General features: G+C 39.6%; 1 long non-coding RNA gene across 3 annotated transcripts; it reads right to left on the reverse strand.

The window, feature by feature from the left end:
* Nucleotides 1-566: 566 nt before the first annotated feature.
* On the reverse strand, nucleotides 567-38,326 carry LOC147584704 (uncharacterized). Of its 3 annotated transcripts, XR_015252626.1 has the most exons (8): nucleotides 37,599-38,326; nucleotides 26,475-26,516; nucleotides 26,202-26,304; nucleotides 25,852-25,902; nucleotides 25,318-25,448; nucleotides 2,520-3,821; nucleotides 1,234-1,329; nucleotides 567-737 (listed from the first exon to the last, which is right to left on the reverse strand). It is a non-coding gene; the product is annotated as an uncharacterized LOC147584704 (long non-coding RNA). The 3 variants fall into 3 exon arrangements; XR_015252625.1 differs by having other exon boundaries at nucleotides 26,202-26,516; XR_015252623.1 differs by lacking the exons at nucleotides 2,520-3,821; nucleotides 25,318-25,448 and having other exon boundaries at nucleotides 26,202-26,516.
* Between the last annotated feature and the right edge of the window lie 33,763 nt (nucleotides 38,327-72,089).

Here is a 72,089-nt window from a genome sequence, read left to right on the forward strand (position 1 = left end):
TCCCCACCCCGATGAGCATCTGCCCCGGTTCAAAGCATCATTTCTGGCTTCACCATGCTTGTCATTCACACCTTCAAGGTCCCAGTGAGGAAGGCAACCCTCAATCAACTCGTTCTGCCAAACAAGCATTAATAGAGAGCTGCCAGATGGTGTCCTAGAGTGAGGTAAGGAATGTATCCTGTTGACATCAGCGGGAACTCCCGAGACACAATACGATGGTGCATTTAGGAATTTAGCCAAAACCATGGGGAGATGTCTCCAGTTTTTAGGGGGAAGGAAGTCAAGTGACCATTACTCTGGGACTTTATTTACGGTGTAAGCAGAGCAGATCGTGCCAGCATTGCTAGTTCGGAGCCTTTCCAAAGAAACGTGGAGCCCGGTAAGTGTTCCTCTGCTTCTTTAACCCCTTCCAAGCCACGATGTGGCCATGTGTTCTCCAACGGGTACCAACCATTTTATGCTGTTAGTCCGTCGGCTACTCACCAGCCAAGCACACATGCCATTGTTCAAATAAAGGCCTTAACATCACAGCTTTAATTATTTAAGAACAACAACAACGACAAAACTGATTTTTGTTTGCTGTCTCTTTACTACAAACTGGACAAATCACAAAGGCGGACGCATATGGCTACTTCAAATCTGTCCCAGTGAAGTCTGTAGCACCGTAGCAAGACGTGGATGGCAGGGTGATGAAGAACATGAGCTTCGAGGGAACAGGAAGCAGAGACCCTGATGTCCTATAAATATTTCCAAAGCAATAAAAGAGAGAGAGAAAGGGAGAGAGAGAGAAAACACACAATGACAATGTATGTCAAAACAGTGGAGTCAAAGTGTATATTTCAAAAGGTTAGGAAGAAAAGGGCAGGCACTGTATATAGAAATTCTCAGTCATGTTTTCAAATCACTCTCGGGATAGAGGTGCTGAAAGACCTGTAGGCCGGGGATTTATGCATAATCGGATCATTCAAAAACACAGAAATGGCTGCCAGAGCAAAGTACAATGTTCACTTTTGAAATCACAAAAAAAGCTTTGTTTTAAGCAGGCTGAATTGACTGAAGTTTAGTTTCAGTGAAGCATGTTTTTGCTTTGGGTGTCATTATTTAGTTTGGCATCCTTGCCAAGGAAACCTTTTTCTTACTTCGACTGTTGTTTTTCTTCTGCTGCTACAACTGTGAAAGTGGAGGCAAGATCTCGATGCTACATATTTAAATGAGAGCTGGCTCCCTGTTTACCTTTGATTCTGTTGAAGGGAGTGGGGGAGCATGGGGTCTTGATTGCTTGCCAGGACTTGTAAAGCTGATAGATGTGTGCCTTGTCTCTTGAATAATCTGGAAAATCAAGTTTAGCTGGTTTGATCAAAGGGTTTGCAAGTCAGTTGAGAACACTCGCATGCAATAACTATAGATACTGTATACATCTACCAGCCAAAGGCCAAGAAGCTAATAGCTTTGCCAGAGATAAAGGATTATGTATGTTATGCTTGTGAATTCCAAAGGAAGGAATTCTCCATTCTAATATTGATGGCGAAGGTTTGTACTGGTGAGACAGTCAGACAAACAAAATACTCTAAATCTTAGAGACTTAAGTCATGATGAAAAACTTTTAAAATCCTGCTGCTATCTGCCCATTTAAATCCGGTGTGGAGTGAGGGAATAAACCACACACTTCCTACTGATGGTTCAAGAGAGAGGAGGGTACTTTCAAATAGTTGCGAGTTGAGGTTTCCTCATGTTTTTTGGAGTCCTTTCTCTTCTGACGCTTCCAGCCGCAACACCTGTAGAGACCACTGTGACAGAGATCGGGACAGAAAGGGACTGGCAGGCATTCTCTTTCAGGCATCCTCCTTTGGGGCAAATTGGTCACGTGGGAGAAGCTTGATTTCTCTGTCAAGAAGTGATTCCCGACACCAGAAAACCGCATGTGGTGATGTGAGAAATTAGAACGACTTACACCAAAAAGGATTCGTCAGATCACTACATCTGGTCTGTCCTGTGCCTTAACCATCCGACCAGGTCTCAAGTATATTTCAAGTCCCACGCTTTGATTTTGACTTAATTCACTTAAAAGACACCAAGCATCTCCCTCGGCAAAATTACAGACTGACCGTACTGACTACACCTTCGGCCGGTATTTCCCATTTTTTAAGATAATATTAAGTAATTCTCTAAAAAGTGAGCCACTCATTGCCCTCGTGCGAGTGAAGACTATAGTGGATCCCTGCAAGAGACAGTCATTTTGACTGATTACGATTTCCTAATACAGACACTGTTTCAGTTACTACTGTGAAGGCCCATGAAACGACTGTTGGGGAAAGCTTTAAAAACAGACACACACACTTGGCACACTGACCTGGCATTAAGCTAAATTACAGGTACAGTGGTGACATATGTAAACGAATCTGCCAGTACAAGTTACCAAATGTTACGTGCAGTACACGATAATAGGCAATGCATTATTCGAGTTTTGTACTAATTAAAGAACTACTTTGTTGCTAAGAATCGGTGTATTAAAAACATACATTCTTATTAACTGCGTTCCCAAGAGTTAGAAAGATGAGAGGTGGATCTCAGGTTTCAAGGACCTATTATTAGGTTCTCAAAGTATTTTCTTAATCGCATGCATTTTTGAAGAGAAAGCTCTGAGTCCATATCACATAAACAAGGTCTGATTGTGGGGTTTTAAATGGCTATCTTGGGGTTTTCTTCTTTCCACGTTGTTTTTCCTTTTCACTCCACCAAATTTCATTTCTCGGAATCAGAACCTGAACCAAAGTTAAACATCATAAAGAAATTTGCTCAGTAAAACAGGACTTTTATTGGCTGAAAAGCATTTTTACAGTGTAATCTGCATTTTTGTAAGTCCTTGTGGAAAATCCCCTCTGATTGAGTGGTGCTTAAAACTTAAAAACACACATTGCCCATGAAGCTTTCATAATTTGACAGAAGGGGACAGACGGGAAAAAACTGGTATATCTGACCCACCAGTCTGTTATCACCAAAGAACAAAAAGACTGCTTTTAAGGACCACCCCGCAACCTGGGCGGACCCTGGGTCACCCAGGCCGGCCCCTGGATCTTGGGGCGATGCCTGCTCTCTGCCCAACAGTGAAACACCGACAGAGCCGACAGCTTTCCCATCTCTGCTCTGAGAACTCCTTCCCAGATTCTGTGTCTCCCCACCATTTCTTCCCTGTCGCACTGCCTGGCTTTTGGCTCGTATTCTCTCCATCTTCTCAGAGCTCCCCAGTGTTCACTCTCACCCCCATCCAAGTTTCTCCGTTAACACATTTTGTTTTTTACTGCTCAAGGCTCGGTTCTTTGAATAACTTCATCAGAGAGGTTCTCTTAAGCCCCCCCTCTCCCCCCTTCCTTTTCTCTCAACCTCAAATGGCTGAGACACAAAAGCCCCCCGTCCATTTCCCTGATAGCACATTATCCCCTTAATCCACACTCTAGACCTTCCCTTTCTCTTGTTTTCTGGCTCATGCATGCTAGAGACTCGGCCACATGAGAGGGGATCCAGTGTCGCTCTCATTTGCACTTTGACAGGCTTTCTAGAGTGGATGAGAATGAGGTGAAATCACAGCTGATTTGCCAGAAAGTATGTACTCCCATGATAGCACAGAACATATGAACATTCTGAATCATGTGTGCATGGTGGAAAAAGTTTGAGAGCCATCGCTCACCCGTTTTTACTAGATTCCCTATTTTCAATTCTTTGCTCTTGTTGAAGATGGTTTTCCTGTTCTTCTGTTTTCAGGTCCTTCTTGGTTCCTCTGAGGCTCTTGATGGCCTTCCATCAAGTGGTTTCTGATCTCCTCCCTGCTAAAACAAAAGAAAACTAAGCACACACACCACTTGCTCCCACCCCATCCCTCTCTTTTCAGTTGGTCCCTCTCTTCTCTCGCTCACCCCAATTTCTTCTCTTCCTTTGACCACTTCCAATCTTCATCCTGTCCCATTATTTTCAAAACTGCTTAGAGATCTCTGACAGTCTCATAATCAAATTCCCTGTGTCCTTTTTTTTGCCATCTTCATCATCATCCCTAGAGATTAATGCTTTTCATAAATACGGATTGGCACGAACAGTAATGTCTCTTGACGTTGCTGCCTGGGTTCTCCCTGCTTTCGTTCCCATAGCATCATCGATTCATGCTCAGTTTTCTTTCCTCAATAGCCTTCTGCCTCTATGCTCATCACTCTAGCACCTTCCTCTATGAACATTCCTCCTCCCTCTGTTCCTGACCCTAGCCCCACCTTTTTGAACTTTGTCAAGAGGTTTTCATTTCCAAATTGCTTTCTTCACTCTCTTTCATCCCCCCTTCCTCTCTTGCAGGTTCTGCTCCATGCATCCCCTTTCCTCCCAAGCTCTCCTCCTTTCTCCTCTTATTTAGAATCCAACATGGAAAAATCCATCCTAACTGCAGACTTATCAACACTCGGAACAGCAAGAGACAAAAGCAAAGATGTAACTTGTTTTTCTCTTTAGAAAAAAACCCTTTCTGAAGAGCTTCCCCAATATAGTCGGCAGCAAAAGAATTTTTTTTCCTTGAAATTGTCAGAGTAACTTGTGACACTTCACAATCGTTTTTTTTTTTTTTCCCAGAGACACACCAACTATGTCTTCCAGAACATCTGCCCTTATAGATTTGCCCTTTTTCTGAGTGATTCCTCAGTGATTTGGCATTGGGTGGAGGACCAACGGCTCCTTTCAACACACACTTGGGTCTATCTCATAGCAGGATCTATTCACTCATGAATTGACTTACTTTTGAAAGCTAATTGTCAATTTTCACATAAGCAACGTCTTTCTAATAATAACTATAATCCATAGCTTCCTAAGTAGTATATGCCCCAATTAGGCATTCCATTATCTTACTAAAATACTGACTCTTAGAATTTTTTAGAAAAGGTTCATGTTGTTTTATATTAAAACATGTTTAAAATTTTTCCAATAAAAACTTTGAGCCCCTCACCAAATGACACACTTTATTTTTAGTCAGACATATCTGGAGTGTAAGTTAAAGACTTAAGTCCACAGCTAGTACGGGGTTTAAAAAATAAAACAGGAATGTCTTACAGACTTCTGAAACTTAACGTGTTCTAAACTGAGTCATTATTTTTCCCCTAAATTTAATCCAATTCTAAGACCATTTCTATGCAAATTCTTCCCATATCTTTACCTTAAACCCTATGTTCTTCCTGAGCCACAGATGGGGATTCTAGCTGCCTACTGCCCACCTCCACCTAAAACTACCCTTGCAAACAGTGAATCCAAAATGAAGCCCACCTTCCAATCTGCTCCTCATATGGATGTAGCTTACAAGAACTCCAAGCGTGGTCTGATCCACATGCTATGGAGGTACCAAGAATGGAGACACATATGCCCTCCAGGAGGTGGAGGAAGGCTTCACCTGGATATGGTTTTTAGGGCTGAGTCTTAAAGAAAGAACAGAAAATCCCTGGCAGGTAATTTAGGCATGACAAAAGAACATGGCTGAGACAAAAATCACAAGACCCACAAGGTCCCTGGTTCATTTCCATTCCCACTGTGTATACTCTGGTTCCTGTCTCCATCAAGGCTTCACTCAGCTCTGGCCTCTACCTCAGTTCCAGTATCTTTCCTCTCCCACAGAGACCCATCTCTATCCATGCCCTCTCTATCAGGACTCCATGCTCGAGTCAAACTTAAATACTTTCCATCATAGCGCTCCTCTACTTGGAAAGCCCTTTGTTCCCTCTCTGTCTGGAGAAGTTCTACGCACCATTCATCTCTGTGAACCCCTCCTGAATCCTCTGGGCAAAACGAATGGCACTTTCTTTTATACTCTCGTTTGCAGCATTTGTCACAGCCAGACCTATGTTAGGTTTAGTTGTGTTATCATCCATCTCCTCCACTGGACTGTAAACTCCTTGAGAACAGGGACCGTGTCTTACTTATCTGTGCCTCTCTAGTGGTGCCTAACACAGGGCTTTGCATGTGGTAGGTTCTCCATTATTACCTATTGAATTGAACTGAGTAAATGGTTACTGAACGAAAAAAATAACACATAATTCCATCTATATAATTAGAGCTAAGCTGATACAGGTGGGTACTATGCAATTCTTTTTGTTTCCAAGTCTCAACTTGCGGTTGAATCATTTGTAGATTTCCTGACAGATTATTTTTTATATTACTAGGATTTAGTGGTATAAAAATATGATCTAACAATTTGACTTACTGTAAAAGTAGTTCCTTAATTTTGTAATCTATGTACAGTAAAGGTTGTAGCTGTGCATTATTCTTCTATGTTAATAAGCAAAACAATTAGTTTTAGGGTGAGGCGTTTTTTCCCCCTTGCCTCTTGATGTCAGCCCTTTAAACTCAAAAGAAACTATTTTATTCCTACATAAGGTGATAAAAATTACACTACAGAGGAATCTTGTGCTGCATTTATTTTATGGCCCCACTAAGACAAACGTTCAACAGTCTGCATGTAAACTGAATGTTTTGGTACAGATGGTCATATCTTGCACTAAATCTTCAACAACTTAAACTTTTCTGCCGTGAGTAAAGCCATAATAATAATATTGTTTCTGTGTGACTGTAGCTGATTGGAAGTGATTAAAATATTAGGGAAGTTTGATTTACCTTGGCCCGTTTCCGTGGCGGGGACGGTGACAACCTGACTTCTCAGCTCTTCTATTTGGGGACATCTTAATAGGTTGGAGCCACTTGAACCAATGGGACATTTTTAGCCACTTAACTCTGACTGTAGCCTTACAGGTAAATCCTTTGTTGTGCCTGAGCCACGTAGAGTGATTTCACTTAGATCAGCCCTATGACTATGTGAAGACCTGGCTAATATTTATCTTCACATTCTATGTTATGGTAAATGCTTTTTATACTTCGAAAGAAATCACATGCAACTAGTTCCAAGCAGAAATCTAAAAGATTGATAAGCAAGCCTTCCTTAACTAAACATCGATTAAAATATGGACTTTAGTTTGGAAATCCTTTCTCTGTTTCAAAGATTGAAGAGGGTCCTTTTGCTCATTGAATTATGCCAAAAAATAATGATCAAAATGCCTGGCAAACTAACCTAAGAATTTAATACATTCAAGTGAAGAACTATGCTACAGACGTTAAAAATATGATTCGGATGTTTCAATCACAGTGTACTGATTTTAATCAAAACTATTGTCCCCTATTAATCCTGTCCTATATATCTGACATAAGTCTTAATCTACTCTGCTTGAAATATCAAATATTTTAGTTTACCAATAAAAATAATGTTGTCATTAAAAAACAAGCTTCTTCAAGTATATCTTCTATGCCTGGGGTTAATCCTGATGTGTTCAAAAATCAAAGAAAAGAGCAAGGGAAAAACAATAGGAAGTTTCAGTCGAGAGGCGGTATTGACAGGGCCACAGATTTGAGTGTGGGGAGTATGGGCAAAAGCTGAAAATAGTGGACTGCAGAGTGATGGAAAAAAATCACTGGCTTTGCAAGTGGTAGAACTGGGTTTGAGTCTTTGCTCTGCATCCCACTGAGCTCAGCACCCAAGTCTGTGCTAAGCCTTCAAATGACGTGAGCTCCATGAGCTTCCACTTAAGAGATTCAGCACTTATAAAGTATTTTAAAAATGCAAGATGATAAAATTGTTATTAACAATGTTATTAATGATCATATTAAAATATGCTTGTGTTCAAAATCCTCCAGGGACCTCTCTTTGTGCTTACAATAAAATCTAAACCCATCATGATCAACAAACAATGACAAGATCTGGGACCTGCCCACTCTTCAGCATCACTTCTGTTTTTCCCTTTTCTTCAGCCATACTGACCCCCTTCCCTACACTGCACATATTCCAAGCTGAAGTGGGTCATCTGTACTTTATATTCCCTCTGCAATCGATCTCTCCTTCAATCTCTCCCTCTCTTTCAATCTCTCTCCCTCTCTCAATCTCTCTCTCTCTTTCCCCGCCTCCCCCTCAACAGCAACTAGAAAAATCTTCAGATCTCATCTCAAACACCTTAGAAAGGCTTTCTTTAACCACTTTATTTAAAGTGAGATCCCAATGCTTCCCTGGCTAACATATCCTATTTATATCCACAGTACTTACTACAATCTGAAATGACTTTGCTTAGTTATTTTTTCTGTTGTTGTTATCTATTGGCTCCTGTATCATCAATTTACTACTCTACTGCATCAGTCTCACTGAATAACTCTCATTGAACCACAAAACAAAACTTCCTGACTTTGTATCTTTTTTTCAATGGTTGCTTCCCTTTCCTGCAAAACACACTGAAAGGGTTCTGTGCTTGTTAGCTCTATTTTCTTCTCTCTTGTTCTTCTTTCGACTTACTTCAGTCAGGCCTTCATTCCCCACCATTCCATGAAACCGCTCTTATCAGTGTCACTAATGACCCCACATCACCAAGTCCAATGGACAGTTCTCAACCGCCATCTTCCTCTGATCAATAGCACTTGACGACATTGCCTCCTCCATAACATGCTTTCTCTCCTTGGCCACCTAGACTTTATTTGTTCTTAGTTCTCCTATACCCTCACAGACTGGTCCCCATCTCCTTTGCTAGATCTCCCCCACCTTGAAGTTGTAAAGCTGGGCTCAATCTTCAGAAGACCCTTCTATCTCCACTCACTCCAGAAGTCACCTTATTCAGTCCAATGGCTTTAGTGCTATCTCTGTGCTTTTGCATTAGCATCAGATCCCTTCTCCATAGGAAGTCTTAATTTTCTAGAAAGGCTCTGTCACCCACAAATAGTTGTTTCTAAGCCTAATGTTATTTGGCAAAGAACAACCTTATTTAGGCAGTCAATAGTGTGGTTCCCTACTCTTGTAGAAACACAGATTTTTAAAATGTAATAAAGATCTCAGTGAGCACTTAGCCTCTCTTTGTTATTTTACACAAGGCACTTGAGATACTGAGAAATCAAATGACGTGTCATAAGATACACAATCACACAGATCTGAGACTGGAATCCAAGCTTTCTGATTCTTCTGATTCCTAAAGCAATGTTCCTCTGATATCCAACCGTGTCCAGGTTCTTTCACGAAAATGTGTGCCTCAACATCAAGTATCACAGAACTTCAAAGCTAGCCGTGACCTTAATCATCATCATTTCAGCTGTATTCCTTTGTAAATGGGAAATGATTGCATAGGACCCCACTGCCATTTAAGGCAGAAGAAACATCTCCTATTGCCAGTTACAGACTTGGACCTTCAGGCACAAAGAATGAGTAAATGACAGCTTTCTTGAAATGCAGTCCTTGCTCTTAAGCCACTATTGATCTAAATTCTGCCTTCTCTTTTATTTGTCTTTCTTCATCATCCCAGGCTATTTTTCTCTTCTCATTCATTATTAGTAAGGGTTATTTCATCTGCTATTCTTTTGAAGCCTTGCCATTCTGAAATGTCACATGTAATCGTATTTATTTTGGCTTGACCAGCAGATTCTCTTCACGATGGCCAGTCCCACCCTAACATTTTGTTCGCTTGGTTGAGTTGTCAACCTAGGATGTTTGATGATACAATGCTGACATATTGCCTATTTATAGGCTGTCATGTCACTTTCTAATTGGTTGGTTTGAAAATAACAATTTCTTACTCTCTGGATCACTTCCACTGTTTCAATGTTCTTTCTGGGCAATGCCACTGATTGTTGACTGACATTGAAACACTCTGAGCTGTTGTACTCTACTAGGCTTTGTTTCTCTCTTTGTTTCTTCCTAATCTCTCACAGCTCCACCCGATCAGGAAATGCCAAGTTTCCCTGCCTTCACAATGTAGGACAGTCCATCACTGAAAGCAACCTTGTTCCCTAGTACCATTTTACCTTGAATTTGCCATTGTACTTGTTAATTTATCTGAAAATTCTTTGATGAGGTGCCGACATCTTCATGACTTACGGCGGGTTAATATAGTTGGCCAGGCCTTTGCTCACCCTACAGTATTGGACGTGATGTTTGTTGTTCTTTTACTACTCTAAAGATGGCCAAAATACCATGATTCTTTCTTAGAACTTCCCTCATTTTCCTTGTGTGGCCTCCTGTTTTTTCAGTTTCAATTTGGAGACAATTCCCAGTTTCTTTTTCAAATTTCATTTTTCTCCAAGGCCAATGCAAGTCCCAGTTCAAAATACCTATTTCTATACCCACCAGTTTTTCCTTTCTTCTATCTAATAAGTAGGGATATCCCAGTTCCTTGCCTTTTTCCCATTCTATCATCTCTCTGAGATGATCCCCTCTTCCTCATGTTTAAGTTCCCCCATCGAATTGTTCTGTCTCTTCTACCTTCCAAAAGCATCTTGAAAGCCTATCTGCTTTCCTGCTGCCTACAGTTTGCTTCTTTTGATGGCCAAACTTCTCACCTGTCGCCTTCTACCCTTTCTGCCTTGATCTCACCTCACCTTGGACTCCCAACCCATACTGTTTCTGAAACAGCCTATTGAAAAGTTAGGGATGGCATCTGTATCGATAACTGCAGTCTCAGTCCATCTGGTAGGCACCTTTGTGGTGTCACCTGCAGGTCAGACCCAGCACACCAGGCTGCATCTCCCTCCTCTATGGTGTATTTTTACTACATCCCTTGGATTCTCCTTCTACCCCTGCTGGTTTTTCACCTGCCTTCTTTGCAGATTCCTTTCTTGCTCCTCTAGATTCTCCCAGCGGTAGCCCTGCCCTCTGAGCCTCTTTAACTGTACCTCAGCAATTTTATTTTACATCCTAACTGGGAAACAATGTATCAAAAACCAAGCCCCACCTTTCCCCTCTGAAAACTGGCTGCCCCCTCATACTTTTCTATTAAAAAGATCACCATTTCCTGAGTCAGAGAATCATAAACTTTCAGAAGTCTCTATGTAAATTTCCCCTTACCTTTAGTCCCTTAATCCATTTTCAATCAGACATGAAGTCCTATTTTTCTTCTGCGCAAAAGCTTTTAAATCTAACCCTCTCTTGCTGTTGTTTTCAATCCCTGTTATTGCCATTATAATTTGGATATTTAATTGCTCATGATAGATTTAATGTAATAGCTTCCTAAGCACTGTCCTTGCCTGTAACTCCATCCCCCTCCCCAGTCCTTTTTTACCGCAGTCATTTTTTTACATTATTATCCTAACATGCTTTTTTATGGCAGCTTTCATGATGTCACTGAACACATCAAAACCCATCCCTGGTTACCTATGGACACACATGGTTCACATTCCTTCATTTGCCATTCACTAAATAGCACTTTACCAAGCAATCTATGCATTATGTCAGTTAGTACATGTGCACACACACACACACACACACACCTCTAAGGAATAACCATTATTAGCCACATCTTATAAAGGAGGAAACTAGCGATTAGCAAGATGCTTTCTTGCCCAAAGAAAATTGGTGAGAACTGTTCTAGGATTCAAACCCAAGACTCAGAAGTGGCTCTTAATAGCTAAGATAGATTGTCTTTACCCTTGGACACCAACCTACTTTTTGGACTGCAATTCTCTATTTCTCCTTTCCACAAAAACAAACTGTCACGTCTCTATCTTTGTATTCCCTTCCTCTCCATCTATACCAACTCTATGGAACCCATCCTAAACCACTTGGACCCACATAACTTTCTTTCCCTCTTGGACATTTACTGTTACCATCATCCCTTTGGTTTTCAACCATAAGTTGCTTGGTGTCTTGCAATGTTGGCTTGTATTGCTATCCCACTCTAGTCTGTCAGATAATGTATATTGATATATATGTCTCATCAACTACATTGGAAGGAAAGAACCGTTTCTTATATGTTTTTGGACTCACTTCTCAACTTTTTTGACCCCAACTCAATAATTTGCTCACAGCATATGTTTCTTACATGGGTGATGATACAATTTTGCTTAATGCCTACTATATGCATCGCAATGTATGTTCTTTCTTTTTTTAAAATTTACTGTTATTTTGTGGGTTATTGACAGGCATTTATGCACCTCATTTATGGTAAATAGTTTAGCTTTTGATGATGTTTATATTTCTTTATTTTTTTCAGCTTTATTGAGGTTTACTAGGCAAATAAAAATTGTATACATTTAAGGTATACGATGTGATGTTTTGATATGCAAATAATTGTGAAATAATTACCACAAGCAAGCTAATTAACATATCTAGTTATCAACTCACATAGTTACATCTTTGTGTGTGTGGGGGAGAACAATCACGATCAACTTTCTCGGCAAATTTTGAGTATACAATACAGTATTATTCACTATAGCCACCATGCTGACTGCTAGATATCAAGAACTTATTCATTCCTTATAACTCAACCTTTGTACCCTTTGACCAGCATCTCCCCTATTTTCTCCAGCAATCTGGTCTTCACAGATGATATGACTCCTTCATTTGTAATCTTGTGGCTCAAGAGAGTATAAATTTGAAACTTTAAATATTTCCTATGGAAGGCACAAGGTGGAAAACATCCAAATAATATGTTAATTCCACACCAAGCATACCAGATCTGATTTGCTATCCTCTAAATTTTATAATCTAAAAAATGTACTACTATTATTGTATCTTTCAATTTAGATCTCCCTTTTTCCCTAATGTGAAAGTAAGAAGAAATGAAATCTGTTACAAGCATTAAAAACTTATTGGGGTGAAAAGAAATCACAGTAGACAGAGAAGTAAATAAATATGCAGTATTTTATCTCTTTTCATTTTCCTTTGATTGGTTTCAATAAAATGTGTTATTTCAGAGGGGGAATCAGCTACAAAGAAATTCTGAATGATGATAAAGCAGTGTCTTGAAGGTGACTGAAAAAGAAGCTGTGTCCAGGGGCTATAGTCAACTAAACCGAACACTCCCAGTAAATATTACCTGAAAATATTTCTCTTTTTTCCAGCTTTATTGGTATAATTGACAAATACAATTGTGTTTATTTAAAGCATACAACATGATGATTTGGTAAACATATAAATTGTGAAGTGATTATCACGATCAAGCTAATTAACACATCCATCATCTCATGTAGTTACCTTTGTGTGTGTTTGTGTGTGCACCGAAAATGCTGAAAACCTGCTTTCTTGGCAAATTTCAAGTATATAATACAGTATTGTTAACTACAGTCACCATGCTGTACATTAGATCTTCAAAACCTACTCATAACTGAAAGACTGTACCCTTTACAAATAAATCCCCATTCCCACCCCCCACCCCCACACACACACCCCTCAGCCATGGGCAACCACCATTCTACTCTATGAGTTCGATTTTTTTTTCTTTTTGCATTCCACGTATAAGTGATACCATGCGGTATTTGTCCTTCAATGTCTGGCTAATTTCATTTAGTATAATGCCCTTCGGGTTCATCCATGATAACATGGATTTCCAAATGGCAGGTCTTTTTCCTTTTTTATAGCTAGAAAATAGTCCATTTTATACTACATTTTCTTTGTCCATTCATCCATCAATGGACACTTAAGTTATTTCCATGTCTTGGCTATTGTGAATAATGCTGTGATGAACCTGGGAGTGCAGATATCTCTTTAAGATAGATATCATTCCGCTGGGTATATACCCAAAAGTGGGATTGCTAGATCATATAGTGGCTCTATTTTTAATTTTTTGAGGAACCTCTGTACTATTTTCCACAGTGGATGTACCAATTTACATTCCCACCAGTGCACCAGGGTTCCCTTGTTTCCATATCCTTGCCAACACTTATCTCTTGTTTTTTTAATAATAGCCATCCTAACAGGTATGTGGTGATACCTCATTGTGGTTTAATTCACATTTACTAACAATTATTGATGTTGAATATCTTTTCATGTATCTGTTGGTCATTATATATGTCTTTTTCGGAAAATTGTCTACTCGGGTCATTTTGAAATCAGACTATTTGATTTTTAGCTATTGAATTGTGGGAGTTCCTTATATATGTTGGATACCAACCCCTTATCTAATAGTTTACAAATATTTTCTCCCATTCCATAGGTTCCCTCTTCATTTCTGTTGACTATTTCTTCTTCTGTGAAGAAGCTTTTCACTTTGATATAGTCCCACTTGTTTATTTTTGCTTCTGTTGCCTTTGCTTTTGGTGTCAAATATCTGTGTTCTTTTGCAGCTCGTTGAGCTTCCTTCAAACAATGATTTTGAATTCCTTATCCAGGAAGCTGTAGGTTTCATTCCTTTGAGGTCAGTTACTGAAAAGTTATTGTGTTCATTTGGTCATGTCTTGTTTCCTTGATTTTTCATGTTTCTTGATGATGTTTGTACATGTGTTTGAGTAGTTGCCTCTTTCCAACTTTATGAATTGGTTTTGGTAAGTAAAGACCTTCACCTGCAGGTAAGTGTGAGGATGCTGGCTGGGTTGGTTGTAGCAGTTCCCACTCTGGGAAAGGCCCAGTGGTGTAGCCTCTGTGCAGATCTGTCAGCTAATGTCAGTGTTGGCAATGACTGCAAAGGTCCTCAATGTTAAAACTGTGGGTGTCCACAGAAGGAGCTAGGGCGGTTGGGGTCTTTGGTTATGAAAGCTGCTGGAGACCAACTGATCTCTTTTTCTCCTACAGTGAATGTCAGGGCCTCAGGGAATCCCTGTAGGGGCTGGGTCTGGCTCACTGACACCATAGCTGTGGTGGTGGCACTGGTAACTGATGCATGGGTATCCACAGAGCAGCCACAGAGCTGGGGTTTGGAGTGCAAGTGCACATGAAGTGACAGCAACTCCAGGCTCTGGAGCACTGGCTGGCCTCCGGCAGGGGTAACTCTGATGCCTGACATTGAGCCACTGTTTGGAGTGCCTGTGCACAAACAGCAGCCACAGAGCTGGAGTCGTGAAACGGGGGTGCCTGTGCAGCAGCTGTGGCTCCAGGATCCAACGTGTGCACAGGGTTTTGAGGCGCAGCCCAGGTCCCAGAGTGGTAAAAGAGCGGCTCGTTTTAGAGAACATACCACAGCAACTCCTTCTCTGGGGAATTTTCAACTGTGATGGTTGCTGGTTACCTCAGCGCCAAAAACTGCCAGTGTCCTTTGAAGAGCAAGCCACTGGGGTCTGTGCCAACAAATACCACCAGGTTCTCCTCTGTGAAAGCTGTGGGGAGTCTGGCTGCTGTGGGGGCTCAGTTGCGGGGCTGCCCAGGGTCCTCTGCAGAGCAGGCCACCGGGGCCATTATGGTACGTGCTGTGCAACTGATATTGATTACCCCATCTTCTTGGTCCCTAGCCACCTCCGGATATCTCAGCTAAGCTCATCTCTCAGTGATCCTTTCTGTGCGGTTATTATCCTTTTTTCTTTTTCTTTTCCTTTTTTGTTTTGGCGCCATCGTGTTGCTCTAAGTCCTTGGTTGGACTCTTGAGCCCTCCCAAGGCTTTCTTTTGTGGATAGCTGCCTAATGTTGTTCTTTAGGGGGCAGAGAGGGAGGGGGGATGAAGGCTGGTATCTCCTACTCCATCTTGCCGACACCAACTACAAAAATCTTTCTTTCAACACAGTTTAATCTATTGATTGGTTAAGAAATTGTCTAACCAAAAGAGTGAATTAGTCATATCTTCCAACTGCCTTTATTTCATTACCACTCTTTCCTCACTCATTCATTCACTCACTCAACTCTGTCCCAATTTCTCTATCCTCTCTATCTTTACTCACTTCTAGACTCCCTCTTTGTTTACTTGAATTTCTCCACAACTACCCACCTGGTCTCCCTGATTCCAGCCTTCGCCATTCAAATCAAACCTCCGTAGAGCCCCAAGAAAGACATATCTAAAATATATGACTGAAAACCTCACGTCCTGACATGCAAACCTCCCATGATTTTGCCTTACCTTCCTGAAGTTTCTTAGAATGAAGTTTAAAGTCTTGAAGTTGGCACACAAAACACTTTGCCATCTGACTCTTGCTTTTCTCTCCAGCTTCATTGCCCCACACTTAAACTCTTCCTCTTCGTGCTTTGGCTTTTAATATTTAGGAGAGTAGCACGTCTTTGTATGTCATTGCCCTTTATGATGCCATAGTTGGAATCAAAATGCAATACTATATGCAACCTGTAAAGCACAATCAAATGTTAGAGCCTGTAAGAGTTTCCATAGGTAAGTGGATGAACCCACGATATGTGGTGCTGCCTGTTAACACTGCAGTTACCTGAGTCTGCTAATTCCCATGAACCTTATTCCCCTGTATAAATCTTTCCCTTAGAAAAGAAAGGCACCTGGCTCACAGCAAAGTAGCTAGCATGAGATCAACAAGCTCTTTAGGGATTTGCCCATCTCTACAGGACAGAGAACAAATTCCTACTGTTTGTCAGGTTTCTGTGAATTTATAAAAACAACTTTCCCAGACATTAAGGTACAAAACTCAGATGTAGTGGTAGAAAAACATCACAGTACAAAAAGGCATTCAATTCTCTTGGAAACACTGTGCTTATTAAAGGCATAAACACTAGGTACAGAAAGTTCAGTAATCCTTTTCCTAAGGGCAATAATAGTTTTTACATTACAAAATCAAATGGTTGCTCTTTATTTGAGGGCTGAAAATAAAGTGCCAGTTTGGAGAGGAAGCAAAGTGCAACCAAGTCAAAAGCTCGCATCTGAATGGAAGGTCAATCCTTTTCCAGTCTCGGTAGCCTTCATCCAAATGTACTTACAACCTTTACTTTTACTTCTGCCAGGTCGTATATCTTTATCATTGGTTGAGATTCTGGCATAATCACAGAAAACCATCCACTCATTTAATCCTTGGCTATGCTGGTTATCCATGCATGTCCTAAAGGGAAGCCAGAACTCTGCACCCAATTTAGCACTATGGTGAGACTTTTCCACAGGACTACAGCCCCTCTATGTTCATACAACAAGTATAATATTGATAAGCAATAAAATTACACCTGACAACTACTTCCTCAGGAAAGAAAAGGGAAAGGAAGTAAAGAGACCATGTTTTGAATTACTTTAAATAGGTGATCTCCTGTATAAATTATACTGAAAGGCAGTTATTTTCTGAAAGCAGTGGATTACTGCCACCACATCGCAGCTTAGCACACCAAACCCAGAAATGAAGTGTTTTGCCCAAGCTCATGCAGTAAGCAAGAGAACCAGGATATAAACTGATATTCAGAGAATATGTTCTTTCCCTTCCATGCCAGCTGCTTCCCAGAAACAGAGCGTAGACCTATTGTGATGCAGTTAATTTCTAACAAACCAGAAATCTAAATATGGAAAGCAATTCTCAGCGACTCCTATGGTGTCCTTATATCTTGGATAATGAGATGGATCCTGCAGAGAGTAGGTTCCATATCTCATGATTTCCATTTCTGCTCCCAAATGAACATCACTACAAAGATATTGACCCTCTAATTTCTAGATTTTGGGTTGTTTTTTTTTTAAAGATGTTGATAACTTAACAAATATCACCAGGACAAGTGGAGGCAATGATGGGAAGATATCAAGGTATAGAAAAGAGAATACCTTAAAAGTAAAGCTACCCTTACTTCTCCATTACACAATATCTTTCACGTCAAATTAAATCCTCTTTTTCCGCATTGCATTGTGATGAACAGTGAAATGCAAGGAATTAGTCTGGCATTATCGCCGCTGATATTACAAGTTTGGACTACAATCCACAGTAGCATCCATCAAGAAGTCAACAACTACTGATAAATTCAAAAGTCAATATTTCATGGCACCAAAGTTTGATGTATCATTGGCCTTCCGTTGTTACTTAGATATTTCTCCCCCTACGGCCCTCTCCAAACATTCATCCATTCAACAAAGCATCCATTGTATATGCCACATTATGCTAGGAAATATAAAAGACACATATACACTGGGCTGTGCCTCCAAAATCAACCACGTGTTACATCTCCCCAATGTCACTACAACACAAGTACAGCTGGAACACTATCACAGCCTTCTGACTGGTCTCTGAAGTCTTTTGAAGATGGAAATCAAACTCTAACATGCCCCTACTTATGATCTCCCAATGACTGTCCATTGTAATTACAACAAAAATAAAGGGCTTTTCCCCTTACAACACCTGCATCATGTGCCCTCTGGTATACCCAGCCACCCTGGAACTTGACCCTGTATATTCCCTTTGCCTGGAGTGCTCTTGCCCCAAGTATGCACACGTCTGGCTGCTCTTCTATCATTTAGGATCACCTGAAATGCTACCTTCTCAGAGAGAACTCTCCTGAAGATTCTATCTTAAGTTAAAATAAACTCTCTATAATATTTTCACCTTTAAATATTCTCTTGAGCATTTATTACTATACAAAACAACTTTTTAATTATTTAGCATTTATTTCCATCACTTGAATATCAATCCCTTGAGGACAGGGAACTTACTCATTTTATTCACCACGGATCCTAGGGTCCACAGAGAATCTGGTTCTACAAGGTGCTCAAGAAATACACATGTCTACAGCATACAATTCAATTATTTTCTTTGTGTGTTTCAGAGTTATCTACCCATTACCATAATCAATTTTAGAACATTTTCATTATCCCCCCAAATAAATCCTATACCCATTAACAGTCATTCCCCATTGTCCCCCATCCCCAACCATAAACTTTAAAAACAAAAACAATGGTATTTAGAAACTAAGAAAAATAATGTGTAGGGAGAACAAAAAGCAAAAACTAAAAGAAGAAACAGCAACTGCCAGGGAGGGATAGGAAAACAAGCTAATTCATATGTGGATGGAGATAAATAAATGGTTACACTGTACACTCCAAATCCATATTGCAGCAAAAACATCCTTGTGATTCTAGCACCAACGTGGGCTCACTTCTCTAAATGACAGCCCTGCTCTTGTAAGGAGGGGAAACACAGAGATAGTAGTTAAAGAATAAGATATCATGACCTGTTTAAACACAACTTGCCAGAATGTGATAAAAACAAAGCTAAATCACCACACTGTTGATCACAATTCTGTTGATTAGACCCACAGAATATTCCATAAGTTAAACAGTTACTAAGATATCAACATTTATAAGTTGAGAGTTTTTTTTTCCCATGGCCCAAAAGGAGCTTCCATTCCTGATTTTCTACAATGTTAAAATGAATTATACAACATTTTCCATCATATTGGCAAGAATAATGTCTTCTAAAATTCAAACATCTGAGAAGCCTTCTTATTTTCACACCATCTTCTCCCACATCTGATTCAATAATTCAAGAAAGGTCACTCTTGGACAAAGGGTCACAGAATGCTGTTCCGGCATCTTGGCCTTCTACCCTCACATGTTTAGGGAACACGCTGAAGTTAATGCTAGCCCGCCCAAGTTGAAAGTTATGACTCAAATTTTGCCAGCTGCAGTCAAACTCTCCTTCATCTAAACTTTTGCCATTTCAAGACCACAGACATCTAACTCTTTGGAGATAAGACAAGGAAAACCACCTAGAAGTCAACTTTCTCTGAGCTTGACTTTCTCAAGTTTTGAGATTCCTGCTACTGGTTCAAAAGGAAGAAACATGTGTGTATGGCTGGAAAAATTGACACAATACTGGAGACATGTGTGTAGGATACCAATTGTTAAGGAGGGCTCCCGTAAAGACTATGTTGCTAGGTGGTTAATAAATAAAAACAAACAAGAGTAACTGCAGAGGTGCTGAGTCTGAACATGACTTCTTGAACAGGTAAATCAATAAAATGCCAGTTAGTGAGGTAAGAAGAATGAGATTAAACATGCAAAGTTTACTTGTGTTTTTTTAAAAGAAGTAATTACACAAAGACAGGTGCAGTAAGAAGTCACTGGTGTAGAAAATGTAGAAAATCTTCCTAGGGAGATGACAGGAAGTTTGTTTTAAAGGTGGAGTTAAAAGGAAAGGGTTGAGCCATTGACACAACCATCCATGTGTTTGTTCCTCTGAAGCTGGCTCTATGGAATGGCCGTAGGCCCCCCGGTACACAAACCAGCTATTTGTAGAAAACTGTACTTTAGAGACTGAAGCAAATTTCTCACAGCTTCCTACGAGGTGCCAGGACAACAAATCTGTGAACAAACAAAATGTTGCTTGGGTTACTACATGCAAACTGGAAGATTCACAGTGGTATGCAATGATGTTGCCTTAGACAGCTCCTCACTGGCTGCCGGGAGAAACCAACTCCCAAGGCGCTCTGGTATTCAAGACGTTGCCCCAGTCACATCCCAACAACTTGTCCAGAGGTAACTACTGCTACTCCCTGGTCCAAAACAAATTGTTTTAGTCTGTCCAAACTTGTGAGTTCACTATCACCTCCCCCAATCTCAAAATACACACTGCACTTGCCCGTCCGGAATGTCTTCCTTGCATCTCTCCACCTTTCTAACCCAGCTCCTTCATGGGACTCTCTAGCTCACTACAGTTGAAAGGAACCTCTCTTTCTTCCTATAACCTTCAGGTTATAGGTTGACCATGGTCTGGCGAGAGCATGCCTGTATAGTTTTTTATCACAATGTGTCTTATCTGTTGGACCTAGCTATAAACTCCTTAAAGACAGAGACTGAGAATCATTCATTCTTGTTTTTATTCTCGCACATAGTGGGGGCCTAACACATAGTCAGTGTTCAACAAATATTTGGGGACAGCTTTGGGAAAAGAAAAGACCCTGTATGGGGGAACCGACAGCCACTATAATAAACGCAATGTAGCGGCTGATACTGTTCTCACTGCAACAGGAGACTCTGTTTCGCCCAGGCGTTCAGTGAGCCAAGCTGACACAGCTCTGCCATCTTCAACAAATGGCTTCCAAGGTCAGTTCAATGACTTCCATCCCTGCCAGTAGGAAGAGAAGAAAAAGTAGAGACCCAGTGCCAGAGACTTTCCCTCAGGAAATGAGTGAGAAGTTGCACACATAAATTTTAAGCACATTTCTTTGCCTAAAACCTAGCTGCCAAGCTTGTCAGGAACTGCAGTCCTGAGGTGGGCAGCCATGTCCCAGCTACCTCCCTGTCACCAGAAAAGAAGGGAAAAGAGGTTTCAACACATTCTGGGCACCTTTCCCACCTGCACGCTAGTGAACGTTTTATCCAATGACAAAGGGTGTCCTCTATGCTGGAATCAGGCTTTTTAGGAAATGTCAACCTCCTGTCATCCAGGGGTAAATCCCAACTCTCCCTGTCCAGCTCTCACCATGGAGTGACACAGAATCACATTTTAGGACTATGTACCGAGCAAGAGTAGCTCTCCCTCTCTCTACCCTCTTAGCAAGGGAGGAAACCCCTATCCTCTAACCTCTCCATTGCGAGCCATGTGAAAGATGACTCCTGCCCACCAGCTCACATTCTATCTGCTATCTCATCAAGGCTCTGGAGTGAGTGAGGAGTCCCTCTGCTGCTGACTATCAAAGACATTGGAGGGCCCACTCGTTATCACCAGAGTCACACATACCTACTAAGTTTTATAGTAAATGTGCCCAGCGGGTCCAGTCCACTTACAGATATTTAGATGCTATCCGCATAATATCTAATTTTAATTCAATTCTAAAACATTTATTGATCATATATTATGACCAAAGCACTGTGTAGATAGCGAGATTTTTTAATGCTACAATGCCTGCCCTGAAGTTGTTCAGAATCCCGTGAGGGAGACAGATATCTGCAACTAACTCTATTACAAAATGCAACTGGGCAAGTCTCACCAGAGGTACGAGCAAAGTGACATGAGACCGTGACCAAAAGAGTAATCAATTCTCACCAGATGGCCAAAAAAGACTTCAAACATATTTATATACAAAGGTTTCCTGGGGGGGAGAGATGTCACTTGAACAGGACCTCAAGGGATGAGGAGAATACTAACAAGTGGCAGAGACAGAGAGCAGCATGCCAGGTGGAGCATGAGCAAAGGCACCGAGGTGCAAGAGTGGAATGGGCTGTGCTCTTTGTCCCAGGGGGCTGGAAGGGCACAAAGAGGACGACTTGAGCATGAAGTAGTTATGGAGGGATGGCTCCGAATGTGTGCAAACCTGAGCCAACAGGACTAGCCGTGACCCAGGATTTCTGAGAAGGGCCGCAACTCGATTGATTCCAAGTAGAAGGAAGACAACTCTGCTGATGGTGACAAGAGGAGGTAGCGAGGTGAGGAAGACCAGGGGACACTCATAATGACCAACATTTATGGAGCACTAACTATCCAAGCAACATGCCAAGTATTTTACTAGCCTGCTCCTATTTAAGAGGAAGTCCTATTATTTCCCCCACATTTCAGCTGGGTAGTAACAGAAGTGGTACACTAAGTGCAAAGGTCTGTTCTAACTGCAGAGCCTGAGTGCTTTGCCATAGTAACCATCACACTCAGTCCTGTCGATGTGACAGGACTCTAGCCTAGAGACACAGAGGGACTACAGGAGGGCAAGCACCGTGGAGGGAGGGCACTGAACAGATGTCAGAGGGGAATCAAAAGAAGAATCAGGGCGGTGACTTGAAGGTGTATGAGACTGGAAGGAGGGCAGGATGATAAACTCTGCTTAGACCCATGGAGTTCTGAGTGGCTAACAGAAAAAAATCACAGGGGCTCTTGGGTGGCTCAGTTGGGTAAGCATCCCACTCCTGATTTTGGCTCAGGTCCTGATCTCACGATTCCTGAGATGGAGCCCCAAGTCAGGCTCTGTGCTGACAATGCAGATCCTGTTTGGGATTCTCTCTCTCCCTCTCTCTCTGCCCCTCCCCCACTCATGTGCACGCTCTCTCTCTCTCAAAATAAAGGAAACTTTTTTTTAAATAAAAAAAAAAAAAGATAAAAGGAAAAATGATTGAAACCACAAACTACCCCCGAGAGCTAGGTCCTGGGGAGTAAGGAGAAACAGGCATGGAGTTGTAAGTTACAGCATTCATATTTGTTGATCCTGAAAATTGAGCAGCATGTGAACAAACCAGACCAAAAAAGCAAGAGGCTGCCTGGTTGAACGCTAATGCACTGATTTGGAGGAAAAATTCAACTTGATTGACTGGCCTGCATTATACTGATAGCAGTAAATCCCTTTGGCCAAACAGAACTTGATTTAGCCTTAAAGGTATGCTATGTATTATCTCTTTGCATACCAAAATATTCATATATCATGGGAAAGTATAAAAAATTATGTTTTTCCTTTCAAAGAGTGGAATGTAAAATACCCAGCAAATCCTCCTGGATGGCGCCTGAGTGAATGTATTCCTTGTTATTTCATTTAAGCTGCTAAATATCTATTAGAGTAAAATTATGGGCTCTTTGAATGTGGAGTTTCCACTTGTAGCTTCCTGAGCACTGAGCCTGAGCCCTCTGTTTTATAAGGCAGATCTGCCTCGCGACAGTGATTGCCTAGCAAGTGGCCAATGGTCCCTACGAGAAGTCGTTTCCTTTACATCTTAAACCAGAGGGATTTATAGAACCAAAACCACAGCCCAGAGCTTGGATGGACATAATGAGAAACCAAAGCCATCCACTGATGTTACACTTTCTTTGGAAGACCTCAAGACGTTGGCAATTAAAACTATCTAAGCATGTCACTCTGTGACCTTCACTTTCATGAAGGTGCTGCTCTCTCCAGAAATGACCTACCTACTTTACAAAGTCAGGATGACTCCTTTCTCTGTGAGCTCTTTCCACTTACCTACAGGGTGTATTTCAAGTTTTTCAGGTGAGCCGCCTTTGTCCTTTGCTGAGCAATGAATGGAAGTGGAGGGTGGGGTATAACTCAATGCTTAAAAAAAAAACCCAAAAAACAAAAAACAAAAAAACCCTCTTCCCTTTATTCAGCTGTACGAACTTTCTCACCGCATATAATGAACAAATGAACAAATGCAAGTAAGACGTTAAGATCGGCAGCTTTATCAAAGCACGCTCTGTCAGGTTGTGGGGGAGGATATTTGCCAAATCAGAACACATAAACTTTTAGTATAGAAACCAGAATATGAATTAAGCTCATATCACTCAAAAAGAGCTGAATGCATCTGAAACCAAAGTACACTGTCAGCCACCTCCACTTGCTCCAGGCGCTGATGCCTTGATTAGCTATGCAAGAAGCTACCTGCTATTTTAGAATTATATGAAGTCACCTCAGGGTATCTACAAGCTTCTCACGCACAAGATACTGACTTTTTTCCTCCTTCTTCTTGGCTTAGAGCACAGTTGTTGCTACATCCAAGTAAGTACTATATCATGGATTGTTACTGCCTAAGCTGTCATTAAGGCAGCTCGCCTTCTCAGAACAATCAGCCTGCAAACAATAATGGTTTGTTGCTAAACCCCCCTGAGACTAAAAGACACCTCGTCTTTTTTTTCAGGTAGACAGTGCTCCCCTAAACGATTAGAAATCTGAAAGCTTCATTTTGAAAGAGGAATTTTTTTTTTTTAATAATAGAGAACACTCCTTCCACCCTATTTTTGAAAAATAACTTACCTTCTCTCCTGAAATAGTAACTAAATTTATAGGAACGAAAGAATAGCTCACGTGATAGGTAGCTAACCAACGAAGCCGCCAGTGTACGTAGTATTTATTCCAGGTACCATGCAGTTCAACATGTTTCTACCTGAGGTACATAGATTGTTTTGATATTGGGCTGCTCAAAAACCTTTTTAGGTGAAAATGGGATCACGAAAGTGAAGGATTGACAACCCCGGTCTCCAAAAGCCAAGGTTAATAAGGGCTTTTGTATGGTTTCCTAAATAAATACATTAACACAGTCAACCTTTGACCTGTAATGCCCTTAATCTCTCAGCCCCAAGCTTCTCTCCAGAAGGGTGTTAACAATTTTGCCAAACCAAGCAGTGCCAAAGAGCGCTGAGCACTATGGGCTAGACCGAAACCACCTTAATCACTCACCTTTCCTCCTGCCAGATTTCCAGAGTGTAACTAGTCAAACCGTTCTTAGATTTCTCAGGCTTAATCTTCCCCACAAAACTTGAGTGTTTCACATAAAAAGGAAAAGCACTGGATTTCTGCTGCTGCTCATTTAGCCCAGACGCCCTTCCCAGCTCGACCTCCTGGTCTCATCGTCAGAATGTTCCGAATCCTAGCGCCCACCTGCTCTAAACCCAGATTGTAATCCCTTTCAACTAGACCCGTGTTTTCTCCTCACTGCTGTTAGCACGTATGGCCAGTGAGTCCAATCTTCCTCGAGGCCTTAATAAAACTTCCCTTACTGCACATGCAATTATTAAGCGTGCAATTTATATTTCCAGGTGCACAAATTTCTCATGCAAATCTCTTTGACCTGAAGTAACCGAATGCTCCTTAGAAACATGAGTCGACCGCTTACTCAACAGATCCTCAGGAAATGTCATCAACCACATCTCATTCTCCCCAACTTCAAATCACCATGGCTTACTTACACATATCTGAAACCAAGGCTAACTTCTCAGGGCCTATCATGGGTGAACTGAACCACGGCTACGCACCAGGTTTAGCTTTTGTTTCTGTGGCTTATACAAGTAAAGAAGGTGACTAAAATCCAAGCGTTCCACTCCTGCGACACAAAGACTATTTGGCTGCTGCATGGTTCTGACCAAGGCTGTTCTCATCACATATGCTGCAAAAAAAAAGATGGGGTGGGGGTGGGGGGCGGAGGGGTGGGGGTGGGGGAATCTGAAACAGTGATTGCTGTATTTCAAAACTAAGCCAGATGCTTTAAAGCACAACTCCCAAATCAAACTTCCAAATGATTAGTGAACGTTTAGGGGAGGGAGAGGAGGAACCCGAGAGTCCTTCCCTGTGAAGTTGTTGAGTATCTCTGGGTGTGGCCCAGGGACCCCCACAGGAAGTTGAGTGTCCCAGAAAGATGACAGTTATGACCCTCGACCTTCTATTCCCGGCTCAACGAGGATTAGTTCACTTCAGCATGCAGGAAAATTGAGGGCACTTTTCTAGTGCTAATTCTGAGGCACAGAAGCCACCAATGGAAGGTCCACGAGCACTTCCTCTATTAATATTACCTCAGCTCCAGGAAACAATAGATGACTGCGCTTGAAAGGCTCCCCTTGTCCCTGGAATCAAAGAGAACACTTTGTCATTGGCTAATTACTTATTTATTCATTCAACAAATATTTATTCACAGTATACTAGGTTCTTGGGTACATGCATCATTACACTGGAAACACACTACAGCAGGAAAGCCTGGCTAAATAAATGCCAGTTTCCTTCTTTCTTCTCTCAGGGTAAATACATTCTAATTGAAAACAATGAACTGACAGGCGATCCTTTGAGGACTGCCTTTAACTGAATTCAAGCTATAACATGAAGGCTTAGGGGAGGCTCCAAAGTGTTGATTCCTTGTTCAAATTACCTCATTTCCAAGTGGATACTGATAACCGGAGTTACGGCAGGACGGCCTTCTGTACGTGAGAAGTAAAGCTGCTTGTACTATCTGAAGGTTCCTTGCAGGATTTCTTGACACAGAATGTCGTTAAATTTAAAAACAAATCATAACAATTTTTTTTCTCCTCAGTCTCCAGGTGTAATTTGGCCCATATAAATTGTTTTTTCTTAATAATGTAAAGAGTGACATGATAGATTTGATAAGTAGCATTTTATTATAAAATCAACAGGTAATAATTACCTAGGTGACTCATGATGAGGTGTAGAGGTGTTCTTAGCCTATCTGAAAAGGAAGAAAAGTTCATTAAAGTTCAAGTGTACAGAACACAAATCTGGAGGCCTGGGCTTTTAAAAATTGCCCAATTTCACGAAGTATATGTTCCCTTAAAATCTGATTCTCACCAAGAGTTTGTGAATGCACAACTTAAATTAGTCATGTGAAGGAGAGCGGATTAGTTACAAGATGGGAACCCTGCCATTCTCCTCTGTTTACCACAGACCAACAGGGGTTGAGTTACAACTGCTTATTATTTCTGAAGATGTACTGTTACATAAACACGAACATGAAATTCTCAAAATGGGGCGCCTGGGTGGCGCAGTCGGTTAAGCGTCCGACTTCAGCCAGGTCACGATCTCGCGGTCCGTGAGTTCGAGCCCCGCGTCGGGCTCTGGGCTGATGGCTCAGAGCCTAGAGCCTGTTTCTGATTCTGTGTCTCCCTCTCTCTCTGCCCCTCCCCCGTTCATGCTCTGTCTCTCTCTGTCCCAAAAGTAAATAAACGTTGGAAAAAAAAAAAAGAAAAGAAATTCTCAAAATGGACCCTGCCTAAGAACAACGACCCTTAGAAGTGTCACTAAGAAGTAAGCCTTATGCCAGTCTTGCAGAATCTCATCGTTCCCCGTAGCTGCCTCTAACATAAGACGTCACTCCCGTAGCTCACACGGAGTGGGAGGATCTAAAGGCTGATGGAAGAATACAGGGTCATTAGGTGAACATGTTAGCAAAAGTCCTCTCTGAAATGGATTGAGTATCTTTAATCCTGTATTCTGGCCTCCGATGATTTATGGCTCTTATTTTCTTTTCTCTCTTTTCCTTGTAAGGCTTGCCAAAGTAGACTTTAACTCTGCCTTGAAGCAGGCAAACACGGAGTTCTGTCTTCCTTGATGAATCGGATTCTTGCCAAAGTGAAAGCTTCAATGACAAAATTATTCTCCAAAGAAGGGACAAGGTGATGGTCTAAAAGACTGAAGAAATACCACTGAGTATGCGACTATTAGAGTTTAGAAAAGTAAGAGCTAGGCCATGATCCTCCCTCCACGCCCCATTTCTGACCCCTACCCTGCCCCAATTCCAGCCCAGTTGTAGTAAACAAAACAAAACAAAACAACCCTGCACGTATGTTAAAACTGATTTGATTTGATTCATTTTTAGGTAGGACATTAGAAGCTCTGCCCCATCATCCTTTGGTTGTCTCACTTTAAATGACAAGGAGCTGCCTGGTTGCATCCTCTAATCCTTCACCTTCCTCAACCATAAATGCTTTAGCTCTATGCCAGATTGTGAAGTAGGTAAAACGTGCTTCTGGCACCCTATCACATTCATTCGTGAGCTCTTCTCCATCCCCAGCCACCCCCAGCCCTCCAGAGCTCCATGCCACTCAGGCTTCTTCATCTTCGGATGCAGATATGATAAACAAATATATTCGAAACTGCAAGAGACCTTATTTTTCTCATTCTTCTCATGCCTACAATTATAAGTAGAAGCTTCCTAATTTCTCTCTTCACCCCAGGCCTTTACCCCGAGTTGCAGAGCTACATGTTCAACAGTTTATTGGACATTTTCACTGGTATATCCAACAAATACCTTCCTTTAGAAATATAGTTTTCTGTGGGAATGCAAGCTGGTGCAGCCACTCTGGGAAATAGTATGGAGATTCCTCAAAAAACTAAAAATAGAACTACCCTACGACCCAGCAATTGCACTACTAGGCATTTATCCACAGGATACAGGTGTGCTGTTTCGAAGGGACACGTGCACCCTCACGTGCTTTGTACTAGTTTATAGCAGCACTATCAACAATAGCCAAAGTATGGAAAGAGCCCAAATGTCCATCGATGGATGATGGATAAAGAAGATGTGGTATATATATGCAATGGAGTATTACTTGGCAATCAAAAAGAATGAAATCTCGCCATTTGCAACTACATGGATGGAACTGGAGGGTGTTATGCTAAGTGAAATTAGTCAGAGAAAGACAAAAATCATATGACTTCACTCATATGAGGACTTTAAGAGACAAAACAGATGAACATAAGGGAAGGGAAACAAAAATAATATAAAAACAGGGAGGGGGACAAAACAGAAGAGACTCATAGATATGGAGAACAAACTGAGGGTTATTGGAGGGATTCTGGGAGGGGGGATGAGCTACATGGGTAAGGGGCACTAAGGAATCTACTCCTGAAATCATTGTTGCACTATATGCTAATTTGGATGTAAATTTTTTTAAAAATACAAAATAAAACAAGTTGAAAATTATATATATTTTTTTCTGTATTGATTAGTGGGGCATTTTTCCTTCCCATGACCCAAATCAATAGCCATAAAGTTGTACTACACACTATTTTTTCCTTTACCAACAAAGTAGTTTTCAATTTCTGTCTATCCTACCTTTTATTCAATTCATTAACAAGTATTTATGGAGTGCCTACTCTGTGCCAGGAATTTTTCTTTTTTTTTTTTTTTCTTTTTCTTTCTTTTTTTATGACAGAGAGAGAGAGAATCCCAAGTAGGCTCCATGCTCAGCATGGAGCCCGACATGGGGCTGGATCCCACGACCATGAGATCATGACCCAAGCCAAAATCAAGAGTCAAACTCAACCGACTGAGCCACCCAGGTGCCCCTATGCCAGGAATTTTTCTAGGCTCTTGAGATATACCAGGAAACAAAATAGGAAAAGATTCCTGCTCTCCTGGAGTTTACATTTGAGTCTGGGGAGACTAGCCCATTAATAACAATGGTGATAATGATGATGACAATGACGATGATGATAAATACATAAACTTAAACAGTGTCTTAGAAGATGAGAAGTGCAATGGAAATTTCTTTTAGATAGAACAGCGCTAAGAGGAATGCAAGTTCCAGTACAGATGAGCATCAGGCAGTGGGGGGTAAAATTGTTAAAGAGTGTAAGTCAGCCTCATTGAAATGATATTCAAACACGAGAACATAATGGTATCTGGAGAAAGACTGTTCCTAGCAGAAGAAATAGCCAGTGCACAGGTTCTACAATGGGAATGTTCCTGATATGTTCAGGGAACAGCAAGGAGGTCAACATGGCTGGAGGAAGTGAGAAGTGGGAAAGTGTGCAAGGGGGGACCACGGGGGGACTGTGGGCCAGATGGTGGCTGTTCTTCACCAATGTAAGAACTTGGGGCTTCACCCTAAGACTAATGGCAGTATACTGTAGAGTTTTAATTTTTTGCTTATAATTATTCTGGCTACTGCACTGAAAATTGACTCTGAGGGACCAAGAATAGAAGCAAAAAGACCAATTAGGAAGTTATTATAATAATCCAAGTGAGAGATAGTGATGAATTGAGTCAAAGTGCTTTTAACAGAGGTTATAGGAAGTGACCAGATTCTACATATATTTTGAAGGAAGGTCCAACAAGATTTCTTTTTTTCCTTTTGGTCTTGTTCTTCTTTCTCTTTTTGTTCTGAAATAATTTAAGATTTACAGAAATGTTGCCCCAAAAATATCGTTCCCAAATATCCTTCACTCAGCTTCCCCGAATGTTTACAATTTATATAACAGCTATGTGATGTTTATACCAGGAAATTAACATTATATAATACTGATACAGAACCATTAACTAAATTATAAATGTAATTCAACTTTCTGCAGTTTTCTCCCAATATCCTTTTTCTGTTCCAGGATCTATTCCAGGATCCCACATTGACTGCATTTACTCAAATAAGTAAGGATCAATATTAGCACATACTTAAGGATTTATAGAACAAAAATAGGGACTCAAGTCCTTGTGATCCAGATGAGTACCTTTACCACTGTTCCATGCTGAAAAACAAGGTAGACAATCTACAACGAGTAGAAGAGAGAAAAGTGCTCAGGTAAACTCTGGGTGGAAAAAATCACGAGCCTCTGTGCTTTCACCACCTGAAGGGACTCCTAGGTGGTTCCAGTATTATATTATTCTGAATTTCCATTTTGGCACTCTAAAAGAAAACTTCAACTGGATCATTAAAATGAGGGATCCATGCTGTAGATACCTGTGACTTTTTTTCCTTAGGTCAGTGTTACAAACTTGCTTGTTTTCAATGTTTTCTCTTTAACAACATTGCACTTTTAACTCCCTTGGGTGAGGGGCTAAGAAGAAAGACAGAAGCAATCAATGACACCAATGCTCAGCGTTCCTTCCCTATATAGGGAGCAATAGAACTGGAACCAAAAGAATGAGAACCTTTTGGTAATTAGTTTCGTTTGGTTGAGGCTGGGTTCCTATGCCCCACTTTACAGAGAAAAGAGATCACTAGAAAAGAAGTGCATAGCACAGCTTGAACCTCTGCATCAAGAAAGCAGTATCTGAAGTAAATCCCAGGCTATATGCATTTGGGGTTCAATCAGCTATACCTTCTATAATCTACATTTAGTTGGCTGCACAAAGAGATTCTTATCTGTAATCATGACCTGGGGGCACTGCAAGATAATCATTAAATGTATTCACTAAACTGTACTTACTAGGGCAGAAAATTGGAAAAACATACCTCAGAAAGATTTTCAAACAAAGGTTGAAATTTAAAAATGGTTTTCTACTTCATCTTCAGTTAATTAAAAAAATTTTACTCTGTCACACCACCACAGTTTGTAATAGAATAGAACATAAAATGAAAACCATTTGTCTCTATATGATTCATTTTAGCAAACATTCATTCAGTGCAGGTATTTTGTTACCTACCAGCAGTGTATGAAAATAAATATGAAATAGCCCTACCATTTCGAACACGCTTAGCAAACTACAGTCCGCAGTCCAATCTTGTGTTTGTGTGGGCCAAGAACTAAGAATAGTTGTCAGATTTTTTTAATGGTTGGTGGCGTGGTGGGGGGGGGGGGGGGGTGGCAAAAGAAGAAAAATATTTGTGACGTGTAAAAATTACATGAAATTCAAATTTCTGTTTGTAAGTAAAGTTTTATAGAAATTCAGCCACACTCGTTTCCTCTATAACTTATCTGTGAATGCTTTCACACTAAGATGGCTGAATTGAGTAGTTAACACAGAGACAACTGTGGCCTGCAGTCTTCTACAGAAAAAATTTGCCAACCCTTGCTTGAGAAGCTCACCATCTATCGTGGGATAGGGTTACACATATACACTTAGTTTTCATAACACATTTAGTGCTGTGACAGAGGTATAAGAAGAGTGGGAAATTCCTTCTACCTGTAGAAGTCAGAATTTAAGGAGAAAGAAGGCAACGGAGAGTGATGAAAAGGCAAGGACACAGAGAATGGAAGCACACCATAGGGACAGAGAATAACAAACCCATATTGTGTCTGGGAGAAGTTGTGTAAGTAGAAGTGGAGAAAGAAGTGGGAGATGAGATTAAGAAAGTACCTGAAATCAGATTAGGATTTCTAATCCACTCAAAGATTGTCTCCCTGTAGATGGTCATTAAAGATTGTAAAAGCAGAAGTACTTGATCAGATCTGTGTTTTAGACAGATAACTCTAGCAGAAGGGTGGAGACAGGAGAGGGACTGAAATCCTGAGAGAGTAGAGGCAGAGAAACCAGATAAGGGCTATTGCAACAACCCAGATGAGAGATGATGATCTGACTCAAGACAATCTATCATCCAAGGGCAGGGTGGAGTCCAGAGGTGCAAAAGCATTTCAGACCAACTGAATTGGTGACTGACTGGATTTGAAAAAGAGAGGGGAGGATACTTGACTGAATTTCTGAGCTGTGCAAAATCAATCAATGAATGTCTTGAAGCAAAATAGAAAACCAAGAGGAAAAGTAACTATAACAGAAACAATCAAAGCTTTCCCACATCTCCTTTCGGTGAGAATAAGATAATAAGCTCTGTCTGGGGTACCTCAGGCTTGAGGTGCCTATGGATATCCAGGTAGAGTGGAATATGGCTGAGACAGCTTGACCTCTGAAGGTTAGCAGCAAAGAGGCACTGGATGAACCTACGAAGTGCATAAGAGTATTCCAGTCAATTTACTTTAGAATATCATACCCAGATGCCTTTTTCCTTGTTAAACTATAAAATAATCCTGTTTAATTGAATAGGCACTACATATCCTTACAGCCTGGGTTCCTTGCCCCATTGGAAAGATTAAGCAACCACCCCACTACCACAGCCTATTCAAAGCCATAAACATAGTAGGTAAGAAACAAAGAAAGAAGGATATTAATTATATTCAAAAACATCTTTAAGTGATTTAACATCTTCTGCTATAGTACTACAATAAAGCAAAGTTATGGTTATCTTAGTATTTAAACATTAACACCAATATCAAATTTTAAATTAAGTTAAAAAAATAAAATGAGTATATATGTAGGACATAGAACCTATAATTTGCTTTAAATATGATGTTAAACATTTGGCAAACAGAAACAAATAAAAATACTTGATTGCATTGCAACTCTAAGTGCAAAGACCTGTCTATCCTACTGTTATTGGAAAGTGAATCCGAATTCCACTTGCCCAGGGCCAAGTTGCTTGGGTGTGGGTCATCCACAAGTTAAAACCACAAGGCAGAAGACTGGTAGGATTTGGTTTCCTTCTTCCTTAGTATGACAGTGGGGGGCGTTTGGGAAACACAGCATTATGAAATGTGAAACATATTTTGATACAGTGGACTCCCTGGTCTTTAATCCAATAACATATCTTGTACATTTTCAAGAGAGGGGTACTCTTGGTTGCATTTTCTAAACTTATTTGATCACAAAGTAATTATATCAAAGTATCTAACAGAACTAGTCCACCATGGAAGCCATATTAGGAAACAATCTATTAGTTACCTCCAAGAGCTATATACTTCTTTGTAGGCAACTTTACCCACTACCATCATTCAATAACCATTTATTTGCTGATTATGAGCAAATTTATATCTCTAGTTGAGTTCTTTGTCTCTTGAACTCCAGTCAAGTGTCTAATAAGCATCACCACTTGTTCTGGAAGCACTGAAAAAATCTGTATGTCAAAAATTGACACCAACATTTCCATCTATGCTTCTCTCCACCAAACACACGCATGGGCACACTCACACTCACATTCATATTAACATATAATCTTCTGAGTACTCACAATCTCAGGAAATAGTATTTACATATGGCCAGTTGATTAAACAAGAAATCTGGAAGAAATCTTTGAGTTATTTTCTCCTTCACCATCAATACCCATTCATAAAAGCCTGATGTGATTACTTCTGAAATATCTCCATGACGTAGACAGAGGTTACAGGGCATTGAAACACCCACAATATGTGCATTCTATTTTATATAAATTATACTTCAACAAATACAAATATTTCAGTCTTTTGATACCAAATAATTCAAGTACCCTTAAATCAGAAAAGATAAGTTAGTTACTGATTCTCAAATGTAAATCATTGCTGAAATAATCATTTTGATTAATGAATTGAATGAGTCACCTAAAATTCTGCTGTTATGAATCAGTGATCTTCTCATGGTTGTAAGTGCCAATAAAACTCAAACAAGTCAGATCAGTACATGCCTAATAAAAAGCAAGCCCTCATGTAAACCTCAACACTGCTAGGTAAGATTCGCCAGACAAATATTTCATCTCCAAGTCAAAGCTAGAGTTTGCTCAAGGACCGCAACATGGTGTCCCCCTAGCTGCCTTTTCACCAGTTTAAGAAAGAAAGAACTAGGAATTACAGATAGAATTTCACCCCCACATCACATCCTGTTATATGTTTGGCAAAATACCCTTGTAGACTATCTTAAGGCCATTAAAAAAAAAAAAAGGCCCTTTTTGTTACGAATTTATTTTATTAAAAAAATTTTTTTTAATGTTTATATTTATTTTGGGGACAGAGAGACACAGAGCGGAGGAGGGGCAGAGAGAGCGGGAGACACAGAATCTGAAGCAGGCTCCAGGCTCTGAGCTGTCAGCACAGAGCCCGACGAGGGTCTCAAACCCACGACCTGCGAGATCATGACCTGAGCAGAAGTCAGACACTTAACCGACTGAGCCACCCAAGCGCCCCTTTATTTTTTTTTTTTATCTACATCTTCAATCCTGATATTGACACACATATAGGGGAGAAAATCCACAACATTTCCAAAAGAACTTAATATTTTTCCTTCACTCTGAATTCCTCCAGAGCCAAATATATTCAAGAACCCGAAAGGCAAAATATAATTTTGATATTGGTTTTAAAGGCTGTAACAAAAACCAAAATAAGAGTGGTTTAAACAAGCTATAAATTTATGTAGTTTCCTCATGTAGGAGCCTCCATGGAAGCTTCCAGGGCAGGTAAGCATAGGTACTCCAGAGTCCTGAGAATACAGGATTTTTCATCTACTGGCTTTGCCAACTTTATCAGGCAGCTTCCATCTCTTGTTCGATGGCAACTTTAACCTCTACCATCTGCGATGGTTAATTTTTATGTACCAACTTGACTGTGCCATAAGGTACCCAGATATTTGGTCAAACATTGTTTTGAGTATGTGTGTGTGTGTGGGGGGGGGTGTTGAAAAAGGTTAACATTTACATCAGTAGACTGATAAACCAGAGAGCTGTCCCTTTTGTGAGTGGCTCTCACCCAATCACTAAAGGCTTGAATAGAACAAAAAGGCTGACCCAAATGAGAACAAATTGCTCTCTACCTGACAGTCTTCACTCAGGGACATCAGTCTTCTCCTGCCTTCAGACTCAGACTCAGACTGGAACTTACACTCTTAGCTATCCTGGTTCGCAGGCCTTCAGACTGGAACTGGAACATCACCATCAGCTTCCCCAGGTCTCCAGTTTGCCAACTGTAGAACTTGAGGCATCTCAGTCTCCACAATCCAATTATTTATAATAAATCTCTCTCTCTCCCTCTTCCCTCCCACCCCCGCATGCACACGTATACACACACACACACACACACACACACACACACACACAGAAACCCTTTTAGATTCTGTTTCTCCAGAGAACCCAACTAATACAGACTTTGATACTAAGAATGGTTCTCCAGGAATAGAATTTTAAGAATGAGTTTTCTGAATTGTTTCTGGGGTTTCTGGAATGGACCCTCTAATCTGATTAAATTTAAAGATGCTAATTACTCTATTTCTAGTAGTAGAGAGGGCACTGATAGTCCATGGATTGATCTGGTAATAGCAACACACTAAATATCTCCACTGGACACTTCTAATCAACTAGTATAAGAAGCTAGGAGCTGGGTCACCATGTGTATGAAACTTTTCAACATTTTTGGAAAACTAACAAGTTTAATGAGATTACCTTGTTGCTCCTAATGTCACCGGACAAAGTCGTGAAATAAAAGGATGAGCTCAGGGATTAGAATTCCTAGTTCAAGTGCTGCATACATTACCCGAGATCTTCTATGTGTGCCCTAGAGAGAACTGTGTCTTCTGTAGCCACAGGGTCAAGACTGCTGAAAATCTTAGATTTTCAAGATTGCTGTAGGATCTTATCCTGTGACTAGCTGAATTACAATGCAAGCCCAACTCCCAGCCTCATAAAGTGCCTACTGTTTAGTGACGGTATTGGATGGGATCCTGTAAGTTGGAACGGCGATGTGTGAGTCGACCTTGATAAAGCTGGAAACGTTGAGTCCCTAAATTCCGAAAAGTCTTCTTTCAGGGAATTAACCCAGTCTGAGGGAATTAACCCTGCATTGCCCTAGGAAACTGAAATGGTCTCCCTTGATGGAGGTGCCATAAAAGACAATCCTGATTCTCCTCAGAACCCACCCCTACCACTCCTTTTTGTTTCTAGACCTCTAACTGAACTGAAGTCACAGCAGGTCCCTAGAGGTGAGGTAAAAAGTGTGACCCGTGAGGAGGTCTGCTCTACTCCAGAAGTATTTGAGTTTTCGACTTTATACAGATTTCTAAATGAGGGACCTATGTAGGAACAGATGTTGAGGGTGTGGGGTAACAGTGGAAATTGAGCCAAATTCATTGATACAGACTCACTAAGATTCTGCAATTAATTAGATTAATTCGATTCTGCAATTCTGCAATTAATTAGATTCTGCAATTAATGTTGCAGCTCAGGGAGTTAAGAAGAGCTCTAACAGTTTCATTGGTTGACTAAAACATAGACCGAGAGGTGGCCCACAGTGAGTGATTTAGAAATGACAGATCTGCCTTGGCTTAATGTAAAGGAAGGGATTCAGAGATGTGGGGAGAGTGGAACGTTAGAGTGAATTTGTCATTTAAGGCCTACTCTCCCACATCAGAGAGCCTAGAAGCACACTTTTTATCACAACTGTGGAAACGAAATTTGTGAGGAGAGCCCCAGCATCCTTGAAAAGCTCTGTGATCACTCACTCTTTTCTGTAGGCCAGACCTTAGTAGGGACTAGGTCACTGACTTGGGAAACCTAGATGCAATGGAAGTAATTGGAACCCCGGGCTGGCAGGACCAAGTGGCAGCGTTCAGCCTCCAGGCGCAAGGTGGGCGTGGCAACTGTAAGAGACAGCAGAGTAAAAGCAGCAATCAGGATAGTCTGACCTGTACATCACTATAGCACTGGCTATTTGATCGTAGTATTTCTAGAAGTGAAATAGACAAGAAGTCTACTAAATTCTTCCTTGATCTGTATAAGGAATTGATCTGTTGGAATTGATCCTTGATCTGCACTGCCAAAAACTTACACTGTTCATTTTTCTCCTAGCCTTCCCTAAAGGGATCTCGGGCCTTTTACCAAGGTAACTGTTTTATGGGGAGTACTGGACACTGGCTCTGAATCGACACTAATTCCGAGACTCAAAACATCACTATGGCCTACCATCATAGAAGGGGCTTATGGAGAAAAATCAAAGGAGGCTTATCTCATAGTGGGCCTTGTGAGTCTCTAAACCCATCCTGCGGTTCTTTCACCAGTTCCAGAATGCATAATTGTAATAGATACACTTATTAACTGGCAGAATCCCCGCACTCATTCCCTGTTCTGTGGAGTGAGGGTTATTAGGGTGGAAAAGACCAAATGGAGGCCAATACAGCTCTCTCTGCCTAGGAAAATAGTACGCCAAACGCAATACTGCCTTTCTGAAGAGATTGTAGAGGCCAATAATACCCTCAAGGACGTGAAGGATGCAGAAGTGGCGGTTTCTATCCCACACCCATTCAACTCACCTACGTGGCCTGTGCAGAAGACAGAAGGCTATTGGAGAATGATGGCGGATTATCATAAGCTTAACCAGGCAGCGACTCCAGTTGTAGCTACTGTACCAGGTATGGTTTTACTGCTTCAGTAAGTTAACACACTTTCTGGTCACTGGGATGCAGATACGCTCTTTTTTTCCAATTCCGATTAATAAAGACCACCAACAGCAGTTTACCCCCAGCTTCAGCTCCAAGGCCAACAATATACTTTTACTGCCCTGTCTCTGAGGTGTATCAGCTCTCCAGCCTTACGTCAGAATTTAGCTCTTGGTGACTGGCCTTTTTCTGGCTTATCTTCATCTTCTTGATGTGTCCTCACATGGTGGGAAAAAAAGCTATCTAGTACTCTGTCCTCTTCTTAGAAGGGCGCTGATCTCATTCCTCCACCCTCATGAGCTAATTATCTCCCAAGACCCCCACCTACAAATATCATCACATTGGGATTAGGGTTTCAACATGTGAATTTTGGGGGGAACACAAACATTAAGTCCATTGCACGGTTTTAATTTTTTTTAAGTTTTAAATGTTTATTTATTGATTTTGAGTGGGGAGGGGCAGAGAGAGAGAAAGAGAAAATCTCAAGCAGGCTTTGCACTGACAGCACAGAATTTGATGTGGGGCTCAATCTCAGGAACCACAAGATCATGATCTGAGCCAAAATCAACAGTCGGATGCTCAACTGACTGAGCCACCCAGGCACCCCATTGCACTGTTTTAAATAGTATCCTTTACATTTCAATTTCTGATTGCTTGTTGCTATTATACAGAAATAAATCACATATTTATGTGTCTATCTGGTATCTTTTAACTTTGCTAAACTCATTCAGTTCTGGTAGCTTATTTGTGGATCCATTGGATATTCTACATAGACAATCATATTTTCTGTGAATAAAAACAGCATTACTTCTTCCTTTCTAATCAGAATGCCTTTTATTACTTTTTTCTTAACTTTATTGAATCGCCAATTGAATCTCCAATACAATTTTATTAGAAATCATAAGGGCAGACATCTTTACGTCTTGCTCCCAATCATAGGAGGAAAGTATTCAACTTACACTATTAAATATGATGTTTGCTATAGGGTTTTTGTAGATTGAGAAAATCCTCTTTTTTTATTTTTAATTTTTAATTTTAGAGACAGAGAGAGTGAGAGTAGCAGAGAAGGGCAGAGGGAAAGAGAGAGAGAATCCTAAGCAGGCTCCATGTTCAGTGCTCAGGGCAAAGCCTGACACGGGGCTCAGTCCCATGACCCTAGGATCATGATTTGAGTGGAAATCAAGGGTTGGATGCTCAACTGATTGAGCCATTCAGACACCCCCTATTTTTAATTTGTTGAGAGTTTGTCATGAATGGGTGTTGGATTTTGCCAAATGCTTTTTCTTCATATATTTTGACAATCATATGCTCTTTCTTTTTAGTTTATTAATATGGTGAATTACACTGACTGATTTTTTTAATGTTGAAGCCAACCTTGCATTCCTGGGATAAACCTCATTTGGTTATGATGTATTATATTTTTTATACACTGTTAGATTTAAAATTACTAAAATTTTGTTTAGGATTTTTGCATCTATTTTCATGAGAGATTGTGGTCTATAGTTTTCTTTTTATATAACGTGTGGTTTTTAGAATTAGAATAACCTGGACTCATAAAATGAATAGGAAAATATTCACTCCTCTGCAATTTGCTGAAAAATTTGTTTTGAATTGGTATTCTTTCTTAAATATTTAGTGGAAAACACCAATGAAGCTGTCTGGGCCTGTAATTTTCTTTATAGGGAGATTTTTAACTACAAATTCAATTATTTAAGTTGACATAAAGTTATTCAGGGTAACTATTTCTTCTTGAGTTTTGTTAGTTTGTGTCTTTCAAAGAATGAGAATATTTCATCTAAATTGCAAATTTATTGGCATAAAGTTATTATATTTCTACTAATATCTGTAAACTCTCTACCGATGTTACCTTTCTCATTCTTGATATCGGTAATTTATGCCATCTCTGATCAGCATAGCTAGAGATTTATCAATTTTTTTTTTAATCTCAAAAAAACGGGTTTGGGTGTAATTGATTTTCTCTCTTGTTTTTCTGTTTTCTAGATCATTTATTTCCACTCTGATCTTTAGTATTTCTTTTCTTCTTCTTACTTAATATATAATTTGCTCTTGTTTTTCTAGGTTCTTAAGGTGGAAGCTGAGGTCACTGATTTAAGAGCTATCTTCTTATCTCAAAGAGGCATTTAGTGCTATAATTTCCCCCTAAATACTGCTTTAATGTCACCCCATGAATTCTGACATGCTGTGTTTGCATTTTCACTCAGCTCAAAGCAACTTCTAATTTCCTTTTTGATTTCTTCTTTGACCCATATTTACAAGCATGTTATTTAGTTTCCAAATATCTGAGTGTTTTCTGGAGAGCTTTCTGTTGTTGCTGATAGATATTGTGAGTTATACCTTCTTTGATATTTTTGTTTTCCCAAAATTATTCTCAATCTTTTTTTCCAGGACACAGTTTGCCCCTATCAGATTTTCTTTTAAGATTTGTTATGTGGGCTTGAAGCAGTGCTCAAGCTAGGGCTAATTGTTCCCCGGTATGATGGAAGGTCTTTCCGTGTCCTCTGCCTAATCCTGCATGAATCATGAGGTTTTTCCAGTCTGGCTAGTGGGAATAGGCACTACTCACAGTCGCATGGAAGCCCCACACACTGTCACCTCTAATCCTCTCAGGTGGTTCTTTCCCCAGCCAAGAGTCATTTCCTGGTTAGTACTCAGTTGTGTACTTAAGTTTGATTTTAATGGACTTGTAAAGATCTTTGTGTCCACCAACTTGGCAAAACATGATCTTCAAATACATATGGAGTATTTCTAAAAACTAACCGTGCAATTTGACTGTAAAGCAAATGTCACACTGAGTTTCAAAGAATTAGTAAACCGAAAGGAAACAAAAAATACATTTAAGAATTTGAAAACAATTTTTAAAATAAGGCATGCAAGATCTATAAAATATCAACAACATTTTTCATAGAACTAGAACAAAATAATATTAAAATTGGTATGGAACCACAAAAGACCCTGAATAGCTAAGGCAATCTTGAGAAAGAACTCAGCTGGAGGTATCACAATCCCCAATTTCAAGATACACTACAAAACGGCAGTAATCGAAAGATTATGGTGTTGGCACAGAAATAAGACCCATGGATCAACAGAACAGAACAGAGAGCCCAGAAATAAACCCTTGTTTGTATGGTCAATTCATCTATGACAAAGAGCCATGAGGAAAAGGCTGCCTCTTCACTATATCCTGTACACCTGACTCACGAGCGCTTTCCTTCCTTAGTGCAGAGCCTGACATGAGGCTCCATCCCCCTACGTGTCACTCAGTCTCAACTGTGATGTCAGGACCTGCGCTGAAATCAAGAGCTGGATGCTTAACTGACTGAGCCACCCAGGCGCCCCTGACAACTATACTTTTAAGCCAAAATGAATTTGTAATTAACATGATTCTATTCTAATGGAAATAGTTAACATGACAGCTTGGTTTACATCAACTCTTGGCTGGAAAAATAGGTCACTATTTAAACTCTATTTTCTTCCAAACAAAGCATTGTGAGGCTGCTTCATTAACTTTTTATTAGGTTAAAAACATATTATTCATTTAAAAAAAATACATGATTAAGTCTTTTGTAAAAACTCTAATAAGCTTTAAATATTGAAAATTGAAGAGGAAAAAAAAGACAGAGCCTTTCACTTAATGAACTTATTTTACAAGTTTATACACATTCACTTTGGCAAACGTTTCACCTTCCTTTCAGAGGAAATGCTGCCACTTGTAAGCATGGGGGCTTCATGGGCAAAAGAGTTTCTAGGTTGTTTGATATAAACAAGACCACATTTAGCTCAGTTCATAGGTTAAGGTGAACACAGCATGAAGGCAGGTGGGATAAAGGAGGCCACCGCCTAGCTATGCCTGGAGACACAGTATCATATGGGACATGTCTGGGAGTTAAGGTTCAATGACTAGCTTGGCTGCTTACTAGATGCTTCACCACGGACACACTCCTTAACTGTACTATACCTCAGTTTCCCTATCTGTAAAATGAGGATAATAATAGTTCCTCTTGCATAAAGTATTGGACAACCACCTGACACAGACACATAGATCCTTTAGCATCATGTGTAATATGGTGAACACAATACATGTCTGCCATTTTTATTAACAATTTCATCAGAATCATCTTGTAAAGCGGTCTGGACCTGGCAGATGGTCACATGATAAGTACCACAGAAATGGGTCAGATCTGATTAGCTGTGTCTCTCGTATTCTATGTGACACATGCCTAGTATCCCTGACTATGTTTGATTAAAATGGCCACACGGATATACTTGAAGCACTATGTGTTCAAATAGCATGATGTTTTTCACAATATTCTTTCTCTAAAAACTCTTCATTATGATGGGGTAAAATTCCTTAGTGTAACCTGGTCTAGAAGGTGATAGTATGAGGGGAAGACTGTTATTTGACACCCGCTGTCCCCAATTCAGCATCCTTCTGCTGAGACTGCCCCTGGCTCACCACTGTGAGGGTCAGCTGGGAAATTCACACAAGCACAAGAACGTGGGAAATAAAATGCATCTTGTCTGGAAGCCTTGATAGATACAGTACAAAACAGCAAAGTATTCCAAATTAAAATTTCAGCACGAGTGAACTATATATGTAGAAATGCAGATGATCAAGCTAACAAACTATAGAGGCAATAGTGATCCAAGAAAAATTCCTTCCTTCCCCCCCCTAGAGAAAGTATCTCAATGCCAGAGCACTTCTTTCCCACCCTCATCACCAACACACACACTTCTCCAGAAGAAGGACCAGCCCAAGACTTTGTGTGAGAGGTGGGGGGACAGAGGGAGCTGCAGCACTGTGGCAGAGAACCCCTCTTAAAGATTAAACACAGCAATTCGGCCCGCTCCTGACCCTGCTGGGAGCAAGAAGTCAGGAGGGCGGGGAATGGAGACTGATTATAAATATATATATATATGTGTGTGTACACATATACACACATACATACAAGTATACAAATATACATACAAGTATACAAATATATATACAAGTAAAATATATACACGAATAGAGAGGGAACTCAAAATGCCTGACGTTTTCAAAGATTTTTTAAGAATCAAACCTTCCACCTACCAATAAACCCTGTCACTGAAGTAAATACTAAATTGCAATTTGAAAAACATGCATTCTCACGTGTGGCTCCCTAAGCTTTTATCTGCCCATTTTCCGTCTCTTTAGAGATGTGCTCTGCTTTTTAAAAATATTCCACACCAACCAAAGGAAATGGGTTCAGGGTGGCTGATGAAATGCCTATGGCTAGCCACAGTCTTCAACATCTCAGGTGCCTAATGACTAATCTATTCTTAGATGTATTTAACATATCTACCCACCTCAAAGTCAATCACTTTAGCCACTGAGCAGTGGTAGCTGAGAAGTGGTGTCGTGGAGTGCTCTGGAAGAGAGACATCACTACTCCAAGAGGTTATTTTTGCTCTGCCAGGACTTTCATCCAGAGGACAGTAGGCTGAGTGTTGTCACAGAGAACATACAGGTATGACAGATAAGCAAAGGGGAGGAGCACATACATCAGACTAGAGGAAACTTGGGTAGTGGGATGGGTCAGAAGAAAACTCATGAGCTAAGAGTCACGCGGAAGCTATCAACTCCAATCCTGACCCACAAATTGCTCCTTTTAATGCCCTCCCTCCTGCCTAGTCTCTGAGGAATCACTCCCCATTTCCAGAAACTCCTCAAATACTGCCTTCCACCTATCATTACAGCCTGTAAAATACTGTTTTCACTTCCTAAACTTCCAGGTCTAGATTAAGAAACTTCTTGAGGCACCTGGGTGGCTCAGTTAGTTAAGTATCTGACTTCAGTTCAGGTCATGATCTCACGGCTTGTGAGTTCGAGCCCCGCCATCAGGCTCTGTGCTGACAGCTCAGAGCCTGGAGCCTGCTTCTGATTCTGTGTCTTCCTCTCTCTCTCTGCCCCTCTCCTCCTCACTCTCTGTCTCTCAAAAATGAATAAACATTAAAAATTAAAAAAAAAAGTTTCTCCCTCCCACATGCACTATTACCATGTGCCAGGCTCTGCATTAGCTGGGATTATGATAAAAAATCCTAGTAAAGACTTACATGATGTATATGCACAATGTCCTGATAAATCAATACGTAAATTTCGATTACTGGAGGAAGCAAATGTGTATCTTACAATTAAAGTTCTATCTTTAGGGGCACCTGGGTGGCTCAGTCAGTTGAGCACCTGACTTCGGCTCAGGTCATGATCTCACGGTTCGTGGGTTCAAGCCCTGCATCAGGCTCTGTGGTGACAGCTCGGAGCCTGGAGCCTACTTCAGATTCTGTATCCCTCTTTCTCTGCCCCTCCCCTGCTCACTCTCTCTCTCTCTCTCTCAAAAATAAATGAACATTTAAAAAAATTGTTTTTAATAAATAAATAAAGTTCTATCTCAATTGTTGATTTCTTGCTAAGGTGACAAAAACAGTATTTCAGAAGTTTCAGAACCATAACAAGTCATAAAAGATTAGAAATTTCCCAAAATAAAACCACCTTGGCCCAACATCCATTAACATGTGGCCATCTACTTAAGAATTCAAGCGAACTCCAAGTCTTGGCTTTAGTATCTTCTTACAAGTAAGTCAAACAAGAACTTATTTTCATTCCAACTTTTTGATGCTTTTAAAGAAGCATGTTCAACTCTGTTTAGATGAATAAGATAAAAGGTCATAAGCATCTTTGCTAAAAACTCCATTTTCTCAAAACATATGGCATGATGGAAACAATGTCATTGTAGTTAGGCCTGAGAACATTTTTCTTAGCACAATTTCCAGAAACCTAGGTGTAATGAGAAAGAAGTGTTATTGATTAGGTTTTCTTTGGACATTTTACCAAAAGCCTTGTTTTCTTTTCCTCATTCACAGTTTACATGGGTGGTGGCGTGGGGGGTTTTGAGGGACAGCATAGCAATTCCTTAAGCATTTATCTGGTCTCATGCTTGCCCCTGGGTGATGGATGACATTCTTCATTACGTTTTTGCATAATTATAAAGGCTGTTGCTAATTGTTTTCAGGATCTTCCGTATCTGGTTTGTTTTTATCAGGAAGATCTGGTTCACCTAGAAGAATCAACAGTGTACGTGTCTTTCGTTTACCCCAGAATTTTACACTGCAAAAGCTACTGCTCTCTTGATTCCCAGAATGTGTTCTTTAATGTTTTTGTTTTGTTATGTTTTGTTTTTGAGACAGAGAGAGGCAGAGCATGCGCAGGGGAGAGGCAGAGAGAGGCAGAGACACAGAATCTGAAGCAGGCTCCAGGTTCTGAGCTGTCAGCACAGAGTCCGATGTGGGGCTTGAACTCACGGAGTGTGAGATCATGACCTGAGCTGAAGTCGGACGCTCAACCGACTGAGCCACCCAGGCGCCCCCTCAGAACGTGTTCTAATAGTGTGCAGAGTTTATGCCTAATATTCAGACAAAGATTAGATTGTATAAACTGTATAAATTAATTTCAGGGGGTTCAGAGTTCTATTTGATTAGGAATCCTATTGGACAGGCTTAGTGCTTCAAAACATGGACATCCTCCCCCCACCCCCACCACAGAAAATTCTCCCAACAATAGGCCCTTAGCATATACTCAGAAATAAAAGATGCAAATTGGGAGAGTCCATTATTTAAAACAAATAAGTCTAAAAATCTACGGGCATATTTTAATTATAATCATGGAAAATGTTTTATTAAAAATTTAAAGATACACTCATTCAGATAGCTATTATTAAGAAAGAAAGAAAGAAAGGAAAGAAGCATTGGCGAGGATGTGGAGAAATTAGAACACTTGTCCATTGTTGGCAGGAATGTAAAATGGTGCAGCTGCTATGGAAAACAGTTTGGAGACTCCTCAAAAAGTTAAATATAGAACTACCACAGGACCCAGCAATTCCACTTCTGGGTATATACTCAAAAGAATTGAAAGCAGGAACTCAGATGCACACTAATGTTCATGGCAGCATTATTCATGAACTATGACCAAAAGGTGGAAATAACCCAAATGTTCCTCAATAAGGGGATGAATAAACAAGATATGGCATCTATACACAATGAAATATTATTCAGCCTTAAAAAGTAATAGAAATCTGGTACACGCACCACATGGATGAATCACGAAAACATGCTAAGTGAAACAAGCCAGCCTCAAAAAAGACAAATATTGCATGACTCTGCTTATATGAGGTACCTATAATAATCAAATTCATAGAGAGAGAAAATAGATTACAGGTTGTCAGATATTGGGGAGAGAGAGGAACGGAAAGTTACTCTTTAATGGATACAGAGTTTCTGAGATGAAAAAAGGTTCTGGAACTGAATAGTGGTTGAGGATTGCACAACAGTGCCACTGAGTTGCACACTTAAAAATGGTTGAAGTGGGGAGTGCCTGGGTGGCTCGGTCGGTTAAGCGTCCAACTTTTGCTCAGGTCATGAACTCCCGGTTTGTGAGTTCAAGCCCTGCATCAGGCTCTCTGCGGTCAGCACAGAGCTCTCCTCAGGTCCTCTGTCCCCACCTCTCTCTGCCCTTCCCCACCGCCTCAAAAATAAATAAACATTTAAAAAAGTAGCTGAGGTGGTAAATTTTATGTTATGTATGTTTTATACAACCAAAAAATTAATTGGCTTTTACGATTTTAAGAAATGCAATACAACTTATTTAAAACTAAGCAAAATGCCACATACCTGCTAATCTCTTCCTCTGTTGCACAGAAAAAGGACACAAAGAAGGTAGGCTGGAGAACCCCACTGGTCGAGATAGGCAAACCTATGCCATGAACTCCAAAAGGGCTGAAACATCTCAGATCAGTCAAAACCATAGCAATGTCACACAGGAAAAACATTTTTTGATTGACCAAACATTTCACTTTCCAGACAATCGTTGCATTCGCTTGAATATACAACCTAATAATTAAGACATTTATGCTGTTGCTCTGAGACATAAATTATTTCACCTTATCTTTTCCCCTCACAGTGATTCAGTTAGGAACACTACAGTCCATTTATTAAACTCTTTTTTTCTCATCACATAAACATACAAATCCAACCACGCAAATACAGTTTGCAGAAAAGTAACAAATCCTAGAGCCATGCATACTACCTATGTAATCTTGGATAATTCCACCTCCCTGAAACCTTGATTTCCTGATCTGTAAAATGAAAATAAATACGCTGAGACCACAGAATCAACCTAAGAATGAATGAGAAAATGTGAAAGTACCACCTCCGGCATGTCATGAGGATCTAAATGATTTTTGAGTACATGAATGAGTGAATATAAATGAAACGACTGGAAGAAAATGGGGAAAGAGGAGCGTTAGGACTTTCCTCAAGTAACCATATCCACACGCAGGTCGTCAACACATGATTTATCTGATCTGTGGGAGCTTTTATGCAAAATGGGTGTGGAGATTTACAAGATTGGGCCTGAAGTGAACTGATGCACTCAGACATACTATATGTTGTACTAATTCTAAAATAATCAGAGCAAAAATAAACAAAATGACACCCGTAAAATACACAGACAAGATGATACAGGAGAAACCACATATAATTGGATAATAACCACCACAACTGTGAATAGCGTGCAATTGTGAATCACAAAACATTTGTTTGCTATGGTTTCTTTCTTTCTTTCTTTCTTTTTTTGTCCCTTTCATGGAAAAAAAAAAAAGTTGGTTTTTCTTCAAAATAAAAACATTGGTTTGTGGGTTTGGAGTGATTTTTTTTTTTCACTCTTTGTGTAAGAAGGTCAGAGTGACTATCAACCCAAGTATGAAAGGGTAACAGTTTTCCGGCTGTGGAAATTCGATTGTTGAACCAAAGAAAAAAAAGAGACCACCTTGTATCACTGAAGACAAAATAAAGAAAACATTACATGTTTCCAACTTGCATGTCGTTAGGAATTTTGATCACTTTGGCACTCGTGTTAGAGAAAACATTGTTAATGTCTGCTGTTTTCCTGATACTTTAAAAGTTATTTCTTATATCCAAATAAGAAAGGAACGTATTTCCCCTGAAAAGAATTATTAATACAGAGGCAAACAATCTGTTGGATTGTTTTATGGTAACTTGACTAAACTCTGATGGTTCTATAATTTAAGCTACATGAAAATTAAGGTTGCATAATGGTAATGACAATGTGAGCAGTGCCAAAGAAACAATATTTTGCTCGGAACCATGGCAATGTCACAGTCGTCACACGTATGGAACAAACCTCCTGAACCTTAGGTCATATTTACCTCATCAGGTAAAAGTCAGAAGGGATGACGGCAGGTCATTCTAGCATGGGAGTAAATGAATTTATTTTTAACTCACTTCCCACTCCTCTAAATATTTAATTTTGTTCTGACCACTAAATTACGTTTTCTCAATAATCTGTGTGTGGCGGTTTTTTAAAAACTATATTTGCAGTGATAGATCACTTCAGTTCATTCTGAAGTGATGAAATAGCTTCATTTTCTCTGTGTGTAAATGTCATCGACCTTAGATTAGACTCTGGAGGAAATAAATATTTCTTGCCTGATTTCTACAAGAGTTTTTCACAAAACCAATTCACCCATATCCACTCAAGATAAATATTAAAAGGTAAAATCTACTTCGATCAGAAAGTACACAGACCATCAGGTTCAACAATGTGATTTAAATGGCTAAAGTTATAACCCTGTTTATCTATCTAAAAGTGAAGAGAAAGATTTATTTTTAGATGACAGCCTAAGAGAAAATTCTTAAAGAACGTTTCTCTTTTAAGCAACTCTTTTAACGAAAAGATGGAAGAAACATTCAGGATTTCATATATATGTGTAAGGCTTTGTCATTAAATGAAGATGGGAAAAGAAAAATACTTGTAGGGGCACCTGGCTGGCTCAGTGAGTACAGTCTGGAACTCTTGATCTCAGGGTTGTAAGTTTGGTGTAGAGATTGCTTAAAATCTTAAAAAAAAAAAATACTTGTAATATAATTATAATTCTTAAGGCAATACTTAAAGAAGAGTAGAATCAAGGGTGTCTGGGTGGCTCAGTCGGTTAAGTGTCCAACTCTTGATTTAGGCTCAGGTCAAGATCTCACGGTTGGTGGGATCGAACCCCATGTCAGGACCTGTGCTGACAGCGCAGAGCCTGCTTGAGATTCTCTCTCTCCCCCTCTCTAAACTCTTCCCCCACTCTCTTTCTCTCCCTCTGTCTCAAAAATAAATAAATATTTTTTTAAAAAAATAGAAGAATAGAAATCAGTTAACTGAAGTGTTTAGAAAAGGAAGCAGGTTCACATTCTCAGAGAGTGATGCTCTGACTGGGATACTTGTTATAAATCGTTCTCATTCACGAAATTTCTTAATGGAGACAGTTCTACACAATGGGGTCAAGCTGCATCAGAGAAGAAACCAATAATAAAACTAGGAGTAGTAATAATATCTTGGATTTACATAACTACTTCTTTTCCTGTAGTAGAAAAATCAAAATTATTTAATTTATTTGGGCTTGAAGTGATGATAGCACTTAATAGTAATAATATTAATGAGGGTATAACATACAGAGTCGTCAAATTACTGTGTTGTGTGCCTGAAACTAACATAACATTGTGTGTTAACTATGCTTCAAATAAAAGATGAAAGAAGAACTAATATAATAATGAGGAAAGGGGTGACTTCTTAGCAAGTACAAGGTTTTTTAAGGTATTTTTAATTAAGAGGCAGAAATTACTAGTATTCTACCTCTTTGAAAAACTAAAAGAGAGATAAACTGATGTAATAGAATAGATCTCTTCTTTGAAAGAAAGAATGCTCTAATGAAAAACTTCACAGTGGAAGAGATCCTTAAGTCATGGAGAAGGTATGGACTCCTCTCTCCTGTAGCCAAGAAGAGAGACTTTAGCTAGCTAAAAACTGGGTCTCAATCGGGACATTTGGAAATGTCTGGTGGCCTTTGTGATTGTCACTATCGGGGCAGAGGGGTTCAGGGTCTTCCAGCATCCAGTGGATAGAGAGGCCAGGGATGCAACTAAACATCCTATAATGCACAAGATAGCGCCTGCCCCGCCCCCCACAAGAAAGAGGATCCAGCCTCAAAAATCAATAGCACTGAGGTTATGATGCTTTTAATTAGACTGGTATAGGACAGCAGTGAGTAAAATTTTCTAAAAAGGTCCAGATAACACATATTTTAGGCTTTGCTGCCTTCACAATCTCTGTTACAACTATTCAACTGCTCCTATAGCACAAAAGCAGCTACAGGCAAACACAAATGGGTGCAGCCTTATGCTAATAAAATTTTATTTATAAAAACAAGATGGTAGGACCCATTTGGTCCTCCTGCCTTAGTTTGCTGACTCCTGGTATAAATCCTTTCTCCCTCATGGAATGCTTTGATTCTCATTTCTGGAACTGGAAAGAACTCTAATACCAGAATGACTTTTTGATAGTAGAAGTTTAACTTTAGGAATCGCATTCAATATGAGATAAAATCTCTAATTCTAGCAAAAAAATCAAATCTGTACAATGGCAGTAACAAATTTTTACAAATTTACTCTCTGCTTTGAAAGGAAATAATTTTTCCACTGATTTTATAAACATAGATTTAAAGATTGACAATTTGGTCCCCATTCCCCAGCCCCATACCCCCAAAATTGGCAAATGAACGAACAAAAGTAGATACATGCACTGGCTCTCTAAGCCAAAAATATGTATTCTATAGGTCATGATACCATGGAAAGTCCTCAGATAGATTCAGGGTCTTCTAAGTTTGCTGAAAGTCCGTGTAAATTATTGTGAGTACGTATATACGTGCATTCTCATGATGGCCTAGAGCTTTTGAAAATTTAAGGTCCGCCAACTAAACCAGGCAAGGTAATTCCGAAAGAATGTTTTCAAGAGTGGACTACTTCTCCAAGGCTGCCAGGGTAAGTGGAAACTACTGCCCAATAGCAGACTCAATTCTGCATCTTTGACAGACTGAACCGCTTGTCACAGATTACCACATAGTTTCTGATCAACTACGTGAAACTTGGACACCAATTTGTGTCACACTCAATTTGGTCAGATGGCAAAGGTCCATTTCTGAATCTAATGTCTTGGTACCTGTTTAGGACGTGATGCTTTTTTACTGCCTTGTTCCAAAAAATATCTACAAAGGCCTTCGAAGGTAAGTATATATAGTGATATAATGTACCTGTTCAAGAGATGAGAAAGAGAGCAAAGGGAAACCATACAGGGACCAAAAATGGAGCCAATAATAGAAATGTTTCTAGACAAACTCCTCCACGTATTCTACCAGACATGTCAGTTGATTTGTCCGTGCTTCTGTTTCCTAATCTTCAGAACTGAAATTGATGATTTCTACATGGCATTTTTCTTATAGTTAGGATTTAGCAGCGGTGTAGTAATCAGTCAACAAACGTTTACTGAATCTCCTTTGTGAATATAGCATTTTATTAGGTGGCATGATGAGTCAGAAATAAGAGTTTCACCCACTGAATCATTAACCTCACTTCCTGTATTAAGTGTGCTCTTCTGGGAGGTTCTTCTGTCATCTGGTTCCACAGTAATCGGCTTATGAAATCAGACTTAAATTATACCCTAACTAAAGACAATTCATAAAAAGCTCCTTGGAATGAGAAAGCAAAGGACGAGGAAGTAGTGATAAATGGGAGAAAGAATGGAAGAAACAGTGAACACTTTGATTAAAGTGATCAAAGTGATTAAAGTGATTAAAAGTTTTTTAAAAAAACTTTTTTTTTTTTAACGACAACCACAATGACTTGGAAACACTGTTTCTCTTAGATACTACCGAACATTCGATTTGAAGAGTAACGTGAGAAATAGATCTACAGTGGCAACGCAATTCTGCAAACTTTCAACACAGGTTATTGGAGTCATCAACATGGGGGAAGATAAACAATATCCTTTTCCTAGGGGAAAGAGTTTAAGGGAAATCAGGCAAGAAGAAAGAAGAAAGAGTTTCTCTTTTAAGTCTTAAACTGTCGAGATAACACAGTACCTGATTGTGCTGAAACACATACTTCCAATATTATGTAGTTCCTTATTAAGGTGCTCTATTGAGTTGAAAGCTTGAGTGTGTTTGGTTGGTGAGTGTTGGGTCGCACCATACTAAGTCAGAATCTGAATATTCTACTTTTCTTCTTTTTGCTTTCGTTGCATAAAGTTGAATTGCTGAATCATCATGATGCTCATGGAGTATATAGGCATTCTTTAAATTATGGAACATAGCTGCATCGTCCTGCTGCACAACAGGAAAGTAGAACGCTCCAAGCAATGAACGCTTAGTCTCTATTTTTATGGTTGTTACCATGTAGTCACAAACAAAAATTGATGATGAAAGAATTAAGTTAATCTATCTCATGCAATATCATTAGTCACTTCCTAGGTTCTGGAGCTCCCTAAAGCAAAGAGAGAATAAAATTTCAAAATATTACATTGCGAGTCGGTTTTATAGATATCAAGTTTGTACAGGCACATAAATCAGGATCTATTCAAAGTAAGGAGCAGATGTTTGAATTATTCCAACAAAGTAAAATCATCTTCTCTCTTACATGCTACAAATCGACCGCCTTTTCATAAGTATGAAAGCTGTGAAAAGGATTAGGATTCCTCATTTAGGTGATTTATATTCCCTTTGAGATTTTCACCCGACAGTGGTAGGACCTGAGGACACCATGTTATTTCTATAACCATGACTGTGTGTGGCAAACAATCCCACTCTATACTGAGGCAGGAGTAGGCAAAAACCAACCCCAGTGAATTTTTTAAATTGTGACCATCTTCCTTCTCAGCATTTTATTCGAAGTTATCCTTCCAGCCAAAATAAGAACGTGGGGGAGAGGGAAAAAAAAATTAATAATGTGAAAGAATTCAAGGAGGCCACAGAAGAGGCCTTCATTTGAGATTATTTTTCAGCAAGCCTTTTTTTTTTTTTTTTTTTTTTTTTTTTAGTTTTGTATGTGGCCTCTTTACAAGAATTGACTTGCAGACATTCACACAGTTCAGGCACATTAAGACAAATTATTGTTAAGATTAAACTGAGTCTGTCTGAAAGATTTACCATGCATAAGTGATACTATTGCCAAAGAGTTCTTTCCCAATACTTCTTACAGCATAAATGTTTATCTATTTTGTATACACCTTATAACAAGAGATCAGAGAGAGTTGAGCTTGTGCCTGTTATTTTTACGTGGACCACAACTCCCAATACACTCTGTGTACAGTGAAGCCTTAACAATTAACAATAAACTCAGGCTTTCCCACCATGCAGTCTGCAGGCATATGTCACAGAATCACCACCACATCAATAAGGCTCCCTTATTTTGAGTTACTTTCAAGATGAATCCTTCTTAACTGAATCACAATTAAAAGAAAAACAAACAAACCTTGATAAAAAATCTCCAACATCAAAAACAACAATAACATAAACTGCCTTACCTTTTGTGTTCTAATGAAATATTAGAATTACACTCCAGTTGAACCTCAACTCTCTAAATTAATATATAGTAATGAAGGATTAAACATTTAACAGGGATATTTTGGAAGCTAACTTGCATAATTATCTCAGATATTACCAAAATAATAAAGCAATAAATGTTTGAGCAGCAGAACAGATATTTCATAAATTATTGATTCAGTAAAACTGCTAAAATTATGGGGGGGGATGGGAGAATAACATTACTCTAACACCAGGAAAAGAATATGACTCTGGAAAATTTTTTTAGAAATGTAAGGAAATTACAGGGGCATCTGGGTGGCTCAATCGGTTGAGCATCTGACTTCGGCTTTGGTCATGACCTCATGGTTCCTGAGTTTAAGCCCTGGGTTGAGCTCTGTGCTGAACAGCTCGGAGTCTGGAGACTGCTTTGGATTCTGTGTCTCCCTCTGTCTCTGTCTCTCCCCCACTCATGTTCTGCCTCTCTCTCAAAACTAAATAAACATTTAAAAAAAAAAGAAAAAGAATAAGGTCTGGGGAGCCTGGGTGCCTCAGTCAGGTAAGCGTCAGACTTCAGTTGAGATTAGGACCTCACTGCTTGTGAGTTAGAGACCCGCATGAGGCTCTGTGCTGACAGCTCAGAGCCTGGAGACTGCTTCGGATTCTGTCTCCCTCTCTCTCTGCCCCTCTCCCACTTGCACTCTGTCTCTCTCTCTCTCTCTCTCTCTCTCTCAAAATAATAAAAAAACATTAAAAATTGCAAATACAAGGAAATTACAAAATGTCAAAGTACAGTAGTCTCCTTATCCATGCTTTCAGTTACCTGTGATCAACTGCAGTCTGGAAGCACATGATCCTTCTTCTGACATACAGTCAAAAGGTCCATAGCAGCTGCAATGCTACGTCACATGCCTACGTGATTTACCTCACTTCATCTCATCACGTAGGCATTTTATTATCTCACATTACCATTGTCATAAGGATGAATACAGTATAAGATATTTTGAGGAAGAGACCACATAACTTTATTACACTGTATTGTCACAATTGTTTATTTTACGATTAGTTATTATTGCTAACCTCTTACTGTGCCTAATTTTTTTTTTTAATTTTTTTTCAACGTTTTTATTTATTTTTGGGACAGAGAGAGACAGAGCATGAACCGGGGAGGGGCAGAGAGAGAGGGAGACACAGAATCGGAAACAGGCTCCAGGCTCCGAGCCATCAGCCCAGAGCCTGACGCGGGGCTCGAACTCACGGACCGCGAGATCGTGACCTGGCTGAAGTCGGACGCTTAACCGACTGCGCCACCCAGGCGCCCCTGTGCCTAATTTATAAATTGCACCGTATCATAGATATGTACACACAGGAAAATATATATATAGGGGTTGGTACCATCCACAACTTCAGACATCGTTGCGCAGGGGTATTGGAACACATCCCCACACATAAGGGGACACCACTGCACTTCTCAACTGGAATAGCTCCATAGAGATTCACACTATCTTTCACACATTATCTAACTGTGTGCATCATGAGAGCTGGAAATGTCTTTTTAAATCTCTGTATCCCTACTGCCAGCTCCATCTCAGACACATAATAGCTCTTCAGAAATTATTTAATAACAAAATAATAAATGAATGAATGAATATTTGGGGGGGGCAACCAAAATAACAGGCTTCATTTATGAAAATGCTACATACAGTAGCAGTAGAATATACACTCTGATGTTCTCTTTCCACCTCAGGTATAATAGCTGATTTGGTCAGTTCCAACTGTACTCTTCCACCAAGGGTGTGCTCGTCAGATTGACCAGATGGGACTGGGCTGCAATGTGTGGCCAAAGCTAACTAGACCTGGCCCTACAAACTTTGTCTCCTCTGGAGCTTTGGGGCTATTGGCTTTGTTAGGGCAGGTCGGAGTTGGTCTTCCTCTGGGTGCTGTCTTTTTTGGGCTCCAGGGTGGTGCTGTGATCTCCCCTTTCTGGCAGGGCCAGAACTCCAAGCTCTTTCTGGACACCCTTCCCCCAGCCTGCTTCATCCTAGCCCATTCTGCTCCCAATTCTACAGCACCTGCTCTCAGCTGCTCTCTGCACAAGAGGAACAGCTCAGCCCTCAGCCATGGACTCCTGGGTGACCCCAGGAAGGACTCCTGGGATCCCTTCGCTCTCTCATTTCTGTTGCCCTGACTCATGGATTCCAGCCATGTCGGCTTTTTGAAACTCTGATCTGTGTCTCCTCCGAAACTCAATGGAATGACCATGCTCAGCTCAGACCCCAACTCTCTGCAACACAATAAGGAAATTATCCCTAACAGAATGGGTGATTACGAGCTATACCTCTTAAGTTTTCTTCCCTAACAGTTGACTGACTCAAATCAGGCATTGGATATGTTTCACCCAATTTCACAGTTGTTTCTAGTGGGAAGGCTAGTTCAGTGCCAGGTACCCTGTCATGACTAGAAATACACTGGTTTGAATGGAATGGAATATTATAGAATGGAATGGATTGGAATGAAAAGAATAGAATACAATAGAAAATACGGCCGCATGTCTCCAATAAAAGCAAATACTCTTTTGTGTAACTTTGATTTCAGTTAAATATATCTATGTTTATATATCTCTCTATATATTTATAGATATATATACTTTGACATCCAGTAAAAATAAAAAATATTTTTTAAGGTTTTTTTTTTTTTTTACATGTTTATTTATTTTTGAGAGAGACAGAGCATGAGCAGGGGAGGGCAGAGGGAGAGGGAGACACAGAATCCGAAGCAGGTTCCAGGCTTCGAACTGTCAGCACAGAGCCCGACGTGGGGCTTGAACTCACCAACTGTGAGATCCTGACCTGAGCTGAAGTCAGACACTTGCCCGACTGAGCCACGCAGGTGCCCCAATAAAAAAATATTTTCCTTGTCATTCATAGTCAAAAAAATTTTTGAAAGTCATTGAATCAGACCAAACCCCATGACCTTGATTTCTTTAATATAGAGTTGAATTCATCTCAGACACAATGTCAGTTCAGGAAAATGAAATGTTTATCCATACTCTCCACAGAAATATTACAAAGTACTTGGACAAACTGACTTATTCTAGGTGTAAAAGAAAGGGGTTTTATGTGGGAAAATAAACCCACCACTCTCTTTTTGAAATATCCTCCAATGACTATCATCTACCCTTGTACCTCTTACACTTTAACAAGCACATGAATCACCTGCAGGTCTTGTTGACATGGAGATTCTGACTCAGTAAGTCCAGGTTCGAGCTTGAGGTTCCGCATTTCTGACAGGCTCCTGGGAGATGCCAGTGCTCCTGTTCCACAGGACACAGAGTGGTAAGAATCTAGAGCAGAGGCCAGCAAAACTTTTTTTGTAGAGAGCCAAGCAGCACATATTTGAGGCTTTTAAGCCACATGCAGTTTTTGTCTCTCTTCCTCCTTTTCCTCTTCCTTCTTCTAAAGGAATTTCTTGAAAAAACTTTTTTTCATTTCCTCAGAAATAAATAAACGTTAAAAAAAAAACTTTTTAACATTTATTTATTTTTGAAAGAGAGAGAGAGAGTGCAAGCGGAGGAGGGGCAGAGAGAGAGGGAGACAGGGACTGTGAAGCCGGCTCCAGGCTCTGAGCTGTCAGCACACAACTTGACGCGGGGCTCGAACCCCACCAACTGTGAGCCGCAGTTGGGCGCTTAATCAACTGAGCCACCCAGGCGCCTCCAAAGCAATTTCTTTTAAATTTCTTAGCATCGGCCCTACAAAACTGGGCACTGGCCTACAGGTCATAGTTTGCTAAGGCTGATCTACAGCAGTCCTGGCCGGTAGAAACACAATGCAAGCCACTTAAGTAACTTTAAATTTTCAAGTAGCCACATTTAAAAGGAACAAGGGTGGGGTGCCTGGGTGGCCCAGTCGGTTGAGCATCCAGCTTTGGCTCAGGTCATGATCTGTGGTTCTTGAGTCTGGAGCCCTGAGCCCGGAGCCCGCTTTGGATTCTGTGTCTCCTTCTCTCTCTGCCCTTCCACTTGTGCTCTTTCTCCCTCTCTCTCTCAAAAATAAATAAACATTTAAAATAATAATAAAAGAATAAAAGGAACAAGTGTAATTAATTTGAATGATGTTTTAATCCAAAATAGCAACAATAAGATTTTCAATATATAATCAACATAAAACTTATTCATTGGGTATTTTACTTTTTTTTTTTTCAGACTAAGTCTTTGAAAATGAAAGTGTATTTTATGCTTAGAGCCTATTTTGATTTGGACTAACCGCATTTCCAATGCTCAGTAGTCACATGTGGCCACTGGTGATACCATATGGGACAGTGCAGATTTAGAAGAAAAAGCTCAAAATTGTTTCTTTGGCATATGTGCACTTTATGATCTTCCCCCGCTCACCTTTCTAGTTTCTTGACTTTTCTAGTTTCTTGTCCTATCTCTGAGTCACACTGTACTTGTTCCATTCCTTGCATATATCGGCCCCTCCATTTGGAATGCCCTCGGGCACCCACCACAGCTCAGTCAGTTGAGCCTCTGACTCTTGATTTCACCTCAGCTCTTGATCCGAGGGTCATGGGATTGAGCCCTATGTCAGGCTCTACGCTGAGCATGGAACCTGCTTAAGATCCTCTCTCTCTCCCTCGGCCCCTGTCCCCAGAGCAGTCTCTCTCTCTCTCTGTCTCCCTCTAAAATTAAAAATTAAAAAAAAAAAATGCCCTCATCTCACTAGTCCCCATCCTGAAAACTTTACTCACCCTTTCCTTAAATCGATGCAATTACAATAGCATTACACGCATTAAGAAGACACTAGAAAATCACGAAAAAAAAAGTATAATGCTACTAAATGAGTGCTGATGTTATTTCATAGTCCTAATTTTAAACTATTGAAAAATCCATAAGTTGTTACTTCTTTTAACAATAATATTAAGGAATTACTATCATATTATTAGTGTTCTATATGGAGGGAAAAACTTGGTTTTCCTCATTTTGTAAAATAAAATCTTTTTCCCAAAAGCATTTACAATATATTTATTTATTACCATGACATCTCTAAATATGTTTAATGTCATTGCTTTTATTTAACAATCATGAAAGCTAACACCTCCAGGAGGTTAAACGACCTTGCGATAGGCTTGATAAATACATTGAAGATTTCACTGTTTTCAGAAAGTCTTTTAAAATATAATTCCCAACTACCTGGGATAGTAAAACTTTAGTTACTTAGAAAATGACGACTAGACAAGATAACTTCTGAGGTAAGAAGAGTGGTATACTCCAAAGAAAGACTCTAATATCCTGAGTTTAATTCCAATTTTTTATCCTGAGCAGGTAAGAGAATTAAAAACAACACAGACCCCAGTTTCCTCACCTATAAGGAGGATCATAACAATAATATCGACCTTTCAGGATCACAGTAATAACCGGATAACATAAGTTACATTATTCAAAATTTCCCATTTTGTATAAAATATGATTTTTTACTCAACAACCTTCCTTACCTTGGGGGTTGGGGCTACAGTGAAGAATTGTTCCCAGAATAGGTCAAAGGAGGTCCATTGCGAGTGCTCATTTGGGAATCATTTTCATCCTATTAACATAGGCTAACGTCAGTGGTGCTGACCCCCAGTTGCGTATCAACATTTCCAGGGCTATAAAGATATCAATGTCTGGGCAATGATATCGGAATCTTTGGGGGCGTGGGCCAGGCATGGATAATTTTTCAAAGTTCCCCCTCTCCCCCCAGGTGATTCTAATGTGCAGTCACATTGAGAATTACTGGGTCTCTCAGTCTGGGGTTCTTTATTTGCAAAACAGGACTAATTCTTGGCTCATAAATTGTGGCAGGGATTAAAAGAGAGTACCTGGCATGTTTTAGAAATTTGATAAGAATTCTCTCCTATCTTCATGCTTCTTCAATTAATGCCCTGACTTTCTACTAATTGCTTGCATACTAGAACTGTTTTCTTCTCAAACAGTATTTTTTTCAGTAGGTTTGTTATTTGTTGCTTTTGGTTCAATGGGACCAGTAACTTCTGGCAGTGATTCAGCCTCATAATGAACACTGCACACTTCCCTACCTCCAACATTGGAACCGAGTTTCTTTAAGCAGAGGTAGCCTCCTGAACCTTGCTCCCACTAGCTGGATAACTCCCAGGAACTCCCAGGAAAACTTCCCCTCTCCCTTGAGCATACTGCAACTTGTAGTGATTCCTGCAGTAGAATTTCTTGGAATGTCCTTAAAATGCAGATTCCTGGGGCACCTGGGTGGCTCAGTCTGTTAAGCATCCGACTCTTGATTTTGGCTCAGGTCATGATCTCACGGTTCGTGAAATCAAGCCCCACGTCAAGCTCTGTGCTGACAGCACGGAGCCTGCTTGGGATTCTCTTCCTCCCTCTCTCTCTGCCCCTCTCCCACTTGCGTTCTCTCTCTCTCTCCCTCAAAAATAAACATTAAAAATTAATAAAATAAAATAAAATGCAGATTCCTGGACTCCTCCCTCAAGCTACTGAACTAATCTCTGGAGGTACAATTGCCTTTTCTTTTTTTAACTTTTTTTTTTAACTTTTTTTTTTTTATTTATTTTTGAGACAGAGAGAGAGCATGAATGGGGGAGGGGCAGAGAGAGAGGGAGACACAGAATCGGAAGCAGGCTCCAGGCTCTGAGCCATCAGCCCAGAGCCTGACGCGGGGCTCGAACTCACGGGCTGTGAGATCGTGACCTGAGCCGAAGTTGGACGCTTAGCCAACTGAGCCACCCAGGGGCCCCTACAATTGCCTTTTCAACAGCTTCTCAGGTGATCCTTATACATGCTAATACTTGAGAAACGTTGGCATGGAGAAATCAACAACTGGAGATACAGCATCAAATAACTCGGATTACTCTACCTACTACAATTTACTCGGAGAACAGGGAGGAAGGTAATGCTGCTACAGTGTGGTTTGTTTGTTTGTTTAACGTCCAAATAGCTTTCTGCATTTTTCTAAAAGATTTTCTTGACCTTGAAAATGTTATTTTGCTCTCCCAGTGTCTTAGGGCTGGAAATGCTCTTAAATATCAGCTAATTCAATCCTTTGTTTTATAAGAAAGACTGGGATTTCCCCAAAGTCACCAACCTAGTTGTACCATATACCTTAAGGTAAATAGCTGCCGACTTTTCTTTTAAAAGGCAAAAATGGCTCCATGTAGACACAGCTCTACACTGGTCAGAATTTGCTCATTCACAGCTTTGCCTCCTCTCCCTCCATCACCTTTTTATAAAGGCAGTTTCCTCTCCTCTAAAGTTTGGAAACATATCCCACTTCACAAATTAAGGGAATGGTCAGTAGTCAAGGACAGCTTCACACGGACAGCAGATTTTAAATATACCACAGAGCACAAAAGCAGTTTCTACACAGGCTGTAACAGACTTGGAAATGATTTACTTTGAAAGACCTGAACCTGTTAGGGTTTTGCGACTTGCACAACAGTCAATGATTGTCAGAGCCGTGGCACTGCTACATCACAGTCCTACGTGAGTGACACATCGTCCCAGCTAACTCACTCCCAGATATGTGTGGAAATTCAGCATGGAACATTATCCGTCCACAAATTCAAAAGAACCAATTCAACACGCATTGGAAATGGACACTGCTGGTATCATTAGAATAATCCCTTCCACAGTCATAGCTTTGGAATTTGTAAATGTACATCTACAGATACAAGGAGCATTATACTTGTTTACTTAACTTGGCTTCCTACTATTATTGCTTTCATTTTTATTATGAAGTGTTTTTACATTTCTGAAGCTTGATTCATTAAGTAATTGCCATCCTCCTATCTGGGTCATTGGTCATATTTATTGCAAAAGAAAACTACAAATCATTATTCAAGAGCAAATTCCACATATTTTCCACGTCCTAAACTTTTCAACCTCTCTTATTTTGTACAGGCTGACTCGTTCCAAGGAACAGCACATTCCCCAGAGGTAATCAGACTGAAGCAGGAGAGGAACAGGGTTGGTCTTCAACAGAGAGGTCCACAGAGTTTTTGCCTTAGTATTTTGTTCTTAGTATTAGGCTCTGTTTCTAAACATTATTAAGAGGTTTGAAAAATAAACCTGTGCGAGTATCGGTTAAAATCATCCTGAGTCCTAAATTATAGGGAAAAGCATGCGTGCACGCGCGCGCGCACGCGCACACACACACACACACACACACACACACACACACACACTTACACTTCCCTTTCCTCTTCTTGTTCACAGAATAAGCAGGGCATTGTTTCTGACTATTCATTTCACTGTTGAAGAAAACATAAATAAAAGATGGCAGGATGAATGGATCACATCATTAACTTAAAGTGCCCCATACTTGAGAAGAATATATAGTTTGCAAAGTAATGAGGTGCCTGGAGTTTGTGTGTAGAAAGTGTTCCTGTTTGTAAATAATGTATACAGCATTCTCCTTGTTTCTTTCTCTTTTGTTTTTCATTTCGTTCTTTTTCCACCACAGTCATTGTTGAGTCTAGATTATCCTTTTGTAATTGTGTTTCCTGAATTGCTAACTAAGCTATTTTTAAAAACTCATACAAAATAAACAGTTCAAGATTCTTAAAAGACAAAGCTTATTGGATGCCTCTAAATGAATGGGAAGAAAGCGTCCTTTCACCTTCTAAAGCAACCTTCTCCTAGAGAAGCCAGTAGACTCAGGAAGGAGGGAGAGAAAGAGAAGCCAGCATGTATACCCAGGATGCACTGCCATCACTTGTGTCAGGGGCTTTATGCACGGATTTCATTTTTCCTCACAGCAACCTTATAAGGTCCAAATTGTTATCCCCACTTAACAGGATAAAGCACAAAGATTCAAAGAGGTTAAATGACTTGCCCCAAATTATAGAACAATAAATGGAAAAGATGGATTCAAATATAGACTGATCTGACGCAAACATCTGTGTATTCTTTGCATGTGGTTCAAAAATGAATACTTTTTTTTTTTTTTTTTTTTTTTTGGCAAAGATAATCAGAGGTTGTTTCCATGGCCCATGAGTTCTTTTGTTTGTGTGCTTGTTTGTTGATTGTTTGGGTTTATTTGTTTGCATTCTGCATTATCCGTTTGCCAACACAAAGGCGAGAGAATCAGAGCCATGGAACTGTGGCACCCTCAAGCTGAGTATCATTTCCAGCTGAAAGTTAGGTTGTCATATGGGATGTCTGGGTGACTCAGTAAGTTAAGCTTCCGACTCTTGATTTTCAGCTCGGGTCATAAGATCGAGCCCCGCAATGGGCTCTGCGCTGAGAGTGCGGAGCCTGCTTGGGATCCTCTCTCTCTCAAAAGAAATAAACTATTTTTTTTTTTTAAGGTAGGTTATGATAAGCAGTTATCTATTGAGGCGGAATCACTCCCAGAGGCAGAAAACAGGGCAATCCCAACTAATACACATGCAAGGCTCAGGAGGCCCAATATATGTTTGGACATATATTGACAAAAAGGGCATGCATGGCCATGTTGAGCCCATTAGAGAAGGTGCGGGATGGTGTTGCATCGATTCCTCTCTGAAGGCACATGGTCCCTTTGTACTCCTCAGGAACCCACTTACAGGCAGACATTTCATTCTGCTTTGGCTATGTCCTGCCTCTTGCTGCTGCTCAGAAAGCCAATGACACTAGAAACTAGGATATGCCCATCGTAACAGGGGAGCGTCATTACATCATAGGCCATGAGAGGACACAGGGGAGCAGCCTCTGGGCAAGAAGAGAGAAAGTCCTCAGACACAGGCTGGTCTTGCTTTTTGTTTTCCCCATGTGATAAACTATGTCACAAAAGAGAATAACAAAATAATGGAAAGATATGTCCTTCCACACCACCGTGCTTTCCCAGAATCCTCCCGGCACCCAGTGCAAGTTCAATGAAAAGAATATAAACTCCAGAATCAGACTGACCTAGTTCTGCATTTCAGATAAACAACTCACCAGTTAAATGCACCTCTCTGAGTGTCCGTGACCTCATTTGTAGCACAGGGAAAAGAAGACCAACCCTACCACATTGTTTTGAGGATTAGAGATAAAAGAAGTGAAATGCCTGGAAGATACTCAGGCAAGAGCCCTGGTTGGTTACTTTAACCCTAAATAGTATCCAGGCCTAGTATCCTAGAGTCTGAAGGGTCTTGGAGGTCTAGTCCAACAGCTTTCCCAATGTAGAAATATCTTCCTTAACATACTGATAGATACAGTTTGATTACTTTCTGCTTTGAGAGGTAATATGAGCCCAGTAATGGCTCTGTAAAACAAAAATGATGAATTAGTTAACATTAATCTCTTTGGAGAATTTTAAAAACTATCAAGTGAGATTATTCAAATGGATTCATATGACAAGAAGTAGAGTATAGCTGAGTTTTAAACAAGGTAGAATAAATGAGTTAGTAAAGGGTTAAGGGTGATCACCTAAGGCATGACGTGTATTAAATTTCTTGCAAGAAAAATCCTTTACACTCACAAAGTTGTACATTAATGCCACAGTTAAACTCATATGTGTTTAACAGTCCTGGCAAATACTTTGTTCACAATTTGAGGTAATAAACTTGTAGATTCTCTTTTTATACTTACTAGATAAATGAGTCCTAAATATGGAAGGATTTGGTTAAATATTCAAAGATTGTCTTTGTTACTTAATTTTTAAGAAATAATTTTGTAGTATTCCTGTCCTCCTGCTCTACCCAACATACCCATTCAAAAATTAGAAAACTTAGGAGCATCTGGGTGGCTCAGTTGGTTAAGCATCAGACTTCAGCTCAGGTCACAATCTCACAGCTTCTGAGTTTGAGCCCCACGTGGGGCTCTGTGCTGACAGCTCAGAGCCTGAGGCCTGCTTTGGATTCTGTGTCTGTCTTTCTCTCTGCCCTTCCCCCACTCGCACTCTCTCTCTCTCTCTCTCTCTCTCAAAAATAAATAAACATTAAAAATAATTAGAAAACTTACCTTCCTTGAGATTAGATCCATAGTTTAAAAACAAGCTCAGTAGACATTTGTGCTGGTACAATTCAATCTGACCCAATGTGTCCAAATGAAAACACCACACCCAAGGGCTGAGTCAAGGGCACAGACAGTAACACATATCTCCCACCCAAAATGCTTGTCAATTTCCAAGGCTTGATAAATGCAATCTTTGAAACCCAACTTGACCATGGGAAAAATGTTTCTGAGATTATACTAACGCCAACAAGTGATAACTGGACCTCACATGCTAGCTATAAGTGAAAAATATGAGCCATCTGTAATTGTGAATTTGTTACATCTTTTCAGAAAATGGATTTTTTTCTTTTTCTTTAAAGTAAGCTTCATGTCCAGTGTGGGGCTTGAACTCAGCCCAAGATTGAAAATCACATGTTCTACTGACTGAGCCAGCCAGGAGCCACAGAGAAAACGGATTTAAGTTGAGAAAGGGACTAAAGTAGCCATAGTATATAACTAAAGAGTTATATACTATTTGGAGATAGAAAACTGTACTAACAAATTGCACAAAGGTGCTGTATGCATTGCACACCAAAACTGAGTCAAATTTAAATGCTTTTGCTTACTAGGAAAAAAGAAACAAGTAGCAAAAGTTGGTCGAACATTCTAAAGAATAAGCTTTTTTGCACACAACTTTTTTCATCTGTTCAGTTTTAAACGTTTCAGTCTTTGAGGCATAATTTATACACAGTAAAATGTACAAACCCTTAGTGGGCAGATCAAGCAATTTTTACCTCTGTATACATTCTGTAACAACCAGCCAGATCAAGATATGGAAGGTTTTCTCGCCTCAGAGAGATCACTCGTGCTCCCTCCCAAAGAACTTCTTCCCAGTTCTATCACGTAGCTTGGCTATTCTCCATACTTTTCAATTATTCCTTTCTTTGAGGAATAATAAATATACACATACTGAGGAGGCTTCATTCAATAACTAATTATAGCACAAATTCAAATTGCTAATCACTAGCAATATAAATATAAAAATGATAACTGTTCTTGCCTACAAGTTTTCTCAGTCTTCATTTTAGAATTCCAATACTTATTCCAAATGTTCCAAAGTATTTTCAATATTTAAAGCATACTTTTTCAAGGTGCTCATCATCACTAATCATCAAGGAAATGCAAATCAAAACCACAATAAGATAAGAGACAAGAGACAACAAATGCTGGCGAGGAGGATGTGGAGAAAAGGAAACTCTTGTGCGCTGTAGGCGGGAATGTAAATTGGTGCAGCCACCATGGAACAGTGGTTCCTTATGGAAGTTCCTCAAAAAATTAAAAATAGAACTACCATATGATCCACTCATTCCACTTCTGGGCATATAATGGAAGGAAACAAGATCAGTATCTCAAAGAGGTAATCTGCACTCCCAAGTTCATTGCAGAATTTATAATAGCCAAGATAAGGAAACAACCTAAGTGTCCATCAACAGATGAATTAATACAGAAACTACAGTATGCACATATGTTAGAGTATTTTTCAGTCACTTAAAAAAAGGAAATACTGCCATTTGTGACAACATACATGAACCTGGAGGGCATTATTCTGAGTGAAATAAGCCAAACACACAGAAAGACAGATTCTGCATGGTATCGCTTATATGTGGAATCTAAAAAAAAAAAAAAAAAAAAAAAAAATTGAACTACTAGAAACAGAATAAAACGGTGGTTGCCAGGAACTAAGGGTGGGAGGATGGGGAGATGTTGATTAAATCAAAGTTTCAGTTATGAGCAAGTTCTAAGGATCTAATGTACAGCATTGCAACCTAGTGAATAATACTGTATTGTATACTTGGAATTTGCTAAGAGAGTAAATCCTAAGCATTCTCACAACAACAAAAAAAGATAAGTAACAATATGAGATGATGGATGTGTTAATTTGATAATGGTGTATATTTCTCAATGTATACATATAGCAAATCATCATGGTGTAAACTTTAAATGTATACAATTTTACTTGTCAATTATACCTTAATAAAGCTGGGGACAGGTGGGAAGCACACCTTTCAGCAATGCAATAGATTCCTATATCAGATACCCTACCTTGGGTAATGAATAGATTAACTACCAGAAATGGTATCTACCCAACAAATGGCTCCATCTACTCCTGAAAGGTAGTTACCTTGTTTTTGTGAATGTCTAGGGTTTGTCAGTTGCAAATACTTTTTTGAAAAACATCAGTAAAACCTAAACAAAACAATTCTCTGATCGAGAATTTGCATTGGCCTTCCCACATTTACTACTTTATATATTTCCTCATTTGCCTTTTCTCCAATTAGCCATCTTCTTTCAGTTGTTCTGGAACCCATCTTGTAATTAGGTGAACATACTTCTACAGTTCACACAACAGCATCTTATAGGAGCAGAATTAAGAGGAATCGTAAATAAAATTGTTTGTCACTCCCACTGAGTTTTAGACATATTTATTTTTAGAACTAGACGGGTTCAGTGTCAAAATAACAATCTTCTCCAGAGTATTTTGACTTTGTTTCTTTAGTGTTGTTTCAGAGTTTTTTTTCTCCCACTTGAGTTGAATACTTAATATATTTCCTTTTATTCTTGTCATATAATGTAGGACTATGGATTTGCTTCAGAATAGGAATTTCGTACCATCCAATTTTCCCCAAAAGATTTATATGCATTTTTTAAACTCAGACTATAATAATTTTAATGAGTAGTGATTTGAGAAATAATTTTAACATTTGAAAAATTTTGAATTTTGTCTTAAATTTTACTGTTTATTTTTGTTTTTTTTATCTTGCAGTCAGAGAACGTGGTTCATTTCTTAGTGTATGACTTAGTGTATGACTATGAACAAATATCTGATCAAATTTTGGAAATATTCCATAAACACTTGAAAAGAATTATAATTTTGTTTATGTACTATATACTTATCAATTCATTTTCATTAATTCATTGTTCAGATTCTGTATGCCCTTATCTGAGACAAGGGGCAGGAAGGAAGTTTTGGAGAGATTGAGAAATGGTCATTGTTTCTGTCAATTTCTCCTCTTATTTGTAAAGTTTCCTTTTTTTTTTTAAGTTTGTATTTATTTAAGTAACTCTATACTTAACATGAGGTTCAAACTCATGACCCTGAGATCAAGAGTTGCACGCTCCTCCAACTGAGCCAGCCAGGCACCCCTGCAAAGTTTCCTTTCATATATCTTTCTCTGTTGTTGTTCAGCACTATAAATTTCATTTTATTAGTGATTTTTTGTATACAATATTGTTATCCTTGTTTCCTTTTTTTGTTATACTTGTTGATCAGCTTTTGACCATTATTATTTTGTGATTTAATTAACTGAGTATCTGGGACACCTAATGGAGTCTTTATATTGTTTATATTACTGTTAGAACAGGTATGTTTAATCTTTTAAAGTCTTATATGTGAATACTTTCTATGCTTCCTTGTTTCATCTTGGATGTTTTCTTTTTATTCTATAATCTATGAACTGCACTTTGTTTATTTTTATGCTCTCTAGAGTTTTTTTAGAAAGTATATAGCCAATGTTCTAATGCTTATAATGATATTTCAGTTTTTAAAACAACATATATTTTACAATATATATTTCCTGATCTTCAAAGTCAAGAATGATGTTAACTTTTTTTGAGTAGTTATTTAAATTCTAGTTAACATACAGTGCAACATTGGTTTCAGGAGCAGAATTTAGTGGTTCATCACTTACATATAACATCCAGTGCTCATCCCAACAAATGCTTTCCTAAGTACCTATCACCCATTTAGCCCACCCCCTGCCCACCTCCCCTCCAGCAACCCTCAGTTTATTCTCTATAGTTAAATCTCTTATGGTTTGTCTCCCTCTATTTTTCTTTTTCCCTTCCCCATGTGCATCTGTTTTGTTTCTTAAATTCCAAATGCAAGTGAAAACATAATGTATTTGTCTTTCTCTGACTTATTTTGTTTAGCCCAATACACTCTAGCTCCATCCACGTCATTGCAAATGGCAAGATTTCATTCTTTTTTATGGCTGAGGAATATTCCATTATGTATATATATACACCACATCTTCTTTATCCATTCATCAATCAATGGACATTTGGGCTCTTTCCATAATTTGGCTGTTATCGATAGTGCTGCTGTAAACATCAGGATTCATGTTTCCCTTTGAATCAGATTTTTGTATCCTTTGGGTAAATACGTAGTAGGGCAATTGTTGGGTCATAGGGTAGTTCTATTTTTAACTTTTTGAGGAAATTCCAGACTATTTTCCAGAGTGGCCACACCAATTTGCATTTCCACCAACAGTGTAAGAGAGTTCCCCTTTCTCTGCATCCTTGCCAACACCTGTTGTTTCTTGTGTTGTTAATTTTAACCAAGAATTATGTTAACTTTGAGTTCACCTATACAAGATGAGAAATTTATCCCTGACTTCCTAGTCTTTCTAATATAATTTGGAGTTTCAAAGTCACATTGTCATGATTTTTTTTTTTTTTTTACATTTTATGGACTTTTTTTCCAAATTGGTTTTTGATATTTGTGTTGAAGAAAGCTTTTCCCTCACTCCTGATCTTTCCTTACATGGAAACTCTCCTGTCACTTTGCACTCTTTACTCACATCTCCCTGGAGAAGAAGTGGCTTAAGCTAATCTGTTGCAAAAAACTGAGCATGCTCACTCTGGAAACAGTGTGGAGGTTCCTCAAAAAATTAAAAATAGACCTACCCTATGACCCAGCAGTAGCACTGCTAGGAATTTACCCAAGGGATACAGGAGTACCGATGCATAGGGCACTTGTACCCCAATGTTTATAGCAGCACTCTCAACAATAGCCAAATTGTGGAAAAAGCCTAAATTTCCATCAACTGATGAATGGATAAAGAAATTGTGGTTTATATACACAATGGAGTACTACGTGGCAATGAGAAAGAATGAAATTTGGCCCTTTGTAGCAACATGGATGGAACTGGAGAGTGTGATGCTAAGTGAAATAAGCCATACAGAGAAAGACAGATACCATATGTTTTCACTTTCATGAGGATCCTGAGAAACTTAACAGAAACCCATGGGGGAGGGGAAGGAAAAAAAAAAAAAAAGAGGTTAGAGTGGGAGAGAGAGCCAAAGCATAAGAGACTCTTAAAAACTGAGAACAAACTGAGGGTTGATGGGGGGGTGGGAGGGAGGGGAGGGGAGGTGATGGGCATTGAAGAGGGCATCTTTTGGGATGAGCACTGGGTGTTGTATGGAAACTAATTTGATAATAAATTTCATATAATAAAAAATAAATTAAAAAAAATCAGTAGGGAAAAAAAAAAAACCTGAGCATGCTTAGCTCTGCTCCAAGCTTTTCCTTCTTGAGAGTTAACTTACTGCAGGAAATAAGAGCTCCTCTCTGCTCTCCATGCCATAAGTTTTACTTGATATGGAGAGTCCCACCCCAAAGTAGAGCACGATGACTATAAAGGTAAGTCGGCCATATTCTGAGTTTCAGTAGTTGGTCCATTTGGCTCTCACCCTAATTTATTATTATGGGATGAATTTTGTGTCCCCAAAAGACATTTTGAAGTCCTAACCCTCAGGATCGATGAATATAGCCTCATTTGGAAATAGGGTCCTTGCAGATGTAATTAAGTTGAGGTCATTAGGAGGGTCCTGAATCTAGGATAACTGGTGACCTTAGAAGAAGAGAGACACACAGGGAGAGATAGCTGTGTGCCAATGGACACAGAGATTGGAGTGATGCATATAAGCTAAGGAACACCAAAGATTATCAACAAACACCAGAAACTGGAAGAGGTGAGGAAGAATTCTCCCATACAGGTTTCAGAAGTAGTGAGGAGGCCCTGCTTGATTTCAGACTCCCAGCTTCCAGAACTATGAGATAATAAATTTCTGTTATTTTAAGCCACTCAATTTGTGATACTATGTTACAGCAGCCTTAGGAAACTAGCACAGTTATGTTCTCCAGTTTAGACCTTTTCAGTAATAAAGGTAATTTTGGTACTCTACCTTTTCTTTGTTGCCTTATTTCTCGTTGGTTCATCATTTAGGCAATGCCCCTAAAAATCTTGTTACGGATCTAGTTTCATCCACTAATAGAAACTCTTGATTGGGAAACTCAGAGTTATAGGAAATTTTCTTGAATCATATCATTAATGATTTCATCTTTTCTGGTTTTTCTAAAGTTTTCTATTTCTGTAACTTGTGCTTTTGAGGTATTGGTTCTTCTGATACGGTGCTATGATTTTTTTCTTATCTGTGCTCTTGTATGTTCCAAATCATTGTCTTTTGTTCTAATTTCTAGACTATTAGCTCAAGCTGATTTTTCCAATACTTAGAGAGGTTTTCATTTCTATTAACATACTTTTAACATCCAATAACCCCTTTTGTTCCCTGAATGTTCCATTTCTATATCATGCACTTATTATTTCATGGATACATTTGCTTCCTTTATCTTGCTAAGGTTATAAATGCTATATATTTTTTTAAGTTTTCTTCTTCATGAATAACCCCCATTTTTTTCAAAGTTGCTTTTTTTTCCATTGCTCTATTTGTCTGGTCTCTTTCTTTCATGTCAGAAGTATTTTTCCAATATGTAGTAACCCTTGATTGTCCGCTCATGATTAAGAGGGACTAAAAGCCTTTTTAAAAGTTCTGAGCATATGGGGCGCCTGGGTGGCGCTGTCGGTTAAGCGTCCGACTTCAGCCAGGTCACGATCTCGCGGTCCGTGAGTTCGAGCCCTGCGTCGGGCTCTGGGCTGATGGCTCAGAGCCTGGAGCCTGTTTCCGATTCTGTGTCTCCCTCTCTCTCTGCCCCTCGCCCGTTCATGCTCTGTCTCTCTCTGTCCCAAAAATAAATAAACGTTGAAAAAAAATTAAAAAAAAAAATAAAAATAAAAATAAATAAATAAATAAAAGTTCTGAGCATATGGATATGGTTTGATGACTTTGAGCTGGCTGTGCTGTTTTTCAAAAAAAGATAAAAGCTCACCATATAGTAATTGGAAAACAGAAGAAAAAGAAGGAAAAAGCTCATTGATTGGAAGATACGAAACTGTCTTTAATAATACTAGTAATTATTTTAAAAAAAGAAACAAATAAAGTCATAGAATAAAATGTGTATAGAATGCCACCATTTGTATAAAAAGACAAGAGATAGAGATAGGGTAAAGATTTCCCTTCACTAACAATTCTGTACATTTTCAATTTTGATTATGTGACTATTTTACTTATATAAAAAATAAATGATTATTTTAAATGTTGCAAGAGTTTTTAGGTATTCAGCTCTTTTCAATGATTTGTGTAGAATACTGCAAAAGTTTTCAATCTCTATACTCATTTATTTTTAGCTGAAAAAGCTTTTCTTTATTATATCTTTAATTAATTGCTTTTTATCTAATTATTCTAATCTCCCCCAAAGTAACTAGTATTTAAGTTAAATATTAATCATATTTTCTGCCATTACTTCATCTGTCCTTTTCCTCTCCAAGTGTGCTCTACCTTATCCTGCACATGACTTTTTCACTCTCATTCATTGCTTATTTATTAATTTGTTTGTTTGTTTCAGGCAGTTCTTTGACTCTTCACACCTGACACAAAACTGTACATGGGAAGAAAATTAGGCGAGTTTATCAGTAAATCAAAGCAGCTATAACCTGCCCACCAAGAATGAGACATTACCATGAGTTTGGAGGGCCTGAAGCCAGCCAGCACAGAGCAGAACAGCCAATGGATACCGGTGACCTGACTGTGCAGGACATGTGTTCAGCAGTAATGTGGGACAGCAGCCGAAACATAACAAACAGCCAGGACAGTGGCCCCTGTTGACTCTGTGTCCTATCCCCTGACCCACCTAAGGTCCCTTCTCCGGCATCTTTGACAGTTGAGGAGGGGCAGGAGAGGACTCAGGAGGAAGATACAGGACTTTGTGCCAACACAGACATGTGGTTGTATATAACCATAGTTGTATTCCAAGCT

The sequence above is a fragment of the Puma concolor genome, chromosome A1 (assembly GCF_028749965.1).
Source record: "Puma concolor isolate L17-30 chromosome A1, mPumCon1.1.hap2, whole genome shotgun sequence".
NCBI classification, from domain to species: Eukaryota; Metazoa; Chordata; class Mammalia; order Carnivora; family Felidae; genus Puma; species Puma concolor.